This window comes from Schistocerca gregaria, chromosome 5, assembly GCF_023897955.1.
Source record: "Schistocerca gregaria isolate iqSchGreg1 chromosome 5, iqSchGreg1.2, whole genome shotgun sequence".
In the NCBI taxonomy this organism is placed as follows: Eukaryota; Metazoa; Arthropoda; class Insecta; order Orthoptera; family Acrididae; genus Schistocerca; species Schistocerca gregaria.
The window spans coordinates 9,786,681-9,858,769 of NC_064924.1; the positions used below are offsets into that span (position 1 = coordinate 9,786,681).

The 72,089-nt window shown below is 45.2% G+C and overlaps 2 protein-coding genes across 2 annotated transcripts; both read right to left on the reverse strand.

Annotated features, from left to right (window-relative positions):
• Positions 1-23,693: 23,693 nt before the first annotated feature.
• On the reverse strand, positions 23,694-24,596 carry LOC126272680 (keratin, type I cytoskeletal 9-like). The gene has a single exon (XM_049975698.1). The coding sequence runs from the start codon at positions 24,594-24,596 to the stop codon at positions 23,694-23,696; it is 903 nt and encodes a 300-aa protein (XP_049831655.1).
• A 109-nt stretch (positions 24,597-24,705) lies between these two features.
• On the reverse strand, positions 24,706-30,401 carry LOC126272681 (5E5 antigen-like). The gene is made up of 2 exons (XM_049975699.1): positions 30,230-30,401; positions 24,706-26,564 (listed from the first exon to the last, which is right to left on the reverse strand). The coding sequence occupies exons 1-2, from the start codon at positions 30,399-30,401 to the stop codon at positions 24,706-24,708; spliced, it is 2,031 nt and encodes a 676-aa protein (XP_049831656.1).
• Positions 30,402-72,089: the final 41,688 nt, after the last annotated feature.

Genomic DNA, 72,089 nt, shown 5'->3' on the forward strand with positions numbered 1-72,089 from the left:
TCGTCACTCGGACATTTAGCGGGTGCGAGATAACTTTATACAGAGGAAAAATACTTCGAGCTGCCATAGACCTTTATTAGTCCAGACATTGTCTCAGAATATCTTGTTCGTGCAAACATTTACCTTGTTTAAGAATTGCTACACGGTGTATGTCCCATAGTTAGTTGTTTCAGATTGTAATGAGACGGTAACGCTTTTGAAAATCATTGTAAGCTGTACAAGCGTTAGGGACTAACTCATCTCTAATTACATGCTTTTCTAGTTTTTGCAGTACCATGGTGGGATGTTACATCGCACGATTGCCTTCAAGAACAGTGTTGTCTACTGGTCTCTCGTGGTATCCATCTTGTATAATCGAACGATTTTTCCGCAAAGCGATTTGAGGACCCGCTAGACAGCTACGTTTTGCTGGTTGCATGCAAATCAAGTGGATCACAATTCAGGTCGTTCGGATACTTTTGCGCTTGATTGTACATGGTAAGGATGGAACTGGTGATGTGTAAGAATACGATGTACACTGGATTTAGGAATACCAATCTCGTGTTCGAGCTGTCGTGTGCTCACATGTGGATTCATAGCTACGGAAGCGAGAACATTAACTTTGGTAGCTTCGTGTGTTCGACTGCCGTCCGATTGTGTTGTCGTGGGTTGAAACTTCCCGTTTCCTGAAGCGTCGCAAGAAGACGAGGAAACATCTGTCGGGAAGGTGGGTTCTTGTCAGGATATTGCTCTCTGTACAGTTCCTCTGCCTACCTTCAACAACAACGACAATAAAAGCAACGTTATTTCGATGCAGTTTGTAGGAATGACAGTCTTTACTGTATGCCTACTCTACACAACAGTATTTAAAAGGACTAAACTACTGTACTAAATGTACCTGTACATAGGAAAATAGTACTGCAATTACTATTCTGCTAACTTACATTCCCCATAGATGAGTAGCATTCCTACCTTCTGTTCGTTGGTGTACATTCTACTCACACAACTCTTCAACTGACGATGGTTGACGGAATGACGGGTGTCCATTCCACATATGTTTGCATTTGTCCTCTGTCAACGTCAGCTCGTCGATGTGTTCCATTACATCGAGCACCTGCACTGAGCGCTGGGGAGCGTCAACGTCAATGTTGTGTTATGTAATTAATAACGCTGTGTTTCAGTGAATGGCACACTGTGATACATTTTTGAATAGGTCTTTCGGAGATGAAACGAATTACCGAAAAATACAGGGTGCCATTTAAAAAAGTCATACCGCTGTTCTTATCTGTATAGAAAACATAGCTACAACGAAGGCAATCATGCTGATTTATGTCTCCCTGACTACTAAGAAACATTTGCTTGAAACATTATGTAAATTGCATTTGTACAAACAGTTATTTAGGGTCGTCTAGATAAATGGGACACACTGTACATCATTATACTCAAAAACGTTTCTGTAGATTTCCCCGATGAGCCATTGCCCGTACTTGTTTGTAGTGTGTTCTGGTACGCCCAGACACAGTGACTTACTGCAAGGCCAGATTAGGAGTTGCACTTCTGCTGCTCTCCTCCGTTATCTCTAGAAACTTATATAACTTAATCTAATACAAATAATGCTTATATTACTATAGAGTTCAAAGTTTCTTAAATTTTATATTTACTCAGCTATAATTCGGTGGTGCAAAAATCTATAAACTTTACAGCACTCACGCACCGGAGCCAACTGCGTTAATGGGTAACTTCTAGTAGCATGTATATCAGATCGTTGTAAAGCATTATGTAATGTTTCTGTAGCTGTTTAAGCCATTGAAGGGTCCAGAATGTTCTTCACGATTTTCTACGCTATTCATCAACAATCGCTAACGGAGTTAATGCAGCTATTTTACGTGTATCTGACATTCGTAGAGATACTGTGTGGTTTACGTGACACATGCATACGGGAACTGCCACTGGAGAACGCAAAGGTCGCAAATCGTGATGAGGATCACGTTCCGTGAGGTGCGGCAGGTCTTTCCACAGCGTGCAGCAACCACGACAGACACCACGTCTCGCGCGCTTTGCGCTGGGAGACGCGTCCCGTGTGAGAAAGGCTTAAGGAAGTTCCATCCCACGAGAGGGCAGCGTCCTCACCGCATCGGCGTCATTGCAGTCGGCTGGCCAGGCGTTTAAGAACTGCGAGCTGTCTGCGTCACTCTGTGAGGGCTGGCGGAGGGGTGGAGAGTGAGGGGCAGCGATGGGAGGAACGGCGCCGTCCACACGGACAGACGTGTCGAACCTGTGCCATGCCTCCCGGTATGATCGCAGCAATCATTACGCACCCACCGGTGACTATGCATTTCAGGATGGGTCACCTGCTGAGATGACCATCACTCTTTCCTTTATCAGGTCTAAGATTCAATTAAATTATCTCGATCTCTGCCACTTCTATTGTCTTTTCCTTTACTTGTAGTTGATTAATCATATTTCTGTGTGCTCCCTCTTTTGTGTGTATCCTCACGAAGAGTAAACATAATTGGGGTTAGTCTGGGCCAATACAATCAACTCAGTAGGTAGATAACCACGACAGTCATTAATAAGTCATTAATACACTACTGGCCATTAAAATTGCTACACAACGATGACGTGCTACACACGCGAAATTTAACCGACATGAAGAAGATGCTGTGATATGCAAATGATTAGCTTTTCAGAGCATTCACACAATGTTGGCGCCGGTGGTTACACCTACAACGTCCTGACATGAGGAAAGTTTGCAACCGATTTCTATACACAAACAACAGTTGACCGGCGTTGCCTGGTGAAACGTTGTTGTGATGCCTCGTGTAAGGAGAAGAAATACGTACCATGACGTCACCGACTTTAATAAAGGTCGGATTGTAGCCTATTGCGATTGCACTTTATGGTATCGCGACATTGCTGCTCGCTTTGGTCGAGATCCAATGACTGTTCACAGAATATGGAATCGGTTGGTTCAGGAGGGCAATACGGAACGCAGTGCTGAATCCCAACGGCCTCGTATCAGTAGCAGTCGAAATAACAGGCATCTTACCGCATGGCTGTAACGGATCGTACAGCCACGTCTCGATCCCTGAGTCAACAGATGGGTACGTTTGCAAGACAACAACCATCTGCACGAACAGTTCGACGACGTTTGCAGCAACATGGACTATCAGCTCGGAGACCATGGCTGCGTTACCCTTGACGCTGCATCACAGACAGGAGCGCCTGCGATGGTGTACTCAACGACTAACCTGGGTGCACGAATGGGAAAACGTCATTTTTTGGATGAATCCAGGTTCTGTTTACAGCATCATGATGGTCGCATCCCTGTTTGGCGACATCGCGGTCAACGCACATTGGAAGCGTGTATTCGTCGTCGCCATACTGGCGTATCACCTGGCCTGAAGGTATGGGGTGCCATTGGTTACACGTCTCAGTCACCTCTTTTTCGCATTGACGGCACTTTGAACAGTGGACGTTACATTTCAGATGTGGTACGACCCGTGGTTCTACCCTTCATTCGATCCCTGCGAAACCCTACATTTCAGCAGGATAATGCACGACTGCATGTTGCAGGTCCTGTACGGGCCTTTCTGGAGACAGAAAAGTTCGACGGGTGCCCTGGGTAGCACATTCTCCAGATCTCTCACAAATTGAAAACGTCTGGTCAATGGTGGACGAGCAACCGGCTCGTCACAATACGCCAGTCACTACTCCTTATGAACTGTGGTATCGTGTTGAAGCTGCATGGGCAGCTGTACCTGTACACGCCATCCAAACTCTGACACAATGCCCACGAGTATCAAGGCCGTTATTACGGCCAGAGGTGGTTGTTCTGGGTATTGATTTCTCAGAATCTATGCACCCAAATTGGGTGAAAATGTAATCACACGTAAGTTCTAGTATAATATATTTGTCCAATAAATACCCGTTTATCATATGCATTTCTTCTTGGTGTAGTAATTTTAATGGCCAGTAGTGTAATTGTTAATTTCGTAATAACCGACAACCATAACCCTCTTCCGATGCGTTCTCCTTTCTTATTATGTCATCCATGGCATGACAAGTGCAGTTGTGTACCAGAGATAATGAGCGAGGTGATGCAATAGTTAGCACAATGGACTCGCATTCGGGAGGACGACGGTTCAAACCCGCATCCGGCCACCCTTGTTTAGGTTTACTGTGATTTCCCTAAATCGCTTTAGGCATAAGCTGGGATAGTTCTTTCGAAAAGGCACGGCCGACTTCCTTCCCCACCCTTACATGATCCGATGGGACCGTGATCTCGCTGGTTGGGCCCCTCCCCCATATCAACCAAGCAACCAAGTAGCAGAAACACGGAGATTTGTCTATCAATCAATCCAGTGGGAACAGATTACAAAAACTACTGTCAGGTTAGTTAGCTCGAGCCAGCATTTTACACAGACGCCAGATATTGGATTGTAAATCGTACCCAGGAGCAGTTATAGACGCCAGTCACAATTCAGTAACGATGAGAAATAGGATGCATTTTAAGAAATTCCTTCTGAGTAATGATGTGACTCATTTCAAGTTCTTTGAAGCTACAGATACTGCAATAATGAATAGACCAGTCCAGTTGAAGAGGAACGTGCGTCTCTAATAAGGGTAGTCATCGAAGTGGGCAGATGATCACAGGTACAACGAAGGTAATTGTGGAGAACCGTGGGTAGCAGAGTAAATAATTCATTTGAACGACGAAATAAGAAACATAAAAAATGTTGAAAGAAATATAGGTATAAAATAAATCAGAAGTTTGGGGAACCCAAGGCGAAATAGCTGCAGCAAAAACATGAAAAATTCGCAAAAGCGTTGGTCTTTCCAAGGACTGATTCAGATTATAGAAAAGTTAAAATAACCTTCGGTGAAATTGAAAGCTACAGTACCAACATTAAGTGAGTAGTGGAAATTCCTCAACTAAGCACAAAGGGACAAACAGAAAAAGTATATTTTAAACCTCTACAAGGAGAAAGAAATGCCGAGGTTGTGATTGCGGAAGACGTAGAAGTCGATATGGAAGACATCATACAGTGTTAGAATTAATGTTTGACAGAGCTTAGGAAGACTTTCTACCAAATAAGCGAGAATGGAAAAATAACTTTTCCTGAAAATTTCTGGTATCATTTTTGGAGGTGACAACGAAGAGACTATTAAAGTTGGTGTGTAGAGTCTATCAGTCTGGAGACATGCAATCAGACTTTCGGAAAAAAACGTGATCAGCACGAAGATAGCAAGGGCAGGTGTAGAGCGAGAAATGTCGGACATACAGTTTTACAGGTCATGCATCCAAGTTGCTGAGAAGAAGAAATAGACAAAAAATGGAAGAGAATATTGAGGATCTTTTAGATCAGTTTGGCTTTCCGTAAGGTAATAGCACGAGAGACACAATTATGATGCGTCATTTGATAATGGAAGCAAGGCAGAAGAAAAACAGGGTTTGTAGAAAAGGCGTTGGACAATGTAAAATGGGGCAAGTTGTTCGAAATCCTGAGGAAAATAAGGATTATCTTTAGGAACAGACGGATAATATACAATATCTACAACAAAGAAGAGACACGAAGCAGAATGAAAGATTAACAACGAACTGATAGAATTAAAACATATCTAACAAAGGGATCAAATTTTTTGGTCCTATTGTTCAGTCTATGCATGGAAAAAGCAATGACGGAAATAAAAGAAAGTTTGAAGAGCAGGATTAAAACTCAGGGATAAAGGATATCAAAACGATTTGCTGATGACATTGCTATGATGAGTGAAAATGAAGAAGGATTACAAAATGTGTTCAACTGAATGAACAGTCTAATGAATACGGAATGTGGATTGAGAGTAAACCGAAGGAGAATCGAAGTAATGAAGAGTAGCAAAAATGAAACTAGCCATAAACTTAGCATAAAAATTCGGGACCACAAAGTAGACCAAGTGAAGGAACTTTGCGACCTCGGAAGAAAAATAACGCGTGAGATAGGAAGCGAGGAGGACATGAAAAGCAGATTAGCGAGGGCAAAGAGGACATTACTGTCCAAGAGAAGTCTGTTAGTATGAAACGGCGGTCTTCATTTGACGAACAAATTTACGAGAACGTACGTTTGGAAAGTAGCATGGTACGGTGATGAAAAATGGACAGTAGGAACAAAGAATGTGAAGCTTCAAAGGACGCCGAAAGTTAGGTGGACCGATAAGATAAGCAATGAGGAGGTTCTCCGCAGAATTTATGAAGAAAACTATTATCGTCTTCATTTCAAGCTTTACATGGTACAGTGCCCATCACTTCCTCGCTTTTCCGGCCAACGGTCTCGAAGGCGGAAGAGGAAGTCTGACTTAATTCCCAACGGTGGAGAGAACGGAAGAGGCTAGTGGGGTGAACAACGAATAAAAAATCAATTTGCGGACTAACAGCCTGATCTTATCTCGGAATTCAGTTCCTTACTTTGAATGTAATACAATTTCAATTGCAGTATGGGAAGTCTGCAAAATGAATACACTACCCCAGGTGGTAACTCGAGAGAGAAATCCACCACTGCGTCACGCAATGCATTGTGAGCAAGGGCTCTTGTGAGTCCCAACAGCTGCAATCAGAATGTTGAAATCGAAGCAACCTTGGAATCCTTCTACAGTAAAATTTAAAAAATAAATTCTTTCTAAGCACTTTAAATGTAAATTTCCTAATCAAGACTGGTGAACAAAAACAACTAGAAATGCTTTTAGAGAAAAACAAAATTCAAATGCTAGCAGTTCCAGAAACAAGGTTCCTTGATGAAAATGAAGTAGGTACCCGTAACTGCAGAATCTTCAAAGGCAAACCAGCAATAAAAATTATGAACCAGATGGCATTATTGGGTACAGCTTTCTATGTTCATAAAAGTGTAATAGTAAATGTTACAGAATTTAAATCCACCTCAGAGAGAGCATCTTTCCTAACAGTTAAATGCAAAAGCAACGTGCTCACACTTGTTAATTTCCAACCACCAATAAATGAAGACAATAGGAAAAATACACAAAAAATTGAGGAATTCTGGGATTTTTTGGAAACTGAAATATTTAACATTCCAATGATGAAAACCATATTAGTATTAGGCGAATTCAGTGCACAGATAGGCAGAGAAAGGATATTTAGAAATGTAGCAGGACACTACCCAGATCATAGAAGAACAAACGCAAACGGTATGAGGCTAATGAGCTTGTGCCAAAGCTCACACCTGGAACGAATGTCAATCTTCTTTAGGAAACTCCCAAGAAAAGCTAAAACGTGGATATCTCCCAGCCCAATCTTAGAAGAATTTCAATTATATTATGTAGCTATTTCACAAAGAAGTACAATGGAAATTAAGAGTGCATACGTAGCAAGGAATGGTGAATTAGATTCTGATCATTACCTCTTTAAAATTAAAGTTAAACTCCTACCTAATAAAGAACAAAGAAAGTCACAAAGGTTAATAAAATACAATACAGACAAGCCTACCATAACAAAAGTATCAATTGAAAACTATCAAGACGATATTAAAGTGGCTAAACATGGCAACTGGCAAGAAATATCCACAACAATTTACAATGCTGCACAGAAAATATTTGGGTCAATAAAAAAGAAAAGGAAAATGTGGTGGAATGAAATGTGGGAAGAAGTCACTACAGAGAGGACTAAAAAGTGGGAAAACTGGAAACATTCAAAGAAAATTGAAGATTATAATACATTTATACAAGAAATAAATAAAACAGACAGGTTCATCAGAAATACCAAACGAGCCTTTGAAAAGGAGATACTTCTGGAAATTTGTAAAATATAACACTTGTGGCTTTTAACTTTTGAGAACAAATTAAAGGGTTACCAAATCCCAAATGCATGTTTCAAAAGTGAAAACGGCAAAATTGGGTTAAATAATACCTAAAATTCTGAAATTCTAACACGATATTTTCATTAGCTTCTTAACTGTCCCGAACCGTGTCATAAATTGGAATTCTCAGATACTAAGGAAAATTTGGAAGAAGATTTACCAGCAACAATAGAAGAAATTCAAGCAATAACTAAAGACCTCAAAAACAAGAAAGGTAGTGGAACAGATTGTATTACAGCTAAACTTCTGAAGTGCTTCTTGCCAAATAAAGCAAAGGAGCTAAATTTACTCTTTGAAGAAATCTAGAAAACAGAAAAAAAACCAAAGGAACGGAAAGTTGCCTAGATGCTTCCACTGAACAGAAAAGGTAATAAACAGGATGCAAACAACTACAGAGGAATCTATTTAGTGGCATACAAAGTATTTTCCAATATTTTATTATGCAGAGTAGAAACAACACTAGACAGTCGTTTAGATTGTAGGCAACAAATTAAACCCACATACAGCTTTGCACAAAACACTTTATTTTTGCTACTCGGAAAAGAAAAGTAACTGAACTAAGAATCAAAGAGTAAAATCTTATATCTAATGTCCACTGCACTTCCATGGAGTAAACGAAGCACACATCACTGGCCACTCCCACGTTCCCACACAGCCCCCCCCCCCCCCCCCCCCATAAAGTGTGGTGCAGCTGAGATGATGGTACTTAAACTTGACTTGTCTCCCTGCTCTCGTATGGACGACCTGTTGTTGCGATGACGAGGGAGCCGGTGTGGGCTGTTGCGTAGTGGTTCCATGTCCTCTTGCCATGGTTTCTTCAGCCATATCATGCGTAGTGAGCTCCAGTTCTGTTGAGTGTCATGGTACTCCAATTCTGGTAAGACCCATGGTGGTTTTACCCTCTCTACGGACACACTGATAGTTTTGTCGTTATATGAGACGTCCATAGTATGGGTATTGCGTCGTACTATTCGATAAGGTCCAGTACATGGAGGTTGTCGTGGCTTTCAGAATGAACCTGTGTGGAGCATGTCACGAGTACAGTCTGCCAACGCGTTATGCATGAGAAAAAAAGATCAAATGTGTGTAAAATCTTATGGGACTTAACTGATAAAGGTCATGAGTCCCTAAGCTTACACACTACTTAACCTAAATTATCCTAAGGACAAATACACACACCCATGCCCGAGGGAGGACTCGAACCTCCGCCGGGACCAGCCGCTCAGTCCAGGACTGCAGCGCCCAAGACCGCTCGTCTAATCCCGCGCTGCTATGCACGAGAACTGGTCTCTCACCATGTCTAGATACCGTAGGCCTTTTTATTGTATCCACATGCTCACGGATTTCACGTATCAGCTGTGAGATTTTTGTTGGCATTGGTGACGCAGCGGCGTTTAGGTAGTCTGCCAGAATTCTCAGTGATTCCCCATACACCAATTCCCCCACTGAGGCACGGATGACCCTCTTGTATGCGGTCCGTAATCCAAAGAGAACCAATGGTTATGCTTCTGTCCAGCTTCTTTGCCTGCAAAGTCCTGTGCCACCTCTCCACCATACAATTGCTCACTGGATGGTAGCTTATTGTATGACGGTGCTGGAACCAACATAAATTATCCAGCTCTTTGAACGGATTAGACTCGAACTGGCGGCCTTGATCTGTTGTGGAATGAAGGGGGCACCCAAAGCACGCTAGACATTGAGAGACAAACGCCTTTTCATCCGTTATGTCAGTGATCGGAATGGCCTCCGCCCATCTCGTGCATCTGTCTGCCAACGTTAACAAGTATTTATAATGAAGTTAAAACCTTCTGGCTGGCTGGAGTGGCCGTGCGGTTCTATGCTCTACAGTCTGGGGCCTCGTGACCGCTACGGTTACAAGTTCGAATCCTGCCTCGGCCATGGATGTGTCCTTAGGTTAGTTAGATTTAAGTAGTTCTATGTTCTAGGGGACTGATGACCTCAGAAGTTAAGACCCATAGTGCTCAGAGCCATGTGAACCATTTAAAATCTTCTGGGTTATTAGGCTGCGTCATGTTTCTTCTAAAATAATCGACGTTTCGACCCCTCTGCTGGGATCTTCCTGTTCTAGCAGTAGTGGACACCACGACGCACTATGTTTGACCGGTCACGGGTCGCCTGTTGACGGGGGGGACCGAGCCGCTCGTGTCCTGGTCCACACACTCGGTTCGGCCACGTACTCCCTCCATGTCTGTTGTCCGGGTTCCGGACACGCGGATAACCGAGCATGACCGGTCACCGCTGACGTCTCACCCCTCGCCTCGCCCCGGCTCGCTGCACTGTACTGTACTCCACAAATCCAACGCCACTCTCTCTCTCTCTCTCTCTCTCTCTCCCCTCTCTGCCTCTCCCTGTTATCTAGAAGAGAACCATCTTCATGAACAAAGCATACAAAGAACATTAAACATTTACAGACTTAACTTGTCACACTTTTCACTTGTTTGCAACGGAAACAAAATTATAGTTAGTGATTCACTGCTTATCAACAATCACGTGTTCCTGGTTTTATTGGCTGAGTCGATTTGTCAGTAACACGCCGGCTTTACTGAAACACCTTCCACCAGGTGCACTTGTTGCTGGGATACACGAAATACGTCTTGTAACTGCAGCCAGGCCTGGCAGGTCTGTTTCATGTCTGTTCCACCACTTGAAGATGTCATCATCACCTCCGGGGTGCATTAAAATGTAGAGATCTACTTCATCTGCTGCGGGTGATCTGTTGTTCCTCCATTCCTTGAAACGATCTCTCTTTCTGGGTGGTGATGGCACAGTACTTGAAGGATATATGATAACAAACAAAAGAGACAAGTAATACGGAACTCATTTGGAAATCATCGAAATGTTCGCGTAAAACCGAGGTGTTTTATGTTAATGATATATTGTACGTATTATAAAATTCCCGTTTCTCTATAATACACTATCTACTAACTATGAAAACCATTATGTTAATGACTGCCTGTGTAGGCAGCACACATTTGTCGCACATTGCTAAGAATTTCCTGCTTTTCATTTATTACAAGCATATTAAGATCATGGCAAGACGGCCAAAGAAACGTAGCAATTTTATGTCTGAAAGTGATCACAATCTTCTCACAAATGAAAGTCAAGGCTCGATTTTTAATCGTTTGTACATCCTGTTAAAAAATACATATTAGTTAGTACACATCAATTACGTTAGTTAATTATAAATCTGTCGTGTATCATAATGAAACAGGGCTTTTAACTGCATTAATTACCCACTTGACAGTCAGTGTCACTGACACTGCAAATTTGTTGCAGTTTGTGAAACCAAAGAAAAACTAACTGAATTTTCGGTTCTTTTTCGCCTTCTAATTCATCTGTGCCCTCTTTAAGTGGTCTCAGAAAATGCGCAATTTTTCCTGCAAACTTATTATCATATCCTTGCAATCTGTAAGCGGAGTTCTTTTCCGTCAGCAAAGCAGCAACTTCGTTACACTGAATGTGTTGGGATTCCAGTATAGTGTGCAAGCTCTTCCAGCGTGTGCACACCTCGTGTTTCAATGATGATTTCAAAGACGAGCAGAGGCGACTTTTCTTAATGTACCTTAAAATGCATTTTGCAGTATTTATTGTTGATGCGATGTTCCGCAATGTTCTATCAAGACATTATCTTCATCGAAAGTATGGCTAAGTGCTGTGTTTACACAATGAACAGCACAAGGAATCCATTCATGATTTTCCAAAGCCTTTATTACACAGGCACCCTAGCGGTATAAAAAAAAAAACAACTGTGCAACAAAGAAATGTTCAAATGTGTGTGAAATCTTATAGGACTTAACTGCTAAGGTAATCAGTCCCGAAGCTTACACACTACTTAACCTAAATTATTAAATTAAAAGGACAAACACACAGACCCATGCCCGAGGTAGGACTCGAACCTCCGCCGGCACCGGCCGCACAGTCCATGACCGCAGCGCCTGAGACCGCTCGGCTAATCCCGCGCGGCATTGTGCAATATGTCCGGCGAAGTGTTCCAGTCAGTCAACCTCTCTTCAATTTCTTTCATAATATTTACTCCCGTCTTCTTAACGTCAAGGAATTTTGTTGTAAATAAAACATTGTTCACAAGAGACCAATCTGTGTTAATGTAATGTGTTGTAAGCGTCTCAACTGTCGCAGCACATGTTTTATTAATAACTTCCGCAATAACAGAAGGCATTATGCTGTTTCGTATTGCATCAGCTTGTTCTTTGACATGTCTACTTATAGTAGAGGGATGTGACGTGACATCTGCCACGTTAACTCCTCCATAATGCGCACCTAGATATATTACTTCTTGGCCTAGTTCTCTGAATCCTTCACTGGAAGCAGCATTAAAAGGTCTCATATCTTTAGCACACATTACAACATACTTTGCTGTAATACTATTTTTTATTACTGCCGGTATCCCTGAAGGAGCTGTATCTTTGTGAGGTTTCTTGCAAATGTGTTTCTTTAAATGAGTGGTTCCCGACTGGAAACACAATAATGTGGACCAGTTTATGCACGATACGTACCCAGTAGACGCACACTTTTCGCCTACAACCAACAGAAATGTACTCTATACTTGGATTTTTAGACCTTCCCGTTTCTCCAACGTGTAAACATTGGTTTCAATCTTACGTTTTACTGCACTGGCTTCCTCGCGCTGCATGATTACAGAGAGAGACACACCACAAATGAGAAGCCCATACTGGCTGCAGTCTCACACGGATAATGACACGTGTAATGTGTTTGAAGTTACGTTCTATGTATTCGGTAACGGCTTCTACGCTCTGACACTACAACAAGTGCGGGCAGCCTATCCATTTACGGTGTGCTCGCTCCATCTCGTATTTTGTGCTCGCTTACTCGGTCATGAACGACTCTAATGGGCAAATCTTGCTGGTCATCCTGTGAAATTCCTAATTTCCGTGTGAACGTGCCATCCTACTCTGCAGCGCTGACATTGTAGGCATGGACGACTCCATTCCCTTGTGTCCTTTTTAATTGATGGCCAGACAAAACGTGCTGTCAGTAACTCGACCGTGGCTTTGCCCCTGGGTGTGCCAGGCTATGAACACTGTCAAATGCCACCATACAAAATTGTTGTGGAATGTAGGGGCGCGGCTGCTGCCGTGATATATCGCACTATAGCTTAATCCTTGTTCCTGGCATGAGTATCGGCTGTAAGTGTAAAAATGGGGTCAAATGGCTCTGAGCACTATGGGATTTAACATCTGAGGTCATCAGTCCCCTAGAACTTACAACTACTTAAACCTAACTAACCTAAGTACATCACACACATCCATGCCAGACGCAGGATTCGAACCTGAAACCGTAGCAGTCGTGCAGTTCAGGACTGAAATGCCTAGAACCGCTCGGCCACCAGTGCCGGCTGTAAGTGTAACCCTGTTGTGTGGTCCGCCAATAACTTCTGTACATCCAGATCCGCTTCCGGCGACGTCGCGAGTTTTTTTAGTTTATTGTGCTGGTCTGGCCGCAAACACGAGAAAAGTAATCTGCAACCAGATTCTCCGCACTTTTGATGTGCCTTATATCCGTGGAGAATTGACCGACAAACTCTACGCGCCGGAACTGCCTTGGCGAGCACTTATCGCTGAAAGCTGACATTATAGATTTATGATCAGTGAACATTGTTGCTGGCCTGGATTCAACATATGGGCGGAAACGTTTGACGCTTTCATATATTGCCATAAACTGTCAAATGCACTCCATTTTGTCTGCCGGAGTTGAAGCTTCTTTGAGAAAAAACTAAGAAGTTGCCAAGGTCTATTGACCTCTTGTTGCAAGGCTGCACCAATTGCGAGATGGCTGGCATCTACTACAACACGCAACGGTGCTGCAGGTATGGGGTGCGCGAGTAACGCTACCTCCTCTAAGCTTCTTTGCAAGTCGCCAAAAGCTTTGGTCATTTCTGGTGTCCATTGCAGCTTTCGCTTCCCTGCGGTATTCTTGCCAGCCAGTGCATTCGTAAGTGGTGCCTGTGTTTCGGCGGTAATTGGTAAATGACGCTGGTAAAAATTTACCATACCGAGAAACCGCCTAAGTTGATTGTAGTCTGTAGGTTTGGGTAGGTTGCGCTTCATGTCGATCTTCTCCTGTAATGGCTGCATACCGTCGGCTGAGACTATATAGCCGAGAAAAGTTACTTGCCTCTTGCCCATGACGCATTTGCGTTCATTGAACACAACTCCATATGTATCGAGCCTCTGTCCTACCTCCTGAATATGTCTATCGTGTGATTGCATATCACTTGAAAATACCAAAATATCGTCCAGATATGCATAACAGAAAGATAATCCCTAGAGCACTTCATCAATGAATCTTTCCCAGGACTGAGCTGCATTTTTTTTGAGTTCGAATGGCATAAACAGAAATGCGAATAGCCCAAAGGGTGTGATCACCGCCGTCTTTGCCACGTCAGCCAGAGCCACAGGAATCTGACTGTATGCCTTAAGACAATCCAGTACTGGACATACTCTGGCATTCGCTAGAGCGTAGGTAAATTCTTGAATGTTTGGTATAGGGTACTTGTCCGGGATTGTTCTCATGTTCAATCGGCGGTAGTCTCCACAGGGACTCCATCTGCCTTCTTTCTTGTGTACTAGTGGAGAGGGGACGCCCTAGAGCTGTCAGACCTAATCACTCCAGCCTGGAGCATCCCCTCAAATGTCGCTTTTGTTTCCTTTAATTGCTCTGGGACTCACTTGCGTATGCATCAGTACTCCTAAGGCAGCCTCTGCCACACTGCACCGAAAGCCTTTTATCAAGCCCCTATTTCATCCGGTCGTAAGAGAGCAATTTGCCAAGTCCACGGTGAATGCAAAATTAGAGAAGAAATCTGCACCTAAGATTGGCCACTACAAAATTCCACTTGTAACAGGTAGATAAATTAATATGTATCTTGAGTTCTTTATAACTGAACGTGTTTACACTTGAATTGTTAACTGCTATCAATTTCAAAGTCTCCCACGTCTCCTTCTTAAGAAAGCTTGGGGCCAGCAAGATACTCACTTCCCAGCCTGTGTCAATCAGAAAGTTCAGGCGTGAGAGTCTACTAATCACTTGTCACCTATACTCATAGGGTGACACAGAGTAGAATAAAGGTACAGCATACGAGAAGTTTTCAAGTGCCTTACCTTGACTGTGTGTGTGTTGCAGCCTGCAACTGTCACCTGGTTCCTCGTTCTTATACAGTGCCATTCGTGAATGCCGCAGCACGTGGCGCCTATAGTGGGAGTAGTGAGACAAATAGAGGGCGAACACATTCAGTTAGTGCAGGTTGCCCACATCAGGTGCAGGTGCAGGTACATACTCAGGGGCAAACCTAGTGTTCTCCTTTGATTGACTGGTCCCTAACCTATTCTTCTGTTAAAAGGATCCTTCCTTTTGACTAACAGGTCCTTAACCTATTGCTTCCCAGCCCCCTCCACCTTCCCCCAAACTTCAGGAACCCCCACCCCCTTCTGCTCCAGGTACACTCAGGCCTAAGTTATTGGAATAGCCCCTCTCACTGTCATTAATTTGATTGACTACATAATTAAATTGATCAATTAATTAACCTCTCCCCCTCTTCTAAACACCCTCCACTCCCACCCTTCCTCCCACAAATTGGTGGGTAAAAGACACAGTTCATAGTTCATTTGGAGGGAATTCTATTGTAGTGTATGGAAGATTGCTCAAACAATGTGTGGAATATAGTTTATTTAAGAGATTTAGGGGATTCAAGACTGTACATGGAATACAGTTCATTTATTTAGCAGTAGCGTCCTGTGCAATACAGTGGACAGGGGATGCCAGGTGGTGCGTGCTTCACGATCAAATGATTTTTAACTGGGTGTAATTACGTGTGATGTGTGTTTCATGAGAGTGTTCCTTGTGCAATCGGAATAAAAAAAGAAATGCGATCAATGTAATTACTTCTCACAAGTTCTGTACCTTTCCAAACAACAGAGATGATGAGCAAGAGAAATCCAAGCCCCACAAACTGATTATATATATATATATACCATTTGTCCTTGAATTTACCTTCTTGAGGTCCTTCCTTTCCACTGCAGCGCCACGAATTTCCAGGTAGAGGAGGGGAGGGGGAGAGGGATGGGAGCGAGGGGGGTGAAGATGGGGGCGCTGCTCGATTTCCTGGAAAATTCTGCAATTAAATAAATAAACTATATTCCAAACAGTGCGTTGAATCTCCTAAATTATTTAAATAAACAATATTCCACACATTGTCTAAATTGTATAAGCAACATTTTATACACCACAATCGAATTTCCTCCAAATGACCGATCAAGTGAGTCTTCTTCCCACCAATTTCAAGGAAGGAGAGGGCAAGAGAGGGGGTTCACCAGAGGGGAAGAGGTTAATTAATAGATCAATTTAATTAAGCAGTCAATCAAATTACCAGAGTGGCCTATTATAATAACTCAGACCTGAAAAAGGACCTGGGGAACAATAGGTTAAGGACGTGAAAATCAGAAGAAAGGATTCTTTTAGGAGAACAATAGGTTAGGGATCTGTCAATCAAAGGAGAACAACAGGTTAATGACCTGTCAATCAAAGGAGAACAATAGGTTTGCCTGTGAGTGCAAACCCGACCCTGATGTAGGCAACCTACACTAACAATATGTGCTCACTCTCTCTTTGTCCCACTACTATTGGGCTACCCTCGCCACTTGGGTATCCACAGCGTTTTGTGCATCTCGTAGCTTGTGAGCTGAATCGTCTGTGATACAAGCAAAAATTGTAGGGGTGAGCTTGAGTTTGGAGTGTGACCGCTTCTTGTTACTGGTGGACTTGGTGGACGTTTGCAGTTCCAATTTATGTAGCTGAGTAGTCATATTTTGCATCACGTCTTGCAGTTTCCTGATCCCTACAGCGATGTCTGGTTTTTGTCTGTAACCTCTGGCTGCACAGCTTAACTTAGATTCTTCTAACCATTTCGATGAGTCGTCATTGGCTCCTGTTGCAGAGGTGGCAGATGACGCTCCTACAGACGCTACGAGCGTCTACTGTAGAGCAGCGAAAGTCCTGTCAGTATTTGCAGTTGTTTGTCGATAGACTGTCCTTCGTACGCAGTCAGCGTCAGCGGATCTAGATGAGGAAGCTGCTGTCGCCAGATGTGCAGTAACAGCTCACAGGACATCATGCTTGCGTCCACTATAGTGTGTAAATGTCTCCAAAATTCAGATGGACTTCTGTCCCCGCGTTTCTCCTGATACATCACCTGATCAAGTCGCTGTTCAAGTAATTCCACGCAGCGAGCGATCAACGCCGTTTTAAGTGTGCTGTATGATTGTTGGAGCGGCGGGTGTATGATCATATCAGAGACTATCGATGTTGCCCTCTCATCCAGGCTGCTGGTTGCGAGACTGAACTTTTCGCGGTCTTAGGTTATTCGTTGTTACTCGAAGATATTCACTATTATCGCAAACCATACATTCGGTTGCGTAGGCTTGAATGGAGGCGCTCTTAACTGCAACCGTGGCGTGGCTGATAACGGTGGGTTCGCGCCTCAAAAAATCTTCGGCGTGTGGGTATGCTCGTGGTGTGGCTGCTACTACCGGAGTTTGCAAATTCATGGATTCCGTTTTGCTATCACTCTTCGGCATTGTAAGCTCCAAAAGCCCTATCTCTTGCTTTAGCCGTCGTATCTCGTCGTATGTAGCTTGTATAATGTTGTTAGCTTCTTCCATCTTTGACGAAACTGCTGTACAATATTAAGTTGCGAGATCTGTTATTGTTTTTCCGGGGGTCACAAATTAAACACACACACAGCTTTGCACAAAATACTTTATTTTTCCAACTCGGAAAATAAAACTAGCTGAACTAACGGTCAAAGGGTAGAAATTTATATCTAACGTCCACTGCCCTTGTATGGAGTACACGGAACACGCATCACTGGCTACTCCCACGTTCCCACAGGGTGGATATCAAGGCAGTTTTAGGAAAGGAAGGTCATGCTCAGGACAAATATTTATTCTCAGGTCAGTAATTCAGAACAGATTACTTAATTAAAAGGATATTGTAGTTTTTGGATTTCAAACCGGTTTTTGATTTTATTTTTAGAGAAACTATAGATAAAATAATTCAGAAACTTGGCGTAAAGTATAAACTGGGAAAGCTAAATCATGAAACACGTATAGATACAGTCTGTAAAATAAAATTTATGGGAGAAATTTCACAGCTTTTTAAAATAAAACCAGGTGCACGAGAAGATTACGACCTATTCCCAATTCTTTTTAATAGTGTGTTAGAGAAAACAGCAAGAATTTAGAATGAAAAACTTATTGCACTCAACGTCACACCTATAATGTTAGGAAGAGGGAGCAAAAAGGTCGAGATCAACTGTTTTGCATTTGCAGATGATTTTGCTATGCTTCCAGAAAATGTGGCATCTGCTTCAACACAAATAAATCTCCTGGAAGAAATAGCCAGCAGAACTGGCTTAAGAATTTCTGAAAAAAAAACGAAATTTGTAACAATCGTTAAGGATGCTCCAAAACGTCCGAAAACAGTTATTGGCCAAATAGAGGGGTTAAGAAAATTCAAATTTGTAGGGGAGATAATCAAGAAAATGCTTTGGAAAAATCTGCGGTAGAGGAAATGTTGCATAAAATGGGAAGAGCATATCGTATCATCATAGATCTTTACAATTAAAAGTGCCTATGCAGAAACGCAAAAAAAATGGTTCAAATGGCTCTGAGCACTATGGGACTTAAGTTTTGAGGTCATCAGTCCCCTAGAACTTAGAACTACTTAAACCTAACTAACCTAAGGACATTACACACATCCATGCCCGAGGCAGGATTCAACCTGCGACCGTAGCAGTCGTTCGTTCCAGACTGCAGTACCTAGAACCGCTCGGCCACCCTGGCCGGCTAAAAACGCAAAAATAAGGCATTACAACACAGTAGTGAAGCCAGAATGCCTATATGCAAGCGAAAGCCTGGCATTAAATCATAAGTTAGATGAATTAGAAGTACTAAAAAAGCGAATATAAGGAAAATATTAGGTGCACTAAACACAGCAGAAAGTTGGAAATTACGAAGTAATGTTGAAATATACAAAAATATACAAAATATTTCAAACGTAATGAGAAAAAGAAGACTCGATTTCTTTTTGACATCTAATTCGAATGCACGACACTGGATTAACTAATAACATTTTGAAATATTTGTGGAGGAAGAAGTCCACAAGAAGTTGGGTCATGAAGTAAAAAAGGATTTAGAAAGAAACAATAAAGAATAGATGATATAAACAAGAGGGACGCTTTTGAGAAAAAAGTATTGAAAATGGGATGATTCCAAGGGAGGGTAGCCGAAAAGACTGGTTGAGAATAATATGAAGACAGAAAGAAGAGCCGGCCGGTGTGGAAGTGCTGTTCTAGGCGCTTCAGTCTGGAACCACGTGACCGCTACGGTCGCAGGTTCGAATCCTGCCTCGGGTATGGATGTGTGTGATGTCCTTAGGTTAGTTAGGTTTAAGTAGTTCTAAGTTCTAGGGAACTAATGACCTCAGATGTAAAGTTTCGTATTTCTCAGAGCCATTTGAACCATATTTGAAGAAATGTAGTGAACAGATGAAGGCATACGGCACACGGACCGTGCGTTGAGCGTGCCGAGTTTCTGTCGTCATAGTGTGGAACAGCACGTTCGGGAGTCTTTCTGAACATGCAAAGCAACATCTAGCATGTCAGATATTCTCAGAGTGCGTCTGAGCGTTGACCAACCAGAGGGTACAACGCCACCTACGTCACACGCACGCCTTCTCCTTCCCACACAGAGCTGTGAGCGCCATATTGGCGTTCAGTTCAAGCCTATACGTATATATGGCGTTTCTGATAATGACCAGGAAAACAGCTGTTAACTGTATTATTCGTTGCAATCAAATAATGAGAAGTCATATCCGTGGCAAAAGAGTTATTGTAACTTGCGTATTATGAGAGTATGTCACTTGAAGGTAGCGACACACTGAGGGTCCACCAAAAATCCATTATTCTCTGGACAGTTTGTTGTAATTAAATTTCAGATAGTAACATAGCTACGATGAAAGCATTTATCATGTGGTAATGGGTTATATTTGGCCATTCATGAACTGTTATCAACTGAACAAACAAAACTATGGTTCGTGTCTCGGGAAGTCTCAAAATATTTTTTTCCCAACATTCGCGTATTTAACAGGTTCTGATGCTTTATTATTAGTTTAATGTATGTATATACTACATATTTGATGTTACGAAATATAAGTTCACCTTTTTATTAGGAGTGAGTTTCTTCGATTGGCTTAATCTACAGGACAGCTTGTGCTACTTTTATAAAGATATTTTGTTCCTTTTTCCTTTTAGTTTCGTAATTCACGTGTTTTAAAGATTCTGGTACTGGGTAGGAACAGTGAGCAAGTAAGAATGACCTTAGGGTTTTACCAAAATTTGGGAAAGATAAAATAACGTTTATCTTATGTGGAGAAATATTGCAAATTTGTGTCACACTATTTGTAATGGAACGTTTATAAGCCTGTGTACTTGTTGATTATACATGGTTCAAAAAAATGTTGAAATGTGTGAAATGGTATGACACATAACTGCTAAGGTCATCAGTCCCTAAGCTTACACATTACTTAACCTAAACTATCCTAAGGACAAACACACACACCATGCCCGAGGGAGGACTCGAACCTGCGCCGGGACCAGTCTCACAGTATTGTACATGGTACTTTCCTTTTTGTCTTAAAACATATTATATATAGAACAACAGGACTAGGATATGGAAAAAGGAGCAAATATGCGTTTTAAGAGGGCTAACATGGGAATTTTACGCGCGCCCGTTAAGTAAACAGTGTGATTTACTTAGTAGAAACATCCCACAACCTGCCGCTGGAGTGCGTCGCGATCGCGCATACCACGTTGAGGCCCACGTACCGAACGTACATGTCGCATTGTTGCTGAGCGTTCAGCACCACGTTGAACTTCGCACGCTCAGCGTTGACGTTCGGCGGCACGGTTCGTGTGCCCAAGGCTTAAGACTCGTTGCACTTTGCGTTGACCATTTACGTGTAGAATTCATGCATTAACCACCTCCGGGTGCCGGCCGTGCGGTTCTGGGTGCTGCAGTCCGGAGCCGCGGGACCGCTACGGTCGCAGGTTCGAATCCTGCCTCGGGTATGGATGCGTGTGATGTGCAGAGGTAGGTTTAAGTAATTCTAAGTTCTAGGGGACTGATGACCACAGATGTTAAGTCCCATAGTGCTCAGAGCCATTTGAACCTTTTTTTTTTACACACGTCATCTGCGAACAGCCCTAGACAGTTGAAACGCACACATACAAACTTAGCTTTCGTGTCTGGCGATGTCTCCCAACCAAGAACGTTTCCGGAACCACACCTGTTTCTACATTCCGTAAGCACTTTCTTCTTTTCTTTTAATTGGTGCCGATGCAGAAATTCAATCGGAGGCCCTACGGAGGTGGCCAGTGCGGGCCCCACACGGCGGCCGCGGTGTCGCCCCGGGCTGCCTCGTATGCTGGGCACGCCTCCAGGCAGATAGGGCGCCGGTAGGGCGCAGGTAGGGAGCAGATAGGGCGCCGCCTCTGCCTCGCCCTGGCCTCGCCTCCCTGCATCCCCGCTATCACACAGGGCCGGCCCGCTTTCACCCGTGCTATCTCTGGGGCCGCGCTTTCTACGCCTCAACGCGCTGTTGGTCAGCACTCACATCGAAGCGCCAAGTCTGTCGACACGTGGCTAATCTCACGCTAAGGGGCCAATATGTGCTGCCTAAAACGTCCACATTCTCTGCAGTTTGCCATTACTCCACCGCTAACGATGCTTTATTACACATCCCTCTTCTGAATCGTTTCGTGTGGCCCACCAGCGCTGCATCTCCTGAGCATCTCTAAATATCACTAACAACGTTACTTCTGATATATATCCCAACATCTGGCTTCACCTTAAATTTTCACCCCTTACCATTACATCTGGTACGAAAGAAATTGCCGGCCGGTGTGGCCGCGCGGTTCTAGGCGCTTCGGTCTGGTATCTCGTGACCGCTACGGTCGTAGGTTCGAATCCTGCCTCGGGCATGGATGTGTGTGATGTCCTTAGTTAGGTTTAAGTACTTCTAAGTTCTAGTGAACTGATGACCTCAAAAGTTAAGTCCCATAGTGCTCAGAGCCATTTGAACCATTTTTTGAACCGAAGTATTCGTTCCCTGACGTCCAAACGCGTGTTCGTTTCGCCTATTCAGTCACTCCGCGAGGCTTCACGATTCACTCCCACGATGTGCTATGTTCGAGATATGCACCCTCAAAAATTTCTTCCTCTAGTTACGGTGTTTGCTTAATACTGCTAGATTTGTTTTCCACGAAAAACCTGGTCCGAGCATTGGGCTCACAACCCGAACCACACGCTACTGGTAAGCACTTATGAAGAACTGGTCCCGTACTTGGATTGCACATAATTCATTAAGGTCAACCCAAAACATTTATTTCAATTACATAAATGAAGTTACTTTTGAATCTGTCTGACATTAAACAGGAATAAAAAAAATAAAGAAAACAAACAATTTCAATATCAGCTGATTTAGTGCATGAACGGCGAGTTAAGCCAATAACCAGGTAAACTAAATTTGAATCTGTCTGACATTAAACAGGAATAAAAAAACAATTTTTTATTTGTTTAAATTACAGCATTAACGAATTCCAAATCTTTTCCTTTTTTAGGCGGAGGCTGAGCCAGAAACACAGCATGCCACAAAAACTCAGTTTTCCTGTGAAATCTTACAGGACACCAGGGAGCAGTAACAGACAAGGGGTTGGCACCCACAAATAACAGAGGCTAAGAGTCAGGCCGGCAGCACACCCAACGAGAACTTGTTCACACTATGCTCACCATAAACTGTAGACATTCCGACCGAACATCCGCTTGCGGTGGCTGCCAGAAGGACGAAGCAACCGACAGGCCCACGCCGAGCTTCCCACACAGGCACCTCAATTTGAACAAACATCTAGGCCAACACCAACTCCAGACCCCCCTCTCACTGCGAGGCTTGGTACAGTCCATACGAAATGCCTTCCAGGCAACCAATAACAGCCGCAGGCGTTCCACGATTCGCAAACAGCCCCATCGTAACAGACATCACACGTGTGCCGACGCCAGAGCCGAAACTCTCGCCGCCCCAGCCGAAAACGCAAAGATGCTCAAGCCCGGGGACGCGCCAAACACAAGACGATCCCTGATCATCGACCAGCGACGTGGCTCACAACCCTCCTTTCGCAAGTTCCAGCCTGAGTCTGATACGATTCTTCTTTCGTTCGTCAGCCATTACTTTCATCAAATATGTAGTCACAAATTTTGAAGTGAAAAATATCTCTAATCTCATTTCCGCTTCTCCTCAACACTTTTTTCTGTAGCACTTGACACCCTGGGAGCGTTAACTGACTGAAGGCTGTGGGGGTGTGAATACTTGTCAACTTCAATACATTTATTTTTGATACAGCCCAGCTAATCATTTGAAATAACAAAATACGTAAATATTACACTCAGCTGCAACAAACAAACAGCAACGAGTGCATCTTGCACTGACATCAACTCGATAAAAAAAAAAGTGATAGTTAAATCTGGCTTCCACAGCAAAAAGAGAGAACCGTCTAAAGCAACAACCTTTCAGTGAAACTGCGCACCAAAATTAAAGTATCTTCTTCCAAACTTCATGACTGTCTCACATTGCGATGAGTAAGTTTGAAACACGTTTGAAAGGTGCGTGATAGCTTCCTCTGGCAGTGAAGCAGCAGCGTGGCTCCCTGCGACGTCACCGTCGGGCTCGGCGCCGCGGCACCCGGGACTACTCGCCTCCTCAGACCGAGGGTTGGCGCCTGCGTGTCGGTGACGAGCAGCCGCCAGCGAATGCGCGGCGCGCCTGCTGCCCCTCTGCCGTCTCCGTCCACCCTCGCCGGCTGCCCCTCTGCTGTCTCCGTCCACCCTCGCCGGCTGCCCCTCTGCAGTCTCCGTCCTCCCTCGCCGGCTGCCCCTCTGCTGTCTCCGTTCTCCCTCGCCGGCTGCCCCTCTGCTGTCTCCGTCCTCCCTCGCCGGCTGCCCCTCTGCTGTCTCCGTCCTCCCTCGCCGGCAGCCCCTCTGCTGTCTCCGTCCTCCCTCGCCGGCTGCCCCTCTGCTGTCTCCGTCCTCCCTCGCCGGCTGCCCCTCTGCTGTCTCCGTCCACCCTCGCCGGCTGCCCCTCTGCAGTCTCCGTCCTCCCTCGCCGGCTGCCCCTCTGCTGTCTCCGTCCTCCCTCGCCGGCTGCCCCTCTGCTGTCTCCGTCCTCCCTCGCCGGCTGCCCCTCTGCTGTCTCCGTCCTCCCTCGCCGGCTGCCCCTCTGCTGTCTCCGTCCTCCCTCGCCGGCTGCCCCTCTGCTGTCTCCGTCCTCCCTCGCCGGCTGCCCCTCTGCAGTCTCCGTCCTCCCTCGCCGGCTGCCCCTCTGCTGTCTCCGTCCTCCCTCGCCGGCTGCCCCTCTGCAGTCTCCGTCCTCCCTCGCCGGCTGCCCCTCTGCAGTCTCCGTCCTCCCTCGCCGGCTGCCCCTCTGCTGTCTCCGTCCTCCCTCGCCGGCTGCCCCTCTGCAGTCTCCGTCCACCAACGCCGGCTGCCCCTCTGCAGTCTCCGTCCTCCCTCGCCGGCTGCCCCTCTGCTGTCTCCGTCCTCCCTCGCCGGCTGCCCCTCTGCTGTCTCCGTCCTCCCTCGCCGGCTGCCCCTCTGCTGTCTCCATCCTCCCTCGCCGGCTGCCCCTCTGCTGTCCTCCCTCGCCGGCTGCCCCTCTGCTGTCTCCGTCCTCCCTCGCCGGCTGCCCCTCTGCTGTCTCCGTCCTCCCTCGCCGGCTACCCCTCTGCCGTCTCCGTCCTCCCTCGCCGGCTGCCCCTCTGCTGTCTCCGTCCTCCCTCGCCGGCTGCCCCTCTGCCGTCTCCGTCCTCCCTCGCCGGCTGCCCCTCTGCCGTCTCCGTCCACCCTCGCCGGCTGCCCCTCTGCAGTCTCCGTCCTCCCACGCCGGCTGCCCCTCTGCTGTCTCCGTCCACCCTCGCCGGCTGCCCCTCTGCTGTCTCCGTCCTCCCTCGCCGGCTGCCCCTCTCCTGCCTCCGACCTCCCTCGCCGGCTGCCCCTCTGCTGTCTCCGTCCTCCCTCGCCGGCTGCCCCTCTGCTGTCTCCGTCCTCCCTCGCCGGCTGCCCCTCTGCTGTCTCCGTCCTCCCTCGCCGGCTGCCCCTCTGCCGTCTCCGTCCTCCCTCGCCGGCTGCCCCTCTGCTGTCTCCGTCCTCCCTCGCCGGCTGCCCCTCTGCTGTCTCCGTCCTCCCTCGCCGGCTGCCCCTCTGCCGTCTCCGTCCTCCCTCGCCGGCTGCCCCTCTGCTGTCTCCGTCCTCACTCGCCGGCTGCCCTCTGCTGTCTCCGTCCTCCCTCGCCGGCTGCCCCTCTGCTGTCTCCGCCCTCCCTCGCCGGCTGCCCCTCTGCTGTCTCCGTCCTCCCTCGCCGGCTGCCCCTCGGCTGTCTCCGTCCTCCCTCGCCGGCTGCCCCTCTGCTGTCTCCGTCCTCCCTCGCCGGCTGCCCCTCTGCCGTCTCCGTCCTCCCTCGCCGGCTGCCCCTCTGCCGTCTCCGTCCTCCCTCGCCCGCTGCCCCTCTGCCGTCTCCGTCCTCCCTCGCCGGCTGCCCCTCTGCCGTCTCCGTCCTCCCTCGCCGGCTGCCCCTCTGCTGTCTCCGTCCTCCCTCGCCGGCTGCCCCTCTGCTGTCTCCGTCCTCCCTCGCCGGCTGCCCCTCTGCTGTCTCCGTCCTCCCTCGCCGGCTGCCCCTCTGCTGTCTCCGTCCTCCCTCGCCGGCTGCCCCTCTGCTGTCTCCGTCCTCCCTCGCCGGCTGCCCCTCTGCTGTCTCCGTCCTCCCTCGCCGGCTGCCCCTCTGCTGTCTCCGTCCTCCCTCGCCGGCTGCCCCTCTGCTGTCTCCGTCCTCCCTCGCCGGCTGCCCCTCTGCTGTCTCCGTCCTCCCTCGCCGGCTGCCCCTCTGCCGTCTCCGTCCTCCCTCGCCGGCTGCCCCTCTGCCGTCTCCGTCCTCCCTCGCCGGCTGCCCCTCTGCCGTCTCCGTCCTCCCTCGCCGGCTGCCCCTCTGCCGTCTCCGTCCTCCCTCGCCGGCTGCCCCTCTGCGGTCTCCGTCCTCCCTCGCCGGCTGCCCCTCTGCTGTCTCCGTCCTCCCTCGCCGGCTGCCCCTCTGCTGTCTCCGTCCTCCCTCGCCGGCTGCCCCTCTGCTGTCTCCGTCCTCCCTCGCCGGCTGCCCCTCTGCTGTCTCCGTCCTCCCTCGCCGGCTGCCCCTCTGCTGTCTCCGTCCTCCCTCGCCGGCTGCCCCTCTGCTGTCTCCGTCCTCCCTCGCCGGCTGCCCCTCTGCTGTCTCCGTCCTCCCTCGCCGGCTGCCCCTCTGCCGTCTCCGTCCTCCCTCGCCGGCTGCCCCTCTGCTGTCTCCGTCCTCCCTCGCCGGCTGCCCCTCTGCTGTCTCCGTCCTCCCTCGCCGGCTGCCCCTCTGCTGTCTCCGTCCTCCCTCGCCGGCTGCCCCTCTGCTGTCTCCGTCCTCCCTCGCCGGCTGCCCCTCTGCTGTCTCCGTCCTCCCTCGCCGGCTGCCCCTCTGCTGTCTCCGTCCTACCTCGCCGGCTGCCCCTCTGCTGTCTCCGCCCTCCCTCGCCGGCTGCCCCTCTGCTGTCTCCGTCCTCTCTAAAACTTTTTACCAAAACTACTCAGCGAATAACAAAGTAGTTTTTATGCCCTTTGGAAGTATAGTGAACATTGGTGCTTGTTTCACGCATACAGTCTGAGTTCTGAAACTCAAGTGTCAAATATACTGCAGTTCCTCTTTTTCCAAGCAAATTATTCTTTGAGTATAGCTTTTTCCTGTTTTAGCTTTGCGTGCTTTTTCTCATATAGATGTATGTTTCTTCATAGGCTGTTCATCTGAATACTGGTTCTCTTAATAGGCTATTCATCTGAGTACTGGTTCTCGTATTTAAAGAATTCAGTGCTAAATTTTCTCTTATGTTTGGTTCAAATGGCTCTGAGCACCATGGGACTTAACAGCTGTGGTCATCAGTCCCCTAGAACTTAGAACTACTTAAACCTAACTAACCTAAGGACATCACACACATCCATGCCCGACGCAGGATTCGAACCTGCGACCGTAGTAGTCGCACGGTGCCGGACTCCGCGCCTAGAACCGCGAGACCACCGCGACCGGATCTTACGTTTGCAGTGGAAGTACCTAGCACAGCTGAGGGCAATTGTGCACGTTTTTTGTAACGTGTCTTTTAACTGCCTGGCAAAATTTAAGGCCTAGTAAGATATTAATTTAACACTGACTCCAAGTGCAGCCGAAAACGGTAAATCACGTGGGTCAACTGAAATGGCCGACCAAAGACCGGGAAAAGCTGGGGTGAGTGTGCGGGATTTGTTCCGTGTGAAATCTTAGCGCTAACGACTCCTAGCGCCGTCACGCCCTGGCCGTAGCGCCGTCTCCGAGTTGTCACCGGTCTGACGTCACACGCTAAGACGCCCCTCAGCCGTGTCCAGCAGTGACGCTGTGCTCGGATATTTGGGAGAGTTTGTGCCGCGGAGGCGACACATCACCAGCCCTGGCGTCAACTGCTGACACTGTAGGGACTTTTAATGTCCCCGTTCGGCTAAATTACAGCACACTACTCTCTCAGATTTGTTCTCAATCCGAATTGTGCATTCGATACAGTGTGCGTCACATTCGACAGGACTTGTACTCTCTCCTCACTTTCACAATGGAATACAATGTTGCCGATGAAATGCCTCATCGATTTTCTTTCTCGGAGTATTCTAGTCCCACTTCTGAACCTTTCTTTTGCTTCTATAATCGCTTTGTCGATACAGAGCACCAGAGAAAGAGAACTCCGTCCCTGCATCCCTGCATTATGCACCCTTTTTCCCTTCTTCAGATCAGAACATGTTTTCCCTCTGTTACATCGCACCAAAGTTTCACACATATAGTACTTATTCACCACAGTTGCTAGGAGAATAACAACACTTTCAGTATGATAAATAGTAATGAAATGGTAGTAACAGAATCAAGAATGGTTTCCAAAGACGATTGGGAGTGACGTGTTTCTTCTTCGGTTCACGGAGTCAGTTTAAGAACGTTATTGAGATATTCAAAAAACACGAGTGGAAGACGTTACATGTGACGCAGAGGGTAGCAGGCGGGGAATAACTTCTGAAATTTAGAGAGAGTACTTTCCGAAAAATGTTGGGCAGCACATTCCGTTCTCCCTCCAACTGCTCCTCCGACATAGACTCAGTACAACAAAAAATGAAAACAAGAATCAGACCTCTTAAGCGTATTACTGTGTATTGAACTGCAGACCTAGAAACGACCGAGAGGCTTCGTCCTGCTGTAGCTCTGAGTGGTTCACAAGCCCACAAGTCACATCAATACAGCCACCTCACCGCAACCGCCACCCCCCACCGAACCGGTTCGGCTCCCAGTGGATATAGTGTACTTAGTTGTGATGCGATGATTGGTGCAAAAACAACTAAGCTCGACTGAACCGCGATTTATTTTCAAAGAAGATTCTTAAGAATTTATTGTATTTACTAGGGATTCATGAAGAGCATTAATACGTTTATTCACACTATGTAAGCATGGAAGTAGTTGCCAGGCAGTAGCTCATGAAGTCATAACCAAATTCCTTTCAACAAATCGGAATTTTATTCACTTTAATAGTGCCTAGAAGCCTTTTTTAAAAGAAACAGATTTAAAATTTTAATCAGAAAGCATCCTCTAAACATCAAAGCTACAATTTATTCAGAGTGCGAAATAAACAAGTTTTGACTGTATGAGCTTTCGGGCAGAGAGCCTTGCCGCTCCCTTTTGACACGGCTGTAGTTACGACCGCTCACAACAGCCTCTGAAAGACTAGACTGGTGTAAATCTCCAACACACCAGATAACTTTAAACTAAGAGTTTTAACAATTTACACAAGCACGCAAAGTATGCACCCCCCCCACCCCCCCATAGGAGGGATGTAAATGGTACAAAACAGTAATAATCAAAATATTACCCTTGTCACCGAAGGTGCAACTTGATTTTAACTTCTAAGAAAAGTCTTACTATGAAAGGGTGGCAACTTTATGTACTAAAATGATCATTTAAATAAAAGATGATGTAATGTAATCTTATACAAAATTCTACAAGGTTGGCCAAACAATAGTCAAGATGCTCAACAGTACACAGATACAGCCTTTCAAGATTATAGGCAATAACATTAAACTTTCCAAAGATAAGAACATATTTCAGGTATTAGGCCGTTACACTCCAAGTAATAAATTCGTTAACACACCAAATCCGACAAACATGACAGAGGCAGGTTCTAACGTACGGTACATTGATACAGGGATTACGGAAGAACCCGAACCGCAGGTTGCTCTAACCTGCCCCTACTCTACAAGGGAAAAACGGACCACCCAATTTATAAACAACCACCTTGCCGAGGGTGGCCAAACGGAGAAGAAAGGTGGGACGACCCCAAAGCAAAACGGCTGGTGACCTCACCAAGAAAACAAGTAGAATTTAACAAGAGTAAATCAAACAACATATCACCAATCATTTAGCTTCTAGTAAACTGCGATTTCTCGAGAAGACCTGGCGCAGCACATCCAAATCGCTGTCCCGAACCGTCCGCTGCCAGCCGCTTCAACGGACGGAGGAAGGCGATCCGATCTCCCGTCTCACGGCGTCGCATCTCACACCGGCCAGACTGATGTCGTGGGTTGACTCCTGTTGCTCTCGTGTCGCTACCCCTCGCTATACGCCGCGGCCCACTGGACTCACGTGGCGACCTCACATGCGCCGACGCTCAAGACGGACAAGTCATCTTGTGTCTCAGTGCGCGATCGACCAACCGATCGATCCAACCGCTAATGAGCATTGCCTGAGCAAACTCGAGTTAACTGGCAGCCTAACGCGCAGACTCAGATGCAGGAATTAAGCCTCGAGCGGGCGCCCACTCGCTGAGTTCTCTTACTGCCGGAGTGGAAAGACTCTCATTTTGCTGGCCTTAAATGTTTATCCGAACGACAGACATACTAGCACTCCGGACGACAGACAGACACTAACTGCCTAACAAATGCGGACGAGAGACAGACTAGCAAAGTGGGGACGAGAGATTGACCCAGACTGATCTAGACTGACCGACTGGCGAGCTCATAGCGCCCCTTAAATGCACGTTAACAGGCAACCTTTCCCCTTTCCCACCAGAGGGAGACACGATGCGATTGCCACGGCGGTGCCACCGCCAGAAACGGAGGGCGACCACTTCACATTACGCGCTGCGACGCGCTCTTCAAAACAGCAAGTTTTACCACGGCTCATAGACGTTATGTTTGTTTTACTAGATTCGTGTCTGAAGCTGCCTTCTGAAGCTGGAGACACTACTGAGAGCCGCGTTGCACTGAGAGAGGCCACTCCGGAGGCGAGGCGAGCTCCTGCAGCGGCAGCCCCTCTGTGTCCGTCTGCGCTGCGACGCACCGCCATGATTCCGGCTCTGGCCGCTGCGTCGCGCCACTACTCGCAGTTAAGCCGCCATCACACGGACCGTGCTGTCGAACGGCAACGTTGAGCGTGCCGGGTTCAACGTGCTGCTGTCTATAGTAAGGGAAGACCGTCTCGATGGGTGGGGCGGCGGAGCTATACTGGTAAAAACTTCGCTGCCGCATCGACCACACCCGTTACACGTACCTGTCACCAACCTTGAATTAGTTGCTGTGGAGATACGAACTGCCCACAAAACCTTTACAGTTGTCTCGTTGTATAACGCTCCTCACCACAGTATCGTGGAAGATGACTGGAGACAATTAATAAGTCAGCTTCGTGCTCCCTTTATCGTAGATGGAGACGTGAATGCTCACCATGTAGCGTGGGGAGGAGACGTGACAGACAGGAACTTGATAAGCGTTATCGAAGATAATAACCTAGTGATACTCAACGATGGCTCTCCTACTATGATAACTTCACCTCTGCGTAGGTCGTCCGCACTTGATGTAACTCTTTGCACCCCCTGCTTTACTGAAATATCTAATTGATGCGTTAAAAAGGATTGAATGGGATCCGATCATCTCCCAACAGAGTTTCACATTAACATCAGCGTCGATACTACGCACATCTGTTACTCTAATAGTACGTGGAAAATCAAGGAAGCCAATTGGGCCTCTTATAAGGAAACGGTTCGGCGGGCACTCGCAAATACGAGACGTGACTAAGTTCCATACCCTGTTTTACTCAATGCTATGAACGTCGCAGCTGGCATCAGCAACCCTAAGAAAAAAGAGTTTACATCAATGAAGCACCGTTCTCCTGCTCGGTGGAATTCTGAATGCTCTCGGGAAGTTGTGAAGCGACGACTCGCCTTGAAAACCTATCGTCAGAATCCTTCATTGGACAACTTCTTGGCTGTACAAAAAGTGAATGCGCGAGTTACCAAATTCCTGAAGAAAACCAAGAAGGACAGTTGGAAACAATTTTGCCTGTCCCTAAATAATTAAACCAGTATGGCAAGCATCTGGCATCAAATAAAAGCTTTTAGAACGAGAAGACTGTCTTCCTCCCCTCCTGCTACCACGGCCTGGTTAGAGGAATTCATAGATACAATCGTTCCTCCCACGGTGCCATTTTTAAACCATCGGTTCCCTGCTGAAGAAGACCCCTATCATGTTCTCCTTCGTCCTTTCTCTATAGAAGAACTCAACGAAGCTATTAAAATATAGAGCGACAGTTGCCCTGGCATTGATCATATACATTACTCTATGCTTGCACACCTGCCTATAGAAGCGAAAGACTTTCTCTTGAACATTTTTAATCAGTACTGGATGAAGAAAGAGCTCATATCAACATGGACGAAGCAAGTAATAATTCCAATTCTCAAACGTGGTAAAGATCCAAATGTCGGTACTAATTATAGACCTATTGCCTTGTCGTCGTGTGCTGCAAAAACACTGGAAGGAATGGTAAAAAGGAGACTAGAATGGTGGCCTGAAAAAAGTAATTTGTGGCCTCGGAGTCAATACGGCTTCAGAAAAGGCAAAGGGACCATGGATAACCTGTTTTTGCTTAATATGGATATCACGTCAGCCTTTCAAACGATAGAGACAGTAGTGGCAGCTTTTCTTGACGTTAAGGGTCCATATGATCACGTACAAATACCGATACTCTTGGACAAGCTGGCGGGATTCGGAATTCCTTCACGGATGATCTACGGTATGAGCACCCTGAATACTCAAAGAACGATCTACGTCCGTTTCAAAGGTACCATGATCGGACCTTTTTAGGTCTCCCAGGGCTTGCCGCAAGGTGCAATTTTAAGTCCTCTCCTGTATACTCTATATATGCACGACCTAGAACACATACTTACTCCCCCCACAACAATCCTACAGTATTCTGATGATATATGTGTTTATTCTACTGCTGCTTCCTATCTTCAGTAGAGACTGCATTTATCGACTGTGGGTTGCATCCCAACAGAAGGAATAAAGTGTCAGCCGTTTGAGCCAGCTTTGACACTTGGTCACCTGTCATACATTCTATACGGCGTTCAGCGCATCTACCTGTTTTTGAATATGATCTTCAAACGCTCTGCTCCCAGATCCCAGTCCATTATTTAAGTACGACCTGGCTGGACAGTACTAATGTCAACGTTGGTTTCAATCGTCTCGTTCAAGCACAATGGCCGGGTTTCCTCTGTGTCTATAGCGATGGCTACAAAATTCCGCAAGAAGAGTGTACAGGGTGCGCTTTTTTCTGCCCTCAGATCCAGATCCGCAAAACCTTCAAACTGCCTACGAGTACTTCTGTTTTTACGACGGAGACAGTGGCAGTTTTGGATGCACTTAAGTTTTTCTCTAGCACTTCTTTCCCCAAGATATTGATAGTATCTGACTCGCAAAGCGTTCTTAAAAACATTCAGTACAGTCGATGGAACAAAATGACCAACAGTTATATCTTGGATGTGATATCTGAATATATTCACAGCACACGCACGTGCCGGACGATCCATTTGTTGTGGGTACCTTCCCACTCTGGTATCCTCTATAATGATGAAGTTGATGCATTAACCAAACAAGCGGCAACGTTAGGCACCGTCCTGGATCTGCACCTTTCTTATACAGACTACTTACGTGCAGTCAAGGATCACGAAAGACAACAATGGCAGGAAATGCGCAACGTTTCTCAACAGACAAAAGGCGGTTATTACGCAGTGCTACAACCTCGGATTCCTTCACAACCGTGGTTCATGAGGACACATGTGGGCCGATCCACGATTTCTACCATCATAGGACTCCGCTTCAATCATGCCTCTTTCCCACAACATCTACATCGGATCAACGTTTACAGTGCACCAGCAAGTGAGCGTGATCTTGAGTCGGAAGCTGATGTCAACCACATCTTATTTATGTGCCCCAAATTTGACCGTGAACGGTTGGTCTTTTTGAAGACATTGCTGAGTATGGCCTACCATCTTCCTCAATCAGCTTCTTCTCTTTTGTGTACTAAAGACGTTCGTCTATATAAAGTGATAGTTAACTTCATCAAGAGTACTGGTCACAATCTGTAGGTTTTAATGGTGTACTTAAATTATAAATATGTCTTGCTGATGAAGATCTTTTAGAATTGTTGTGAATTGTAAGCCAAGACACTTTTAATTATTTTCCAATTCAGTCCAATTCAAATTTTAAAACAGTATGTACAAATCTGTAACAGTTAAGCGTTTTATTCTTGTAAATACGCATTTCTGTATTTGTTTATTCAATTATGTGTACATTGTCACTATGTGTTGCCGATGGCTAAATTGAGTACACACTCAAAGGCCAAATAAACAAACAAACAAAAAAAAACAATAAAAGAAACGTACTGCTGAACGCTCAGGCACGAGGCGACTTGTGGGTACGGTGCGTGGGCCCCAACGTGGTATACGCGAGCACATCGGAATCCAGCGGCAGTTGCGGGATGTTTCTAGTTCGAAAAACACACTGCTTACTAAAGGGGCAAGTCAAAAATTATCAAGTTGATTCTATTAAAAGACACTTTTCCCCCACTGACCATATGCTAGTCTCGTTGTTCTATATACACTCCTGGAAATGGAAAAAAGAACACATTGACACCGGTGTGTCAGACCCACCATATTTGCTCCGGACACTGTGAGGGGGCTGTACAAGCAATGATCACACGCACGGCACAGCGGACAAACCAGGAACCGCGGTGTTGGCCGTCGAATGGCGCTAGCTGCGCAGCATTTGTGCACCGCCGCCGTCAGTGTCAGCCAGTTTGCCGTGGCATACGGAGCTCCATAGCATTCTTTAACACTGGTAGCATGCCGCGACAGCGTGGACGTGAACCGTATGTGCAGTTGACGGACTTTGAGCGAGGGCGTATAGTGGGCATACGGGAGGCCGGGTGGACGTACCGCCGAATTGCTCAACACGTGGGGCGTGAGGTCTCCACAGTACATCGATGTTGTCGCCAGTGGTCGGCGGAAGGTGCACGTGCCCGTCGACCTGGGACCGGACCGCAGCGTCGCACGGATGCACGCCAAGACCGTAGGATCCTACGCAGTGCCGTAGGGGACCGCACCGCCACTTCCCAGCAAATTAGGGACACTGTTGCTCCTGGGGTATCGGCGAGGACCATTCGCAACCGTCTCCATGAAGCTGGGCTACGGTCCCGCACACCGTTAGGCCGTCTTCCGCTCACGCCCCAACATCGTGCAGCCCGCCTCCAGTGGTGTCGCGACAGGCGTGAATGGAGGGACGAATGGAGACGTGTCGTCTTCAGCGATGAGAGTCGCTTCTGCCTTGGCGTGTTTGGCGCCGTACAGGTGAGCGCCACAATCAGGACTGCATACGACCGAGGCACACAGGGCCAACACCCGGCATCATGGTGTGGGGAGCGATCTCCTACACTGGCCGTACACCTCTGGTGATCGTCGAGGGGACACTGAATAGTGCACGGTACATCCAAACCGTCATCGAACCCATCGTTATACCATTCCTAGACCGACAAGGGAACTTGCTGTTCCAACAGGACAATGCACGTCCGCATGTATCCCGTGCCACCCAACGTGCTCTAGAAGGTGTAAGTCAACTACCCTGGCCAGCAAGATCTCCGGATCTGTCCCCCATTGAGCATGTTTGGGACTGGATGAAGCGTCGTCTCACGCGATCTGCACGTCCAGCACGTACGCTGGTCCAACTGAGGCGCCAGGTGGAAATGGCATGGCAAGCCGTTCCACAGGACTACATCCACCATCTCTACGATCGTCTCCATGGGAGAATAGCAGCCTGCATTGCTTCGAAAGGTGGATATACACTGTACTAGTGCTGACATTGTGCATGTTCTGTTGCCTGTGTCTATGTGCCTGTGGTTCTGTCAGTGTGATCATGTGATGTATCTGACCCCAGGAATGTGTCAATAAAGTTTCCCCTTCCTGGGACAATGAATTCACGGTGTTCTTATTTCAATTTCCAGGAGTGTATAAATACAGAAATAATAACTTCAATATCCGTGTACATGTTTCAAGACGAAAAGGAAAGCACCATGTCCAATTAGTAAGGACACAAGCTTATAAAAGTTCCATAACAAGCAGTGCCATAAAAATTTGCAATAGTTCTCCACATAAGATAAACATTATGTCATCACTCCCACATTTTAGTAAAACCCCACGGTCATTCTTACATGATCACTGTTCCTACCCAGTAGCAGAATCTTTGCAACGGGTGAATTCCGAAACAAAGAAGAAAAAGGAGCAAAATATTTTTATACACGTAGCGCAAGCTGTCTTTTACATTAAGCCAATCGAACAAATTCACTCCTCAAGAAAAGGTGAACTTATATTTACATAACATCAAATACTATAGTACATACTTATATTACACTAATAACAAAGCGTCAGAACCGATTAAAAACACGAATGTTAGGAAATAAAATGTAGACGTGGCCCGACGCGAAACCACCAGACACATCACGTATCTCGTAGACAAACAGTAACGCTACTCGCAACGCTAAACCGATGACACGATTTTGCGAGCCATTCCTAGCATGTTGCAACGTTAATCGTAGCTATGTTACTAATTGAAATTTAATTATAACAAATTGTAGCAAGAATGATGCGTGGATCCTCAGTGTGTCGCTGCCTTCAGCTGGCATACTATCTGGATACGCAAGTTTCAATAATTATTTTGCCGCGAATATAATGTTTCTGATTATTTTGCTGCAACGAATCACACAATTAACAACCCATTTTGCCGGCTGATGTGGGCAAGCGGTTCTCGGCGCTTCAGTCTGGAACCGCGCGACCGCTACGGTCGCAGGTTCGAACCCTGCCTCGGGCATGCAACTGTGTCATGTCCTTATCGTAGTTAGGTTTAAGTCGTTCTAAGTTCTAGGGGACTGATGACCTCAGATGTTAGTACCATAGTGCTCAGAGCCATTTGAACCATTTTTGATCCAATCCGTTTTCGACTGATTCTCAATTTGCTGGCGCTAAGAAACGACATATATAGGTGTTGGCTTGAAATCAATTCCAATATGGCGCCTCACAACTCTGCAGCGAAGGGAGATAGCGTCCATGTTACGTAGGTGGCGTTCTGCCACCTCAATTGTCAACGCTCAGACACACACTCAGAATATCTGACATGCTAAATGTTGCTCTACACGTTCGGAAACACTCCGGAACTTGCTATTCCACGGTACGACGTCAGAAACTCGACACGCTCGACGCTCATCGCTCGGATGAACGGTCCTTGTGCCGACGGATTTGAGCCCGCAGCCTCCTGGGATCGCGGCGACGCCCGCGGGGAAGACGGACCGCGCTGCGTACATCCCGAAGGCGGGCCTGAACTCGCTCGCTGGTTCAGCTCAGCAGACAAAATGCGTTTCTAAACCTGTTAACTCGCAGCTGGGCGTGCAAGTACTAACGAGAATTACATCTTCTACTGGAATCTGCTATTATGAAGTCTTACTGATTAACAGTACTACAACAAAATTCAATTTAAGACCAATACTTGATTTAATGTTATAACGGCTTGTTTATACACACATTAAAAAAAGTTTTGCATCACGCCAGTTCCCAGAACTCCTGAAGATAGACGTTGGCTGTGGATATTGCATCACACACACAGTCACTTTGACTGTTCTGAGATGCCACTGAACACGCCGAAACATGAAAACAACCAAGCAAGATGCAGCCCCTATTACACTGAGGGGGTGGGACAACCAATCAGTTCCAGTCTTTCCACCAGCAGGGAGGTACACGGCTCGTGTTGTCTGTAGTTCAACCGTACCTAGACGTTCAATAAAACGGTTCCCTCGCGTCCCAATTGTTACTGTGTGCCAGGATGGACTCAGAACAAGGGAAGTGTCAAGGCGTCTCGGAGTGAACCGAAGCGATGTTATTCGGACATGAAGGAGATACAGAGAGACAGTAACAGTCGATGACATGCCTCGCTCAGGTCGCCCAAGGGCTACTACTGCAGTCGATGAACGATACCTAAGGACTATGGCTCGGAGAAACCCTGACAGCAAACCCAGCGTGTTGAATAATGTTTTTCGTGCAGCCACAGGACGTCGTATTACGGCTCAAACTGTGCGCAATGGGCTGCATGATGCGCAACTTCACTCCCGACATCCATGGCGAGGTTCATATTTGCAACCACGACACAATGCAGCTAGGTACAGATGGGCCCAACAACTTGCCGAATGGACCGCTCAGGATTTTGATCACGTACTCTTCACCGCAGAGACCCCGTGGTCTAGGGGTAGCGTCCGGGGTTCGATCCCCGCACACTGCCTAAATTTTGATAAATAATCAGCTATGGCGGCCGAAGACTTCCGGCATAAGAAGTGAGCCTCATTCTGCCAACGGCCTTGTCAAAAGAGGGCAGAGAAGAGGATAGAGGTTCAGGGCACTCTCTTGTCGTAGGGGTGGGAAATGGCCCCTAATGCGGAAGAATCAGCAATGATCAACGACATGAGGATGCAGAAGGCAAAGGAAACCACTGCATTAAAGACACGTAACGTGAATCCACAGGACATGTGGCCTGTAGTTGAAGGAGTGTCATGATGATCTCTCCATTGGCAAAAGATTCCGGAATAGTCCCCCATTCGGATCTCCGGGAGGCGACTGCCAAGGGGGAGGTTACCATGAGAAAAGATTGAATAATCAACGAAAGGATAAAGTTCTACGAGTCGGGGCGTGGAATGTCAGAAGCTTGAACGTGGTAGGGAAACTAGAAAATCTGTAAAGGGAAAGATTCCGGATATAGTAGGGGTCAGTGAAGTGAAGTGGAAGGAAGACAAGCATTTCTGCTCAGATGAGTATCGGGTAATATCAACAGCAGCAGATAATGGTGTAACAGGTGTAGGATTCGTTATGAATAGGAAGGTAGGGCAGAGGGTGTGTTACTGTGAAAAGTTCAGTGACCGGGTTGTTCTAATCAGAATCGACAGCAGACCAACACCGACAACGATAGTTCAGGTATACATGTCGACGTCGCAAGCTGAAGATGAACGGATAGAGAAAGTGTATGAGGATATTGAAAGGGTAATGCAGTATGTAAAGGGGGACGAAAATCTAATAGTCATGGGCGACTGGAATGCAGTTATAGGGAAAGGAGTAGAAGAAAAGGTTACAGAAGAATATAGGCTTGGGACAAGGAATGAAAGAGGAGAAAGACTGAGTTCTGTAACAAGTTTCAGCTAGTAATAGCAAATACCCTGTTCAAGAATCACAAGAGGAGGAGATATACTTGGAAAAGGCCGGGAGATACGGGAATTTTCAATTACATTACATCATGGTCAGACAGAGATTCCGAAATCAGATACTGGATCGTAAGGCGTACCCAGGAGCAGATATAGACTCAGATCACAATATAGTAGTGATGAAGAGTAGGCTGAAGTTCAAGACATTAGTCAGGAAGAATCAATACGCAAAGAAGTGGGATACGGAAGTTCTAAGGAATGACGAGATACGTTTGAAGTTCTCTAACGCTATAGATAGAGCAATAAGTAATAGCGCAGTAGGCAACATATTAGAAGAGGAATGGACGTCTCTAAAACGGGCCGTCACAGAAGTTGGGAAGGAAAACATAGGTACAAAGAAGGTAGCTGCGAAGAAACCATGGGTAACAGAAGAAATACTTCAGTTGATTGATGAAAGGAGGAAGTACAAACATATTCTGGGAAAATCAGGAATACAGAAATTCAAGTAGCTGAGGAATGAAATAAATAGGAAGTGCAGGGAAGCTAAGACGAAATGGTTGCAGGAAAAATGTAAAGACATCGAAAAAGATATGATTGTCGGAAGGACAGACTCAGCATACAGCAAAGTAAAAACAACCTTTGGTGACATTAAAAGCAACGGTGGTAACATTAAGAGTGCGACGGGAATACCACTGTTAAATGCAGAGGAGAGAGCAGATAGGTGGAAAGAATACACTGAAAGCCTCTATGAGGGTAAAAATTTGTCTGGTGTGATAGAAGAAGAAACAGGAGTCGATTTAGAAGAGATTGGGGATCCAGTATTAGAATCGGAATTTAAAAGAGCTTTGGAAGACTTACGGTCAAATAAGGCAGAAGCGATAGATAACATTCCATCAGAATTTCTAAAATCATTAGGGTAAGTGGCAACAAAACGACTATTCACGTTGGTGTGTAGAATATATGAGTCTGGCGACATACCATCTGACTTTCGGAAAAGCATGATCCACACAATTCCGAAGACGGCAAGAGCTGACAAGTGCGAGAATTACCGCACAATCAGCTTAACAGCTCACGCATCGAAGCTGCTCACAAGAATAATATACAGAAGAATGGAAAAGAAAATTGATAATGCGCTAGGTGACGATGAGTTTGGCTTTAGGAAAAGTAAAGGCACGAGAGAGGCAATTCTGACGTTACGGCTAATAATGGAAGCAAGGCTAAAGAAAAATCAAGAAACGTTCATAGGTTTTGTCGACCTGGAAAAAGCGTTCGACAATATAAAATGGTGCAAGCTGTTCAAGATTCTGAAAAAAGTAGGGGTAAGCTATAGGGAGAGACGGGTCATATACAATATGTACAACAAACAAGAGGGAATAATAAGAATGGACGATCAAGAACGAAGTGCTCGTATTAAGAAGGGAGTAAGACAAGGCTGTAGCCTTTCGCCCCTACTCTTCAATCTGTACATCGAGGAAGCAATGATGGAAATAAAAGAAAGGTTCAGGAGTGGAATTAAAATTCAAGGTGGAAGGATATCGATGATACGATTCGCTGATGACATTGCTATCCTGAGTGAAAGTGAAGAAGATCTGCTGAACGGAATGAACAGTCTAATGAGTACACAGTATGGTTTGAGAGTAAATCGGAGAAAGACGAAGGTAATGAGAAGTAGTAGAAATGAGAACAGCGAGAAACTTAACATCAGGATTGATGGTCACGAAGTCAATGAAGTTAAGGAATTCTGCTACCTAGGCAGTAAAATAACCAATGACGGACGGAGCAAGGAGGACATCAAAAGCAGATTCGCTATGGCAAAAAAGGCATTTCTGGCCAAGAGAAGTCTACTAATATCAAATACCGTCCTTAATTTGAGGAAGAAATTTCGGAGGATGTACGTCTGGAGTACAGCATTGTATGTTAATGAAACATGGACTGTGGGAAAACCGGAACAGAAGAGAATCGAAGCATTTGAGATGTGGTGCTATAGACGAATGTTGAAAATTAGGTGGACTGATAAGGTAAGGAATGAGGAGGTTCTACGCAGAATCGGAGAGGAAAGGAATATGTGGAAAACATTGATAAGGAGAAGGGACAGGATGATAGGACATCTGCTAAGACATGAGGCAATGACTTCATTGGTACTAGAGGGAGCTGTAGAGGGCAAAAACTGTAGAGGAAGTCAGAGATTGGAATACGTCAAGCAAATAATTGAGGACGTAGGTTGCAAGTGCTACTCTGAGATGAAGAGGTTAGCACAGGAAAGGAATTCGTGGCGGGCCGCATCAAACCAGTCAGTAGACTGATGACTAAAAAGAAAAAATAAACTCTTCACCGATGAGCGTCGCATATGCCTTCAACCAGACAATCGTCGGAGACGTGCTCGGAGGCAACCCGGTGAGGCTGAACGCCGTAGACACTCATCCCAACGAGTGCAACAAGGTGGAGTTTCCCTGCTGTTTTGGTGTGCCATTATGAAGGGCCTACAAACGCTGCTGATGGTCATGGAAGGCGCCGTAACGGCTGTACGATACGTGAATGCCATCCTCCAACCGATAGTGCAACCATATCGGCAGCATAATGGCGAGGCATTCGTCTTCATGGACGACAATTCGCGCCCCCATCGTGCACATGTTGTGAATGAATCGACTAGAGTGACCAGCATGTTCTCCAGACATGAACCCTCTCGAACGTGCCTGGGGTAGATTGAAAAGGGCTGTTTATGGACGACGTGACCCAGCAAACACTTTGAGGGATCTACGCCGAATCGCCATTGTTGAGTGGGACAATCTGAACCAACAGTCCCTTGATGAACTTGTGGATAGTATGACACGACGAATACAGTCATGCATCAGTCCAAGAAGACGTTCTACTGGATATTGGAGGCAGCGGTGTGTACAGCAATCTGGACCCACACCTCTAAAGGTCTCACTGTGTGTTGCTACAATATACAATGTGTTGTTTTCATGAACAATAAAAAGGACGGAAATGATGTTCATGTTGATCTCAATTCCAATTTTCTGCCCAGGTTGCGGAACTTTCGGAACCGAGGTGATGCAAAACTTTTTTAATGTGTGTAGCATTTAGTCTCTTTTCCTTAACAGTCCTCATTTCATACAAGAAGTGGTGCCTTATGCAACTGATAATAATTTTGGAATGATTTTAATTTTATTATTCCCCATTACATGCGTAAAAATTGCAAGTAGTACTATGGACTTCCTATCACTCTAGGACTAATAACAGTAAGACCCCATAATAGCGGATTCCAGTTTGTATTACACACCTAGTTACGAAAAAATGGTTCAAATGGCTCTGAGCACTATGGGACTTAACATTTGAGGTCATCAGTCCCATAGAACTTAGAACTACTTAAATCCAACCAACCTAAGCTAAGGACAACACACACATCCATGCCCGATGCAGGACTCGAATCTGCGACCGTAGCGGTCGCTGGGGTCCAGACTGAAGCTCCTAGAACCGCTCGGACACACCAGCCGCCCCCTAGTTACTAGTGGACAAGTGTAGTAACGTATTTTGCCTGCTGAGTTGAGCTAGCGAGCGAGCGCAGACCTGCCTTCGTGACGTTCACGCCGCAGCCTGGCTTTCTCGAAGGCCTCGGGTCGAGGCCTAATGTAGTAAAAATGTGATTCACCCGAAGAGCCGACGCGTTTACACTTATCGACGGTTGCATACCGATGGTCCCGTACCCTCTGCAAACGTAACTGACGATGTCTTTGGGTCAACATGTGAACACTTAGGGGTGGTCTGCTGCGGATCTCGATGTTAAACAACGTACGATGAATTGTCTGATTCACTTGTAAGTGCACTATCTGCCCTACTTTGCAGTGCAGAAAAGTCTCCGAACCTCACTTTTTGTGAACAGTCGTGGACGTCCAGCCATTTAGCGCAGTATCTAGGACTTCCACTGGATGACACTCTCAGCGAGTCGTTCTTTTCCTGACTTTTGAAAATGACTGAAATGTATTTGAGCTATTCTCGGATTTGTTGTGCAATCTATATGTGTTTGTACTTGGTCAAACAGCAGCTTGTATAGATTTTACGACTGTGAGCATACGATGGAACTTTTATCTCACACGGGGACCTTGTGTTCTGGCCCTGAAAGATTTCCTTTATGTATATTTATAGGATATGAAAGTCTGCGCACAGACATCAGTGTACTGAAACTGCGCGACACAAGTTTAAAAAAAGAAAAACCTCGTAGGATTTACTTCTGAGAATAATTTCCGAGCTCTGTTTAGTGCAAAACAATACGTTCAAAATGGTTCAAATGGCTCTGAGTACTATGGGACTCAACTGCTGTGGTCATTAGTCCCCTAGAACTTAGAACTACTTAAACCTAACTAACCTAAGGACATCACACACATCCATGCCCGAGGCAGGATTCGAACCTGCGACCGTAGCAGTCGCACGGTTCCGGACTGCGCGCCTAGAAAACAATACGTAAAAATTAATGTTCTTAGATGAATGAACAGCCCAGAAATTTCATATCATACTGGTCTTGGGCTCCAGTCTCTCTTAACACCATTTACTTGTACTCCTATTTAAATTATATAAGTTTTCGCAAGACATTACAACAAACAAGCATTAAATCATGATTTTGTAATGAAAATAACACCATTTTATTTTCAATTATGAGTCACATGAAACAAGTTAAAATTTGATACAGATATCTCAGATGACTTAAATACAACAATAACAATCCCGGATGAATTTTCACTACGTAGCAGGTGTGCCCAGTCGACTCTCAGCCATCTCGCGAAGCGGACGTGCGCCGGTAGCTTTACTGTAGTGTAAACAGGTTTTAGGGAGACGTCTTGGATTCATAATCAAAACACCTTCGGTTTCGGGCTCTAATCACCTACTGCTTAAATTTTGTTTAATAATCAGCGTTGGCGGCTGAAGACTTCCGGCATAAGAAGACATCCTCATTCTGCCTATGGCCTTGTCAAGAGGGCGGAGGAGCGGAAAGAGGTTCAGGGCTCTTCTTGTTCTAGGGATGGGAAATTGCCCCTAAAGACGGAAGAATTAACAAAGACCAACTTCATGAGGATGCAGAGGGCAATGGAAACCACTACATTAAAGACACGTAACGTGTATCCACAGAACATGTGGCCTGTAATTGAAAAAAACATCATGATGATTTCTCCTTTAGCAAGAAATTCCGAAATTGTCACCTATTCGGATCTCCGGGAGGGGACTGCCAAAAGGAAGGTTACCATGAGAAAAAGATTGAATAATCAACGAAATAATAACATTCTACGGGTCGGGGCGTGGAATGTCAGAATCTTGAACGTGGTAGGGATACTAGAAAATCTGAAAACGGAAATGCAAATGCTCAATCTAGATATAGTAGGAATCAGTGAAGTGGAAAGTAGACAAGGATTTCTGGCCAGATGAGTATAGGGTAATATCAACAGCAGCAGAAAATTGTGTAACAGGAGTAGGATTCGTTGTGAATAGAAAGGTAGTTTAGTGATAGGGTTATTCTTATCAAAATAGACAGCAAACCAACACTGACAACAATAGTTCAGGTATACATGCCAACGTCGCAAGCTGACAATGAAGAGATAGAGAAAGTCTATGAGGATATTGAAGCGGTAATACAGTATGTAAAGGGAGATGAAAATCTAATAGTCATGGGAGCCTGCAATGCAGTTGTAAGGGAAGGGGTAGAAGAAAAGGTTACAGGAGAATAAGGGCTTGGAACAAGGAATGGGAGAAATATTAATTCAGTTCTGCAATAAACTTCAGCTAGTAATAGCGAATACTCTGTTCAGGAATCACAAGAGGAGGAGATATACTTGGAAGAGGCCAGGTGATACGGAAAGATTTCGGTTAGATTACGTCGTAGTCAGACAGAGATTCAGAAATCAGATACTGGATTGAAAGGCGAACCAACATGGTAGTGATGAAGAGTAGGCTGAAGTTTAAGACATTAGTCAGGAAAAATCAATACGCAAAGAAGTGGGATACGGAAGTATTACGGGATGACGAAATACGCTTGAAGTTCTCTAAGACTATGAATACAGTAATAGGTAATATGTCAATAGGCCGTACAGTTGCAGAGGAATCGACATCCATAAAAAGGGCGATAACAGAAGTTTGGAAGGAAAACATAGGTACAAAAAGGTACGTGCGAAGAAACCATGGGTAACAGAAGAAATACTTCATTTGATTGATGAAAGGAGATAGAACAAAAAAAGTTCCGGGAGAATCAGGAATACAAAAATACAAGTCGTTGAGGAACGAAATAAATAGGATGTGCAGGGAAGCTAAGACGGAACGGCTGCATGAAGAATGTGAAGAATCGAAAAAGAGATGATTCTCGGAAGGACAGACTCACCATACAATACAGTCAAAACAGTCTTTGGCGACATTAAAATCAATGTGAAAACATTAAGAGTGCAACAGGAATTCCACTATTAAATGCAGACAAGAGAGTGGATTGGTGGAAAGAATACGTTGAAAACCTTTATGAGGGGGAAGATTGTCTGATATGATAGAAGAAGAAATAGGAGCCGATTTAGAAGAGATAGGGGACCAGGTATTAGAACCAGATTTTAAAAGAGCTTTGGAGGACTTACGGTCAAATAGGGTAGAAGGGATAGATAACATTCCATCAGAATTTCTAAAATCATTGGGGGAAGTGGCAACAAATCAGCTATTGACGTTGGTGTGTAGAATGTATGAGTCTGGTGAGATTCCATCCGACTTTCGGGAAAACATCATCCACACAATTCCGAAGACGGCAAGAGCTGACAAGTGCGAGAATTATCGCACAGTCAGCTTACCAGCTCATAGATTCCAGTTGCTTACAAGAGAGAGGCAATTCTGACGTTGCGGTTAATAATGGAAGCAAGACTAAAGAAAAATCAAGACACAGTCATCGGATTTGTCGACTTGGAAAAAGCGTTCAGTAATGTAAAATGGTGCAAGATGTTCGAAATTCTGAGAAATATTGGGGTAGGCATATAGGGAGAGAGGGGTCAAACACAATATGTACAAGAGCCAAGAGGGAATATTAAGAGTGGACGAACAAGAACGAACTGCTCGTATTAAAGAGGGTGTAAGACAAGGATGTAGTCTTTCGCTCCTTCTGTTCATTCTGTACATAGAGGAAGAAATGATGAAAATAAAATAATGTTTCGAGGGTGGAATTAAAATTCAAGGTAAAAGGATATCAGTGATACGATTCGCTGATGGCATGACTTTCCTGAGCGAAAGTGAAGAAGAATTAAATGATCTGCTGAATGGAATGAACAGCCTCATGAGAACGGAGTATGGATTGAGAGTAAATCGAAGAAAGTCGAAGGTAATGAGAAGTAGTAGAAATGAGAACAACGAGAAACTTAATATCAGGATCAATGGTCACGAAGTAGATGAAGTTAAGGAATTCTGCTACCTAGGCAGTAAAATAACGAGTGACGGACGGAGCAAGGAGGATATCAAAAGCAGACTAATAATGGCAAAAAGGGTGTTCCTGGGCAAGAGAAGTCTACTAATATCAAATATCGGCCTTAATTTTAGGAAGAAATTTGGAGAATGTACGTCTGGAGTACAACATTATATGGTAGTGAAACATGGACTGTGGGAAAACCGGAACAGAGTAGGATCGAAGCATTTGAGATGTAGTGCTACAGACGAATGTTGAAAATTAGGTGGACTTGAAGGTAAGGAATGAGGAGATTCTGTGCAGAGTCGGAGAGGAGGAGAGGAAAGTAATATGTGGAAAACACTGATAAGGAGAAGGGACAGGATGATGGGACATCTTTTAAGACATGAGCGAATAGCGTCCATGGTACTAGAGGGAGCTGTTGAAGGTAAAAACTGTAAAGGAAGACAGAGATTGGATTACATCGGGCAAATAATAGAGGACGTAGGTTACAAGTGTTACTCTGAGAGGAATGCACAGGAGAGGAATTCATGGCGGGCCGCATCAAACCAGTCAGAAGGCAGATGAAAAACAAAAACAAAACAGAAAAAACGAAAAAATGTCACCTCCAGAGACGATGGCGCTTTCTTATACAAAGGCCACGATTAAATGTAACGTCCCATGCCCAGTACACACGTTCCAAGGAATTGGAAGTAGTATGGTGTGTGGTGAGTCTGTCCTTCCTCCTTGAAGTAATACAAGGCGAGTCACAGGAACTTCTCGGTATACGCCTTTCGATCACATCGAGCACAGTTTATCTGAAATATATCGATGAAGCAGCGTGCAGACGGCCTATATATTGTTTCCACCACTCGGACGGCAACTTGGCTATAGTGGCGGTCCACCGTGTAGGACTCGGCGTTCGGACCGTACGAATCTTCGAGCTGTCGTTTGAAGATCCGGCCACAGTTGTGGACGCGCTACGGCCATACGGGGAAGTAGTAAGTTACATGGAAGAAAAATAGCACACTTTCGAAACGTATCCTGTCCTGAACGGACTGCGTCAGGGGCGAATCGAACTGCGCCAACACATCCCATCATATATGACCCTTCGTGGCTGTCGAGCGATCATCATTCATGATGGTCCAGTGTGGACTTGTTCGGCGTGCGGGCAGGAAGGGAAGATTAGATTAGATTAGTACGTGTTCCATAGATCATTAATACGACACTTCATTATGATGTGGAACGTTTGAGGTTAATAAAAGATGTCTGTACAAGATATTACATTACAAAAAATATTGCATGACACTTAATTTTTTTGTGGGGATTGGGGAAATTACCCACTTACTATATCCAAAAATTCATCTAATGAGTAGAAGGATTTGCAATTAATAAATTCTTTTAATTTCCTCTAAATGCTATATGGTTTTCTGTCAGACTTTTGATGGTATTGGGTAAGTGACCAAAGACTTTTTGGCAGCATAATTTACCCCCTTCTGAGCCAAAGTTAGATTTAACCTTGAGTAGTGAAGATCATCCTTTCTCCTAGTGTTGTAGCTATGTACACTGCCATTACTTCTGAATTCGTTCGGATTGTTAATAACGATGCTACAGTGAAGATCTCTAGCTCTTTAAATAAGAGTCTGCAGGGTGATTTTGGATGAGCTCCAGCAAATTATTCTGATTACACGCTTTTGTGCTACGAACCATCTTTTACTCAATGACGAGTTACTCCATAAATACGAAAGCAGAGAATGAAAATAGGCGTGGTAAGCTAATTTACTGAGATGTATATCACTAAAATTTGCAATGATCCTAATAGCAAAATAGCTGAACTCAAACGTTTTAGCAGATCTTCAGTGTGTTTTTCTAGTTCAACCCCTCATCAGTGCATACACCTAGAAATTTTGAATATTCTAACTTAGCTACCGATTTCTGATCGAAGTCTACATTTATTAATGGTGTAATTGCATTTACTGTGTGGAACTGCATATACTGTCTTTTGTCAAAGTTTAATGAGAGCCAATTTGCAGAGAACCACTTAATGAATTTCTGTAAAACATCGTTTACAATTTCACCAGTCAATTCTTGTCTGTCGCGTGTGACAGCTATACTTGTATCATCAGCAAGAAGTACCAGCTTTGCATCTTCGTGAATATAGAATGGCAAGTCATTAATATATGTTAAGAACAGCAGAGGTCCAAGACCGAACCTTGCGGCACCCTTCTTGATTGTTCCCCAGTTTGAGAAATTACCAGTTTTTTTGCATATTATATGAACTGCTTATTTCAACTTTCTGCACTCTTCCAGTTAGGTATGATTTAAACCATTTGAGCGCTGTCCCATTCATACCACACTACTTGAGCTCATCTAGGTGTTCCATGATCTACGCTCTGAATGCCTGCAGAGACGCCTCGTCCAGATACCACGTGCAGACACGACGCCTACACCGCAGCCGACGACGCAGCTTGTTACGTACGTCGAGACAGCGAGAGGTCGACGGACGCGGACGCTGTTCCGTCCCAGTTACCGACCCCTGCAGGTTTCCGAACCCGTGACGACGCGTTCTTCTTCGGAAGAGACGACGATCTCTACAGCAGCGACCGCGCCTGCACTGCAGCCGTGTGAGGGACGAGAGCACCAGAAGATCGATTCGAGCTCGCACATGGAGATGCGGGAGGTGCCTACTGTTCGTCGTGATGCACAGGACGCAGACACGCGTCCCCTCAAGCAGAAGTCACCTAAACGACGAAAGAAGAGGAGCCTATTCGCAGGAAATGATTCGCGAGATGTTGACACGTTGTATGTAGGAGCATGAGGAAAATCCACCTGCAGCCCGGGCTGTGGACTCCTACGGTTCCCCGTTCGCTGCCTGTAACGACCGCCCAAGGGCAAATAGAAGCTGACGATGCCCAGCCAACAGACGAGCCCCCTGGTGATTTTGCGGCTAAGACACCTGTGAACGTCATCTGTCGCCTAACGTACCACTTCCAGCTTGGTGATTGGCCGTCCGAGATGGGGATGGAAAAAATTATGTCAGACTGCAGCGACAATCCGATGCCCGCAGCCGGCGGACCGTCGGGCGGGTATCTTGTCACTAACGATCAGTTATAAATATGGTGCGGGTGATACAACTGGTCAGACGGGCGACGTGGGGCTTACTGGTTTAAACGACTGCTGGACACGTCATCATATTATTCAGTGACTCATGTGATACGGATAGGTACAGTCAATGTAGACGGCAAGGCATTAGTTCCACGATCAAAAACGAGCTGTCAAAAGACGTGATTCGACAGCGAACATTGATATCGTGTCTCTTCAAGAGGTACGGACCGATCTGCTCCTGGGTCTTTATGGATACACATCTTATGTCAACCCAACTACCTATGCTTCTGGTGGTATGGTCATTCCACTAGGCGATGGCGGAGAACCAACGGATATTCAGTATTTACCGTCAGAGCGAGGAGCTGCGCTCACCATTTGCGCAGTCCCCCTGTGAATCTGTATGCCCCGTCTGCTAATGCAAAGTGTCGAGAGCGAACGCTCTATTACTCTACTGACATACCTCCATTGTTTCAAGCCGCTACAGAGCACTTCGTGGCGAGTGGAGACTTTAACATCTGACACCCTGAGGATGAGATCCCTCACCATGTCCCATGTCCAGCTCTTCATGCTATGGTCAGGGACCTCATTTTGCATGAGACATGGACAGGATTTACGTTTCCTCAGGCCTTCTGGCAGGGACTGTCGGTGCCAAGCTGTGGCCCACTTCATTCACTGTCACTGATACCTGGCATAAATGTGAACGACGACTTATGATTCCATGACACGATGGTGGACATACTGGGCCAAACCAGCTGTTCGCCGCACGCTCGTGCGGTATGGACGAGACAGGCGCTTTGACTACGATCTACCTCTGAGTGTTACTACACTATCAGTGTATCACTATCACTATCAGTGTTACTACAGTATCAGTTGCAAAGCGATTTAGAAAAGATTGCTGTATGGTGTGGCAGGTGGCAGTTGACGCTAAATAACGAAAAGTGGGAAGTTGATCCACATGAGTTCCAAAAGAAATCCGTTGGAATTCGATTACTCGATAAATAGTACAATTCTCAAGGCTGTCAATTCAACTAAGTACCTGGGTGTTGGAAAGACCACATAGATAATATTGTGGGGAAGGCGAGCCAAAGGTTGCGTTTCATTGGCAGGACACTCAGAAGATGCAACAAGTCCACTAAAGTGACAGCTTACACTACACTCGTTCGTCCTCTGTTAGAATATTTCTGTGCGGTGTGGGATCCTTACCAGGTGGGATTGACGGAGGACATCGAAAGGGTGCAAAAAATGGCAGCTCGTTTTGTATTATCACGTAACAGGGGAGAGAGTGTGGCAGATATGATACGCGAGTTGGGATTGAAATCATTAAAGCAAAGACATTTTTCGTCGCGGCGAGATCTCTTTACGAAATTTAAGTCACCAACTTTCTCTTCCGAATGCGAAAATATTTTGTGGAGCCCAACCTACATAGGTAGCAATGATCATCAACATAAAATAAGACAAATCAGAGCTCGAACAGAAAGGTTTACGTGTTCGTTTTTCTCGCGCGCTGTTCGGGAGTGGAATGGTAGAGAGATAGTATGATTGTGGTTCGATGAACCAACCGCCAAGCACTTAAATGTGAATTACAGAGTAATCATGTAGATGTAGATGTAGACGGTCTTGAGAGAACTAGTGTCACAACAACCTTCGACAGAGCGCCAAATGGCCGTCCACCACACACATAGGCACGGCTTCTGCAGATCACGGCTGACAGATTGGATTGCACGCGGGTTCGAGTGAGACTACAAGATTCCATCTCAGAGGAGCGTGCTTCACTTTATCATATCGTAAGAGGCGACACATCACGGCAGTTACTTCGGAGGATGGGCAACGTGCAGAGACACACACCGCCATCTCCCGTGTCCTCAGAGATTACGAGTATTACGGCACTCTCTATTTGGCAGTTCAACGGTCTGACAATGACGTTGAGGACGTCCTGGACGAGATGCCACGTTCGGGTGGGACGCAAGGTGACGCCACATTCTTGGAGTCCGTTATGCAGGAAGAAATGCGCACGGCCCTGTCGCGGGGCCCGAGAAACAAATCCCCTCGGCCTGATGGTCCTCCGCCTGAATTTTAGGGCACTTTTTTTGACCTGGTGGGGGAAGTTTGGCGGCAGAAGTGCTGCGAATTCCTGGATCCTCCCCCCCCCCCCCTCCAGGATTTTTGGTGGGCATGATCATCCCTGTGCCAAAACCAAATGGGGCGGGGGGGGGGGGGTGCAGAAAACATGACTTCATAGCGTTAACAATAGTGAATTCGGATTACAAGCTGTTCACCTGGGTACTTCGTACTCCTTGCTACGATCAGAATATGGAAAAAGGCAACACAAAGTCGTATCGCTCCATGATAACGACCCATCACACACAGCAAAACGGCTCAAAGATGCCTTTCATGACGACCAAAGATGTGTGCAAGGTGGCAGTAATATACCAGGGGCTAGTAGTATGAACCGGAATTTCATTGCAATAATTACACGTCCGTTGTTGGAACTGATGAACAATATTTTATTCAAAATAATCTCCATTGCTATTTATGCATTTCTCCCACCTCTCCTGTAGGCTATTAAATGCCATGCCAAAAAACAAACAGTTCTTCTTTTGAAGCGAAGGAGTCAACGATCGATTTTCCTACATTCTCATACAGAGTGAAGCGTTGTTCGGCGAGAGCGAACAGATGACACCCTTCTGATCCACCAAACAAAGAGCAGTGCCTTCTTCCCAAAGCGAATTGGTCTTGCAGTGGATGTCGATTGTTTGCCTGGATTCACCCATGATTTGTGAGTCTAGGATTCTCAAAATGTATCCATTTTTCATCATCTGCCACTATTGGATGGAGAAATGACATTCTTCTCTAACTGGTGAACAGCATTTCACAAGTGTTCTCTCGATTTGCTTGCTGTCTTTCGTTCAGTTCACGCCGAACCCATTTTCCCACTTTCTGCACCTTTCCCGTGGCTTTCAGCCGAAAAGAAACGGCTTTCTGCGTCACATACAATTGTTCCGCGAGTTCCTGTTAAGTTTGAGTATCATCGTCATTCAGTAAGACCTGCAATTCGTTGACATCGAACTTCTTCGGTGCTTCTCCGCGCTCCTCGTTTCTCACGTGAAGTCCAGCACTTCTGAGTTTTTTTAAGCACTCGAAACGCTGTGTTTTCCCAAGAGCACGTTCGCCGAAAGCTTCAACAAACATTCGATGCGATTCTGCAGCAGTGTTCTTCAAGTGATAAAAGAAAACCAATGCTGTCCGCAAATCGTTGGTCGCAGGCACGAAAGTCGACATGTTCACGGGTTTGAAACAGATACGACGTATGGAACTTGGGTTACCGTGTGCTGACATTCACAGTCAGCAGTTACAGGAGGCAGATGGCGCTGCAGATGCGGTCTCACTGGCCCCTACACTAGAGAGCCTGTATAGGGAGAGAGTGGCCAACCGGATGATACAGCGACCGTTTTTATGCCAAACTCCGAGCCGGACTTTTGAATGGCCAGTAGTGGAGTACACACTCACCGAATAAAAAACACAAGACAATATGGCGAAATCATTCGTTAAATGAGTTTCTTTACAACTATAATATACTCACAGTAACCTACAACGTACAGCACAGGAAAATTAGATACAGCGGATGTAATAATTATTCGTTACTTGTATTTATCTCCTTTGATGTTCGTTTACTAGACATATTGCAATGAAAGTAAAGTAAATAAAAAAATATAGTGTATACCATTTATTTTGTAGCGGAAGTACATAACGCTTAAGATTTAACATACCTGTATTGCGTCAGATGAATGAAAGTCGTAAGCAGTTGTTTACTTGTGACATGCAAAAAGTGTAAGACGTATTAGTACTTCTTGTGACGCCTTCAAAGTTTTTGCATGTCACAAGTAAACAACTGCTTACGTCTTTGAACACCTGTCGTAGATAACAAACGGAAAATATTACAAAAATCAGGTAATGTTAAATGTAGGCTACTGTAACAACAACCAAATATAACAAGAAAACTACCGTATCCCTTCTACCCCACAGTAAGTATAAGCTTGTTATTCTACCAGTATGCACGAACTGTTAAAGAAATAAGAGCTTAAAAAACGATATACAACTAAATCGAACATGCATGCACAACGTATAAGAAGTCTCTCAACCATTCAAATACCTTTTAATCGTTTCCAGAAGTCCTCTGAACTTCAATTCAACTCAAAACCACAGCGAACATAGAAAGCGCGAGAGACGTTTGGCAGAAAAAAGGCGCCAAAGCTAATCAACCAATCACGGGCAACTTCACCTACGGCCACTCTCTCTGTATACAGGCTCTCTACCCTACACTGATGCCTAGCACCATCTATAGGTAAATTCCGGTTTGATAGTCCTACACCTGGTTCATACGGCGTTAAACTGTTACAGAGATGTGGTGGTCCTCATGTCGGCATGGCGCTTAGAAGGCCCTCTTGGCAAGTTGACCTAGACTATGCATTTCACTGAGCTGAGCACCATTTCTTGCAAGCTGTCTTAAGAGAAAACGGGCCTATTCCCAATATCGGCAGGTGTGGTTTTTATCCTCGTCCACGGGGGCCCTTCCACAGTCCTGGTCAATGGCTACAGCTCGTCACCGTTCACCGTTGAGCTCTCAGGGTGACGAGGATGCCCTCTGTCAGCGTTTCTCTTCGCCGTCGCCCTCGAGCCTGCATTTCGTGGTCTGTGACAGCATTTGAGGGCATTCGCCTCTGCAGTGTGCATTTCAATTTTGCGCCTATGCAGACAATGTAGCTTTTTTGGCGAGGTCGGCAAAAGATATGTGTACGGTGATCGCGTGGCTTCCGCGATACGGCGAGTTTGATGGGAGCCGTTTCAAACTGTGGAAGTCACACTGCACGGATGTGGGCAGAGGACTGAATATGAGTTCGCCAGAGCCCATTGCCGAGGTCACATCTGTGGGAACCTGCAGCGTGTAGCAGCAGTTATGTATCACTGACTGCTTATTGCGATCCGCATGCAAGTTTGGTTGGCTCTGAGCACTATGGGATTCAACTGCTGTGGTCATTAGTCCCCTAGAACTTAGAACTACTTAAACCTAACTAACCTAAGGACATCACACACATCCATGCCCGATGCAGGATTCGAACCTGCGACCGTAGCAGTCTCACGGTTCCGGACTGCATGCAAGTTTGTCTCCATACCTTTCGAACACTTGACTTGCTCATGCGGGTACATTTTGTCGACGTCTACCTTGCTCCGAAACTTAATCATTACACACACGTTCGTCCAATGGCCGCTACGGTAGCTGCCAAGTTCCAGGCAGCCTTTGGCCATTTCGTCAGCGATGGTAAGGTGAATGAGGCCCGTTACGAGACACTAATGTCGCCCAGACAAGCAGGCGGCATTGAACTGACAGGCGCGCGTCCTCAAGGACACCCTTGCTGGTACACTGGCCGAGGAGGTGGCGCTGCACTCCCTCGCCAATTCCTGTCGGACACATCGCTCCAGCACTGTGTCACAGTCACTCCCATCTGGTAGACGTCAGTTATCTGTTGCATGGCCCACAGATCTCACGGGCTCCTAGAACGGAGGACTGCTAATGTGGTCAAACGACGACATCCGGCGGTTGGCTGGAGGCGAGTGTGGAGAAACATACACTCCCCCTTCCTTCCCACTGCGGTGAGGGCGCTGTGGTATGTGGTAACGACTGACAAATTCCTGACCAGACAACGTTTGTACACTAGACATCTTGCGGAGGATCCTCTCTGCCCCAGGTGCGCAGCTGTCTGCACCACCTTCACCGTGCCGTTTGTGATACGGCGGTCGAATGCTCGCTCCTCAGACGGCGCATGTTGGCATTGTTGTTGCGACGGACGCCTCAGTGCGTAGAGCCTACCGAACTAATCATCCCGATGTCACCTACTACCCTGCTGCCACGGTGTGGGTCGAGGGTGGGCTATTGTTATACTTTTTTTTCTAGTGAGGGCGTTGCAGATTTGTCAGACTTTTGGCACTACTTAGCGAGCAACTACAGGTTTTACGGCGCAAGGCGTCGTAGGGCTCGCTCTTTGCGAATTACTTCTGATCGTTGTTTGCGCGCCCTCCAGAGCATTGGGCTGTACCCGGTCTGAGAAGAGAATGGCGATAAGGCACATGATGGGCTGATGAGAGAAACCAGCGGTAGTCACAGGGGGAGTTTCACCCTCGATGAACCAGTAGACGACCTTGACATCCCAGTCTGGCTGCCGTGGGCACGCCCGGAAAAGATTAAAAAATAAAAAAATGACAAAATATAATGAAATTGTTGTACCCTTTCCTTCATCCTTTAATTTTTTTAACAAAATGACCACAGGCGTATTTAATTTTTGTTCGAGGGCGGAAACTGAAGTGGTACGAAACATTCGTGAAAGTGGCGGTGGCGCTAGCTTTATTTTTGTTTTTAAGTTAGAGTGGTTTTTGGGGGTAGTGTGGATGATGGGGGCCAACGCCTGAAATGGAAGAGGTCCAGCAAAAATGAATAAATAAAAAAGAAAAAACGAAAAAGAAAAAAAACGAAAAATTTTGTAAAATGAATAGCGTTGAAACTTCATATTATACTGGTTTTGGGTTCAATTCTCCCTTCACGCCAATTTTTTTTTACTTCTATTTAATTTCTGTATTTTTTATCGTGTGAAATTATAATAAAGAAATATTGAATCACAATTTTCTAATGGAAATAACACCGCTTTATTTTCAGTTATGATCCACATGAAACAAATGTGAAATGACTTAAATGCGTGAATAATAATCCAGAATGAATTTTCACTCTGCAGCGAGTGTGCTCTGAAACGAAACATCCTCGCAGATTAAAACTAGGTTGATCTACCAGGACCTTTCATCAATAATACTGGTGCATTTCGTATCCACCTTTCTCCATGCAACGAATAAATTAGTGGCTATTACCAGTAAATAGAGAAGATATAGAATACTCATGAAAAAATGCTTTTGCAGTCGGCCGACTGCTCTATCTGTGGGTCTCTGGGTCTCTGGGTCCAGCCTTTTGAATTTTTACGTACACTACTAGATTCTGCTGGATGGCTTACGTGAGGAAAGCCTGACATGGTGTTTGTTTGCTTTAACACTGTGCTGACAGTGTTCCTCAAAGTTTTACGTGACTCCATTAGTTTTTTTGTGTAAACGTCGTTTATTCATCAACTATGGGACCCTACTGATTTTTTGATGGGTGCAGCTCTTTAAACTTTCGTCCACACGACTACCAGGCTTTGTGAAGGCTGTATCTCCCAGTCACTACAGATGACGAAAAGTTACAGTCTCAGTTTTTTCATGATCCAGACTACCAGGCTGTGCTTCGGTTTCGCTGTTGAGCACGTACTCACTTTTTCTTTGATTTATACTTGGCTGCTGTAGCACGGTTTATTGTAAATAAGGATTCGCTTGAAGAAATGTTGCTGAACAAATCTTCTAAACAACACATTAGACTATGAAGTTTGTAGAGTCATGACATAGCATAAGTGCTAGGACAATATTTATTGTGCCCTTTTAGCTAATCTCCCCAAATGTGTGTTTCGCGTTTAACTTCTTTCACTTGCTGTCGTCCGTCCTCGGTAGCTGAGTGGTCCGCGCGACAGAGTGTATATCCTAAGCACCCGGGTTCGATTCCCGGCTGGGTCGGAGATTTTCTCCCCTAAGGGACTGGGTGTTGTGTTGTCCTAATCATCATCATTTCATCCCCATCGACGTGCAAGTCGCCGAAGTGGCGTCAGATCGAAAGACTTCCACACAGGGAACGGTCTACTCGGCACGACATTTACTTGATGTCGAAAACAGATCTTAAAATACTTAAATTTTTGGTTCAAATCGTTACTAGTTCAGTGATTAGTCTCCTGAACAAGCTTTAACGAGAAATATATAGGTTTGCCCGTATAAACATCTTTTAAATTCTCTATATTGAACTCCATATACTGTTAAGTGTAAATAACGCTAGCAAGGTGTATTAATTGGTCCAGTAAATATAAAACGGTTCAAATCACGTTTACTATTGTATTTCCCGCAATTTGATCTCGCGTTTTTGCCTCACAGCCAGAGGTAAAATAACGTAGTTTGGACTCGGTTTTCGTCCGTTCGTGCGTGCTGTCACAGTTAGACGACTCGTGCAGTGACATCTAGTGGCAGCGCAAGGTACTTGGTGGTGTGACATGACGAGACTCGACCACAGAAAGCTCAGGATTGAAAGCCGAATCACCAATGCGCAGCAGTGTTGTCAGCCCTGCCTCGGATTTGTTCCATATTGTGGGACATTTTGACAAATATTTTTCAGGAAGGTACAAAGACTTTTTATGTGTACAAAATTGATATGAGTGTGGGACATTTAATTACTGCCTCTATCATAGTGTAGTAATGGTTATGGTACATGCAATCTTCTTTTTCTTTATATTTCCTTAATTATGTTTCATCATGTCTCTCTATTCTTCTCCTCCCTTCACCATGAGGCTCCCTCATACTCCCTGCTGCTAGCACTCCTATCTAAAACCTTTCTCTTCAATAACGTCTAATTATAACAGTACTTATGATCTACGAATATAAACTCTATATGTATGTACTTTTCCAGGTGTACCTTTCTAATTTTTTATTTCACTTTTTGTACTAGATGTTGTTTAACATGGCTACTAAAACATATGAATGTAAAATAAGTAGAATGCCTGGTTAGATGTAAGAGAGGGCCTGATGGCCCTAATCTTGCCAGATTAAATAAATAAATAAATAAGTTCTAGGGGACTGATGACCTCATATGCTAAGTCCCATAGTGCTCAGAGCCATTTGAACCATTTGAACCAGCGAAATAAACATTTCGAGGAGGTTAAAGAGATGACACCCGCCGCCCGCCATATATACAACCGGCTGCCAGCATTCTCACCATGGGCACAATAGTTTCGCTTGCACAGCAGTAACACACAAGCACTGTTATCATGTAGGTACGAATAAGACTATCATACGCCCCGTAAAAAATGACACAGTCCGCTTTTCGGACTCAGGAGTGCGACTTTCCCGTAATTTATGTCTGCACGTACAAATGTCCCGTATATTAAAATTTCGCAATGATATAAATTAATAATGCTAATGTATATTTCAGTTACTCATAATTGCTTGAAATGTTTGTATCTGTAAGTTGGAAAATACGTGGTGAAATTTTCCTATTTATTTATTTTTAGGTTTCTGTTGAAGTTCACTACAATGGTCAAATATTGCGTCTCCTACCTCAACCCCTTACTTGCCTCATATGCCTCGATTACACTAAACCATGTTTATATTTACTTTCAAACAGTAACAATGCATGACTTAGCTGAGAAGTAAAACTATTGTTATCGAAGATTTAAATTTAACGCCAGCCGGAGTGGTCGAGCGGTTCTAGGCGCTGCAGTCTGGAACCGCGCAACAGCTACAGTCGCAGGTTCGAATCCTGCCTCGTGCATGGATGTGTGTGATGTCCTTTGGTTACTTAGGTTTAAGTAGTTCTAAGTTCTGGGGGACTGGTGGCCTCAGCAGTTAAGTCCCATAGTGATCAGAGACATTTGAACCAATTGAGCCATTTAGATTTAACCACTTTTTATTTCTTTATTTAAATATAGACAATTGTTATTTATTTTCTGTGCATTCATGTGCCGACCTCAGCTCAGTGATGACTGTTGAGTGTAGAATCTTTAAGCAGTCTGTGTACTCAGAGAATCTTTCCCTTCCCTATTGCAATACAACATTTCTTTAAATTATGCCTTAACACAAGTGCTTGTTTTCATCTGAACTCAAAGAAAAGTGTCTTTTCTGGAAAGTATCAAAATTAATTGTGATGTTTATTGCACAACGTGCCACAATACATTTTCCATTACACATTGTGAAAGTTTAGACATTTGACAGCACGAGAAAACTGAGAAACGTAAATTGGGTTCAACAGTTGCTTGCAACATCATTGAATATTAGCACCTTCTTCCCCAGTACAACAATAGGTATGTTAACAGAATCTTGTAATACTGAAATCTTACACTTTTATAATTAACTCCTATAATTTCTTTTATTTCGCTAGTAACTTTTACAAATTCCTTCTGTCTCAGGCAGTGAAGAATTAAAATTGGCTGTGGCAGAAGGAACATTTGCCTACCTCACTGTGTGTCACAGTCACATCTATAGTTCCATGGACTGAATGTCGGAAATGATTAAGAAGCTGTATGACAATAAGTTTAGTTGTGCAAGGCCAGAACCAGAATGTACTGTTAGTAATGTTTTGGTTACACAGTGCAAAGAGATTCTTGCTGAAAACCTTAATGAAGTGAATTTTGTAAACACTTCTATTGATACCAGCAAACATAAATCTACAAAATTACTTCCTCTCTTTGTCAGAGATTTCAAACCTGAAAGGAACCGCGCGACTGCTACGGTCGCAGGTTCGAGTCCTGCCTCGGGCATGGATGTGTGTGATGTCCTTAGGTTAACTGTTTAAGTAGTTTTAAGTTCTAGGGGACTGATGACCATAGATGTTAAGTCCCATAGTGCTCAGAACCATGTTTATCTTTAAATAGATCGACATTGATTGCGTAATGTGTGCCTCGGCATCTAATTGCTCTCGGTGATTGGAGGTGATGGGTCTCTCCTTCTGTTGACTAGATTTTGTGATCTGTTTGTGCAGCCTGTATGCGAGGAGAGAGACACCGCTGAGCGTTACCGCAGGGCTGGCTGAATGGCCCAGAACTTTGGGAAGGCGGGGGCAGCCGCCCGATGGCTAAAGACCTTTCTCCAAGGGAACAATAAGTGGTGCTGTTGAAAAACGTTGATCCCCAAAGGCAGTCCCTGACTGTTCAGTGCCCAGTAGTTTGACGTCAGTGCACCCGCTGTATTTTCTGAGGTGTTTTGGATCCCAGGCCAAGTCATTTCCCATGTGCACTGAAACTAAGCACCGTGATTAGAAATCAGATGGCAACGTGAAAGATGTACCTTGGGTGTCAGTAAATTTTGGCGGGTGTCCAATTTATTGGAAGGAGACAATGCACGAATTTTTGATTACGCAACTGGCGTGGAGATAATACTTTATAGAGAGGATTCCTTGTGTATTTAGGAATCTGGTTTAGTTTGTGACGTATTTCATGTCATTCATTGTTTTCACAGTATTTATACATGTTCAGATAGAGGTTAATGCACGGATTTTAGTAGCGTATCTTAAGGTGGTTCTGTGTCCCAGGTCATTCGGTTGCAGAAATTAATAGCAGGTAGTTCTCACATTGCCATACCAATGGGGCATCTTGAAACGGAAAGAGAGCCTGGAACCGCATCAGTTGCCTCAGCGGAAGAAAAAAGAAAAAAATAAGAAAGAAAGAAAGAGAAATGTATTCAATGCGATCATTTGGTTATTTCGATACAGTTCAGTAGGAAAACCAGTAACTGTATTCAGCCTATAGCTTTTGCTTCTTTGTCTTTGGGAATAATAAATCGTTGCTACTCTTAACTAACCAAAACAAAGAACATTTCGTGGCCGATTTGCCTCTATTAGTAAGAGCAAAATATCGTCAATATTTTTTCAAATATTGTGACTAATTCCAGAGACACTGTTAAAGAATCCATATCATTTAATCTGGAAGAGCAAGAGCTGTTTCAGAGAAACGTACGACTTCTCCCCTGCCTCACTAGTTTATTTTACAATGTGCAGTTCGAAATTGAGAAGTTTAATAGTATATCGGCATAGACTGATATTATTTGAGACTAGTGATCTTAAGAGCATGTATATCCTTTTAACATAACATTACAGTGTCAGTTAGTTCTTTACTGTATTTTCTATGTTTCTTAAAAGCGGCTGGGCATTTTAATTAATACTGTTTACATTAAATTCTTTCTCTATTCATTGCTGTAAACCTGTCGATGGTGTTAAGGTAAGTTAGGACTTTTCTTACAGTGATTCTTTACTATGCAGAAGTTATTACCTGAATAATATGTAAGATTGTGAATATAGATCTATATTCAAAACGTTTGTCTTCACTTAAAAGGAAAAATATGACGGGAGATAAAACGAAGGTGTTCAGTTACCACTTCAAACATTCTCTCTTAGAAATAGATAAGGAACTGCTTAACGTGTAGGGCCGTTGTGGGTTGCGATTTGGGGAGGACATAATTAACACAAAGGCGTTTCTCGCTGCGGTGACATCTTCTCACCAAATTACAGTCACTAACTTTCTCCTCCAAGTGCTATAATATTTTGTTGACGCCAACCTATATTAAGGAGGAACTATCATCATAATGCAATAACGGAAATCAGAGCTCGCACGAAAAGATATAGGTGTTCGTTTTTTCACTCGCGCTGTTCCATGTTGGAATAACAGAGAATTCATGTCTGCCAATCTTGTGTCCACAAAGTACATAACAGATATAACTCAATCGGTGTGTATTTAACAATACAGTGCCCAGCTGCTAGCAGGCATTTCAGTTTGCCGAAGCAAGCAGCTCCTTCGCAGAACTACATCTGGATCAACACCGATCTAGGAGCCGCGTGAACTTGGGAGTTTTGCCTCAGCAGTCATTATGAACAGCCAGCCGTCACGTCAGAGCCTTCGCCTCTGACAGTGGCGTCCCGTAGACTCTAGGTATCAGGAATTGTTATTGCCACGTGTTGGTGACTTCTGTGATAGTGTTCAGTGTCTGCCGTGCAATATTGGGGCCATATGGACTTAGACTTTTACTACTGAACATTCAACAATGACTGAAGTCTGCCCCAGACACACGTAATTCAAATGTTACTGTATTTTACACGAACCACAGCAAACAATTATTCAGTGTCAATTATTGATGAAGAAGATCATTTATAGGTATTCAGCTCATATTGCTAATTGCATGCATCTGTTGACATTAGTTGCGAATCACTAATTTAATGGTAATTAAATGAAAGAACTTATGGTTTTATCTCTACCAAGGACTTTTGTGTTGTCAACCCATGTAATGTCACTAGAGTTTTGGCGATAAGGGTAAAAGTTTACAAGTCTTCTTTTTGTATAATAAAACAGTCCCAAGCGCATGAAGATGTTTATTTATTCACTGGTGACTGGTTTCGACCACGTCTCTGGTCATCATCATTTTACTACTTCGGAGTCTGCTGAAACTGGCGAGGAGCAGGCATCACTCTTAGGAGGCTTATAACCACTGACCCGGTCACCAGTATATTAAATAAACATGTTTATGGGGTTGGGACTGCTTTAATATGCAAAAAAATAACGTTTGTTATAACCGCTGATTTACCAATAAAAATAAGGTAAAACGTTTCAAAAAAATTTAAAAGTTTTCGTCCTTTCAGTCATGGCGACGAGGTTTGAAACATAATAGAGTCTGAATTCGTGACAGTTTCCAGTGTAGTCAGTGCATTAACAGAAATTTTCCACTCTTTAGCGCCATTTCACTGCACAAATTCCAAGTATGCTCATCACATTCTCTTGTTCCTGTGTCCTGCAGTCGACCTTATTACCACAGTTGTAGTTTTCCGTATAGCAACTTCAGCAAAAACAGTAAATTCTTCTGAAAAGCTTGTTGCACTTGGACGCTGCTGTCCCCCAGGCGGTGACGAAGCTACATCCCTCATTTCAAGCAACCGAAGAAGAGATGGACCTGTGGGCAGCTTTCATCAGAGAGTTGGAGCACCACTTCATGGCCTCCACTATTCAGGGTGACACTCGCAAGCGTGGTTCTCTACTAGCTTACGCAGGCGCTAAAGAGTATCAAATTGTTCAAATAATCAACATAGATGTGGGTTCAAAATTCAAATGGCTCTGAGCACTATGGGACTTAACATCTGAGGTCATCAGTCCCCTAGAACTTAGAACTACTTAAACCTAACTGACCTAAGGACATCACACACATCCATGCCCGAGGCAGGATTCGAACCTGCGACCGTAGCGGTCGCGCAGCTCTAGACGGAAGCGCCTAGAACCGCTCGGATACTCCAGCCGGCATAGATGTAGGTCCTAGTACTCTGCATTTTTGTGGATTAAAGCACAACTAAATGCATACTACGTGCCACGCAAAACTTCTCGTGCTGACATACATACTACACGTTCGGAGACGTCTTCCACAATGACACATGACTTGATACTAACCTTTACACATGTCACATTCTCAGTATCCCTTCGACACGCCTCAGGTTGTGCACGCCCGCAGGCAGGCGATACAGCAGCAGTGCAGCGCTGGTCAGATGTAGGGGTTGCCTGCCTGCAGGCGCCTGGGAATCGGCTGGGGATCGCCTCTGTACTGTGCTGTACTGTACAGGCGCATTTCTAAAAAAAATCAACAGCGGTGGGCGAGTGGCTCCGAGGGGTTGCCGAAATGGGATGTCTTTCCTGTTTCATTCACGCCTGTGTCAATGTTACCCCTCCTCTGTCATCATGCCGCAGGAGGGCTGGGAACAGGAGTACCGAGAAAGCACGAACACACTTCGCTCCTTCAGATCACATTCAAATTTCGTCAAATGGTTTTGAACGGTTCCTAGTCATTCCACTGAGTACGCGGAAGCAAAATTTGCTGCTGCAGGATACTCCAAATTGAACAGATGACGTTATCTGGGGTTGCAGTCATACGGTGTCCTTAGAGAAGAATTAAATCATCCAGGTGTTGTCAGCAGTGTCATAGATTTTCAAGAACATTCATTTGCCGCATGCTGCAGTGCAGACTGTCGTTTTGAACCGAAGAACTTGTGTTAAACGACGCCAGAAGGCAAGAGGTGGTTTCATTCACCTCCTGAGGCTTTTCTAATTCAGATTCCGCATGGCGGTGTGTCTGAAACGTTTTTGCGGCCATGTATAATAAAACCGCGCGATCTGGACGTCGCGGTTATGAATTCCGTCGCAGAGGCTACAAGGAAAGGCTTTAGATGTCAGTGGAGATGTCACGACCTCCACACCGTAAAACATCCATGGGTGCGCTGACCGGAATTTTGGTGAAATTTGATGCCATTTTAACATGATTAAGCCACCTCATAATTGAAATGAACTTCCGAGTTTAGGGCCTTTCCTCCGCACGTGTCGACACCTCGCTGAGCCAGGTGGTAACGTGGCACGGCGCCACGCCTTTCCACCATAACAGAAAAGGGCTGCAGGACTTTTGGGCACAGTTCACACTCCTACGTCTCAATGGGGAAAAATGGCGTGATTTCAAAGAAGTTCTTCATTCTGTTACACAGAGCGTGTATGTACAGCATACTTTGTTGTGGGAGATAGCGTAATCGAAGAAAAACTATTGTTATGAGATTTTATGTCAAACGTTCCTAAAATAAGACTGATACACTTGTGGTGTAATTACAACTATCTTGAGAGAAAGTAAGCTGGATAATCCGGTCTTTCGTATCATTTTAATTTTTGCGTTATTCGAAATCATACACACAACGAACTGTTATCCAAATGCGGAAACTTAAACGAAAAGTAAGAAATAGACAAATATGGCACACTCCTAGTTTTGTAAAAAAGGTTTACTTTGCTTGAAAGCATACAGATTAAATAAGAAAACCTTAATTAGTGAACTGAGAGAAAAATACACAATGTGTTTTGGTCCGACAAGTGGGCCGCATTGTTGTATTTCTCAACTTTTGTACACATTATGTAAAGGTCCAGCCAAATACCACGTTACAGTATTTCTCATCTTCGTATACTTACGTCAATGCTGCCTTCGCTAATCAACAAGTACTTTCATGTCTTTATAGCACTCATAATCTGAAAGAATGGCCGTTTAACAGTACCGAAAGTGGTCGTTTTAATAAACGAGAGATTCTGCGATGATGATTTTTTTTTTTAAATTCATTATGAGCCGTTACGTCCTGTACATGCTGGTATACCTACCTATGGTATGTATTCTCGTGTTACCACCATTATGTTCCCTGCTGACCGGCAAAATGAGTGGTCTCTGCGCTGCCAGCTCTTTTCTACGATTCGCTTAAAAATCGGCCACGAGAGGAAAGCGAGGGAGCACCTGCGAGTGCGAACCGGATACTACCGAATGCTGTACCCACGTGTTCCCCTGCCTGTTACACCGGAGAGAAAGCTCTGTCGTTGTGGTCCATCACGCTTGCCGTTACTGAAATGTAAAATGAAAAAGAGAGGGTCAAAGTAATGAATTCGGCGTCCCGAGAGGAGAAAGAGAAAATGTAGACGATTTAGACCTATTTCTATAGCATCAGTGTTTGCTAAAGTTATTGAAAACTCTGTGTATGTAAGGATAATTGTTCATTTTACATCACATAATTTGATATCAAATGTACAGTTCGGCTTTAGAAGTCGTTTAACAACTGAAAATGCTATATTCTCTTTTCTGTGTGAGGTACTGGATGGGTTAAACAAAAGGTTTCGAACGCTAGGCATATTTTTTTTATTTGACTGAGGCGTTTGATTGTTTTGATCACAAAATATTGCTCCAGAAGTTGGGCCATTACGGAATGTTGGGAGTAGCTCACAGTTGGTTCACCTCGCACTTTAACAACAGACAGCAATGTTGAGAATGACTGCGACGTGGGGTATGAGTCGGGTGTGGTCAAATGGGGGAGGGGAACGGGGATGCCCCACGGATCAGTGTTGGGGCCACACTTGTTCTTTATTTTTATAAAGGATAAAATATTTCTGTTTGCAGGTGACACTAGCTTGGTACTAAAGAATGTAGTGTTCAATATTGGCTCGGTTTCAAATAGTGCAGTTCATGACATACATTCATGACTGGTAGAAAATAAACTAGCGCTAAATCACAGTAACACTCAGTTTTTAGAGGTTCTAACATACAATTCAACAAAACCCGACGTTTTAATTTCACAGAATGGGCATATGGTTAGTGAAACTGAGCAGTTCAAATTTCTAGGTGTTTAGATAAATGCTAAACTGTGATGGAAAGCCCACTTCAGGATCTTGTTCATATGCTGCCATTTTTACTATTTGAACGGTATCCGAAGGGAGTGATACTTTGCTTATGTCGTAATGTATTATATTTTGGGGTAACTTTTCCCATTCTAAAAGCATATTTTTGACTCAGAAACGGGCGGTTTGGGAAATATTTGGTGTAAGTTCGCGAATCTCTTGTCGACCTTTGTTCACTAGTTATGGTTTTTTGACCCTGGCCTCTCAATATATATATATACTTTACTGTCGTTTCTTGTTAACAATATTAGCTTATTCCCAAGAATAAGCAGCATGCACTCAGCTAATACTTGGCATAAATCAATCCTGCATTTGGGTCGGACTTACTTAACTCTTGAGCAGAAAGGTGCGGAGTATACTGCTGAATCCATTTTCAATAAACTACCACAAGGATTCAAAAGTCTTAGCAATAATCCACGCACTTTCAAAACGAAACTGAAGAGTTTCCTCATGGGTCACTCCTTCTATTCTGTTGAGGAGGTCCTTAAAAAATTAAGCTGAATCTTACGTTATATTGTTGATTGCGTTTACGTAAACCTATGGCTTCACTTGTTTGGGTTCATAAACATTTTATTTTTATCTGATATTACTTTCACATTGTAATTTCCATGACTTGGAGATTTGCTCCTCAAAGTTGTCCTACGGAACTTGTGCAGATAAAGTAAAATGGCATTCCTCCTCCTTGGCTGACCTGTTAATACGCGTCTTTATTGCAGTCATCACCCGAACGCAGAAATGATAGATACCTGGATAAGAGAAGGCAGCTGGATTTGATGGGACTCCTGTATGATCCTATACTTGGAAAAAGGCACAGGCTATTTTTGTTTGCAAAATGGTACATGTAACTGTAGACAGTATTCTAATGTCATTAGATACCAGAATCAAATAGACCTTTTATGGTCTCCCTAGTTAGCTGCTTACTTTCCTAGACTCGCTCTGGTCAGCTGACGCTTTTGTTAGTCCCGATACGGCCGCCAGATGCCTTTGTTAATCTCACTCTCTCCAGTTTGACGAGCTGTTGACTCTGCAGATGCTATGCCGACTCGCAATTGAATCTTGTGGAGGAACTTATCTGGGTCCTTCTGATCTCATAAGAAGACGTCAATAGTAAGTGTGTGAAATGTCTAGGAGCATGAATTACTCAACTTAGAAATCATGTTCAGTTCTGTAACATAATCGTTTGTGCAAAGTCTCATGCATAGTCTGTGGTGTAGGTTCCATGTCACTTAGGCGCATCGCCCTAAGTTTTGTAATTCCAGTTCGTTGGTGATCTGAGAACAGCAGGGTATTGAAAGTTCCTGGAAGATGAAAGTCACTGTACAAGGATGGCATTTAAATCCATCAAATGAGCTTCCGAGGGCAGTGTTGTAACCGCCTGAACCGTCGAGGTAGACTCCTGCTTTTCAAGTTCGACAAACTTCTTTTTCTTGCAGTACCTTTTATCTAACGAGGCATGCAAGAGTGATGCTTGGAGGCAGGAGAAGTACAGCTATGGGGGTGACCCATTAGCAGCGCCTGAGCGGACCTGTCGGTGCCAAGCGGAAGTCTGTCGGTCAAAGCCCCGGAAACTTCAAAATGACGCACACTACACTGTAGACTGAAAAATCCCTTAGGTTGTAGCTAAGCCGTCTCTCTCACATAGGGTGACCAGATGCTGTTGTTTAAAAATGAGGACACACAGCTTCAAAAAGAAGGACAATGGAAGAAGAAAGAGGACACATCAAACGGGTCAACTGCAAATGCGGATACCACCCGTCAACTTTGGACAAGTCACGGGACTGCCGTGAATTACCGGTAAAACTAGTAGTTAATTGGTACTGATGGTCAGGTGGTGGTTAACTGAACAATACAAAAAAATTAAAAATATTGATTGTGGTGACAGTGTGGCGGCAATTGTTTTGTTATGTCAACAACACGGAATTGTTTACAAATCGAAAAACGTAAGACCATTCACCTCCCTTCATTCGACGCACCGCTACCAACATCTACAATTCAAGCAGCAGCCGACGACATGTAAACTGCACTTTAACCTTCTGAATGCAAATAAATTGAATGACTATGAAACAATGAAATAAAACCATGACAGTTAATCTGTCATTCTTACCTTTATTGGTCACTCACTAAGACGTACGTTTCAGCTCCATCTTACATTCCGCTTCAAATTCATTTCACCCTTTCTTGAAACCTAGATATTTGCAGGAAGACATCAGAAAATGTACACTTTCGTTTAGGCATAGCCAAATATTTTACGAAACTCACTCGGTTAAAAATTACGCTCACAAATCACACGTGCACTACAGGAAGCCAAGCCAATACAAAGCCAAGATACGAAACGAAAATGTTAAATAATCGATATTTGCATTCGCTTATAGGTCTATCAACGACAACATCGACGATCCTGGTGCCATCTACTAACACCGCCTTCGTGCGTGTTGATCACGAAGGCTGTGCCAATAGTTAAAGTATTTAAGAAAAGAGGAATAGAATGGGCGAAATTGTAAATTTAACTGTATTACGCTCAACGTTGCAAAAAGCCGGATATTATATAAATCTGCCAGGATCCCGCGCAAAGAGCTAAAAAGGAGAACATGTCCGGATTAATCCGGAAGTCTGGTCACCCTACTCCCACATTTTTTACCGGAAGTGCTAATTCTACAAGGTATCTCGAACAACATGTTTGAAAGTTTGTATAGTAGAAGAAAGGTGCTGGTGAAAGTAAGCCTGCGAGCATTGTCTGGACTGGTTAATCGGTAAGAGTATTCGAGCGAGGGGCGAGGTCCCGGGTTCGACTCTGGCTCTGGCACTCTGCTTTAACCTGACACCAGGTATCCACATAATTCACACACTTCTGTAGAGTAAAGGATTCAGGCCGACTGGAATGCCCTTAGTAAGCAGCCGACATATGCAACATTTACTGAACAAGTGCAGCCTTCATTCGTACAGCTTTCATTGTGACTGCATAGTCGGCTTGCAGAAGGGAGCAGAGTCAGTCAGTTCTTGCACGTCTTTTCCCCTTCCGCTGATTCCCTCGGCGGCCTGCCTCCGCAGTGCTGAGCTCTGGTGTCGACACCAGCACCCTCCCGTCCCCCCCCCCCTCCCGCCCCCTTCCTCAGTAACCGCTCCCCCCGCCCTCCCTACTCCACCTTTTCCGTACCCATCTATGAGGCTAATTTGAACTGCATACTTTCTTAAGAAACGTGCATTTCTGTTACGAAAGAGTTGGTTTTGCCTTCGCACTGAAGCCTCAGAGATTGTGAAACCCTGAGCAGTTCTGAAGTAATGACTTTGAAACGACCAGGAACTCGCGACGTGCGAGGCTATACTTACCTAGCTGTACGTTCCAAAGGATGCAAAACACTTTAAAAAAAGAAATAGCTGTTGAACACTGATGTCGCCTAATGTTTTGCGCAGATACTGTGTCGGTGGTTGAATCACGTGTAGCAGTTTTATGGCAACCCGCGATAAGGGGATGAGGAAGTTTCTGTGCTGAGTTGAGGTGGATTCACACTTGCCGGAACGTCACCGTCACCTAACCGTCATGTTTTTGAACGTTGACGGGCAGAGGAATTCCATAGCATTTACGCTGCACGGTGCGTTAACGTCGAAAGCGCTACGGTCGCAGGTTCGAATCCTGCCTCGGGCAGGGATCTGTGTGATCTCCTTACGTAAGTTAGGTTTAATTATTTCTAAGTTCTAGGCGACTGATGACCTCAGAAGTTAAGTCGTATAGTGCTCAGAGCCATTTGAACCATTTTGAACGTCGAAAGAACGTCGTGACGTTCAGATAATTCATGAAATACTCACCAGAGGCTGTATTCCGTAGTCCGTGGTAGATTGTTATAAAGTGGCGAAATCTAGTTTAAACCAGCTTGCAATGATTGCTGTTGCAGTTGATGACGAGGAGCAGACAGCATAAAGACTCTGGGTTCCAAAATGTCAAAGTAAATCGATACTGTGAAGGAGAGCTGCACAGTCGTCACAAGGAGCTGGAAGAGGAGTAGCCATCCTTCTACAACATTCCACAATTTCTAAGCAAGACTTTTTTTCCTGTTGAACAACATATGAATAAAAATTAGGAGGAGAAATTCAAGATTTAGGAGTCCAATATCACCTCGACAGAAGCTGATGGTTTTCCTACGGTATGTCTAGATGGGCCGTTAAGTGTACTTGAACTACACTCCAGGAAATGGAAAAAAGAACACATTGACACCGGTGTGTCAGACCCATCATACTTGCTCCGGACACTGCGAGAGGGCTGTACAAGCAATGATCACACGCACGGCACAGCGGACACACCAGGAACCGCGGTGTTGGCCGTCGAATGGCGCTAGCTGCGCAGCATTTGTGCACCGCCGCCGTCAGTGTCAGCCAGTTTGCCGTGGCATACGGAGCTCCATCGCAGTCTTTAACACTGGTAGCATGCCGCGACAGCGTGGACGTGAACCGTATGGGCAGCTGACGGACTTTGAGCGAGGGCGTATAGTGGGCATGCGGGAGGCCGGGTGGACGTACCGCCGAATTGCTCAACACGTGAGGCGTGAGGTCTCCACAGTACATCGATGTTGTCGCCAGTGGTCGGTGGAAGGTGCACGTGCCCGTCGACCTGGGACCGGACCGCAGCGACGCACGGATGCACGCCAAGACCGTAGGATCCTACGCAGTGCCGCAGGGGACCGCAACGCCACTTCCCAGCAAATTAGGGACACTGCTGCTCCTGGGGTATCGGCGAGGACCATTCGCAACCATCTCCATGAAGCTGGGCTACGGTCCCGCACACCGTTAGGCCGTCTTCCGGTCACGCCCCAACATCGTGCAGCTCGCCTCCAGTGGTGTCGCGACAGGCGTGAATGGAGGGACTAATGGAGACGTGTCGTCTTCAGCGATGAGAGTCGCTTCTGCCTTGGTACCAATGATGGTCGTATGCGTGTTTGGCGCCGTGCAGGTGAGCGCCACAATCAGGACTGCATATGACCGAGGCACACAGGTCCAACACCCGGCATCATGGTGTGGGGAGAGATCTCCTACACTGGCCGTACACCTCTGGTGATCGTTGAGGGGACACTGAATAGTGCACGGTACATCCAAACCGTCATCGAACCCATCGTTCTACCATTCCTAGACCGGCAAGGGAACTTGCTGTTCCAACAGGACAATTCACGTCCGCATGTATCCCGTGCCACCCAATGTGCTCTAGAAGGTGTAAGTCAACTACCCTGGCCAGCAAGATCTCCGGATCTGTCCCCCATTGAGCATGTTTGGGACTGGATGAAGCGTCGTCTCACGCAGTCTGCACGTCCAGCACGAACGCTGGTCAAACTGAGGCGCCAGGTGGAAATGGCATGGCAAGCCGTTCCACAGGACTACATCCAGCATCTCTACGATCGTCTCCATGGGAGAATAGCATCCTGCATTGCTGCGAAAGGTTGATATACACTGTACTAGTGCCGACATTGTGCATGCTCTGTTGCCTGTGTCTATGTGCCTGTGGTTCTGTCAGTGTGATCATGTGATGTATCTGACCCCAGGGATGTGTCAATAAAGTTTCCCTCTTCCTGGGACAATGAATTCACGGTGTTCTTATTTCTATTTCCAGGAGTGTATGTTTACATATATTCCTGCTGCCTGCTGTTCATCGTTAATTCATTAAAAGTCTTGTTTTAGACGTCTGCATGCCGCAGCAGCTTTACTCCCGGGTTTTCTCTTCGCTATAGAAAAACCGTGAGTATAGCACATTGGACAAAATATGTATTGTTTATTTTTCAATTTATCCTTCAGTGTATAAAATAAATTACTTTAACTTAGTATTGAGTTCCAGTACATATGACGACCGCCTTAGCAGTACCAATCAGTGGGGACTACTTTCGTATCAGTTCACACTGTGCTCGCCAAGTAGGCCAAACTATGGCCCGTCGAACCATTCATTGCGAGAAACCGTGACGTGACGCTGACGTGAAGTGACGTGTCGACGACGTGCCGTCGACAGCGTGTGTGAATGCCGCCAGGTGAACTACACAGGAGAATCCTTTAACGTGACGGCGACGGCGACGTTCCAGCCAGCACGAGTACTGCGTCCGTCGGTCCACAGCCACACACACCCGC

Coding starts and splice junctions, on each gene's coding strand:
- LOC126272680 (XM_049975698.1), bottom strand. CDS start 24,596: ATGGAGACAGCAGAGGGGCAGCCGGCGAGGGAGGACGGAGACAGCAGA.
- LOC126272681 (XM_049975699.1), bottom strand. CDS start 30,401: ATGGCGGTGCGTCGCAGCGCAGACGGACACAGAGGGGCTGCCGCTGCA. Junction 26,565..30,229: donor CATAACGTCTATGAGCCGTG/GTAAAACTTGCT, acceptor AAAGTTTTAGAG/AGGACGGAGACAGCAGAGGG.